Source organism: Rhinolophus ferrumequinum, chromosome 6, assembly GCF_004115265.2.
Source record: "Rhinolophus ferrumequinum isolate MPI-CBG mRhiFer1 chromosome 6, mRhiFer1_v1.p, whole genome shotgun sequence".
Lineage (NCBI taxonomy): Eukaryota > Metazoa > Chordata > Mammalia > Chiroptera > Rhinolophidae > Rhinolophus > Rhinolophus ferrumequinum.
The window spans coordinates 99,661,263-99,730,772 of NC_046289.1; the positions used below are offsets into that span (position 1 = coordinate 99,661,263).

Here is a 69,510-nt window from a genome sequence, read left to right on the forward strand (position 1 = left end):
TGTTTCAACCTAAAAATTGGCACAAACATAGAGCTGACTATAAACTCATATATGGCAAGTATGTCTCTAGCCCATATTCCCCTCTCCGAGGGGCATGAAGGTCCCAAGGAAGGTATTGCCACCTTGGCATTGTAGGGGTTCAGAATGAGTCACCCCAAGATGTGCCTCTGTGGTATGCAAATTATTTTGCTCTAAAGACCACTGAGACCCTGTGGGCTCAAAAGAAACTTCTGCTCCCCCTTAACTACCTAGAATAATTTAAATTAGGGACCTTGCCCATAAGAGTTATCACCAGAAATAACCTTTTTTTTCTTAAACCTATCTATATGGCAGGGCAAACCAATCACTGAGCATCTGCTCTTCTTATCATCCTGCAGTGATCTTCCTCCCCTCTGAAGCCCTCAAGGAACCTGACCTCAGAATGCCACCTATACTTAATCTTCCCTTTCTGTTTTTGAGCCTCTCATGTATGTGGGGTTCCCATGCATATGGTAATTAAATTTGGTTATTTTCTCTTGTTAGCATGTCTCATGTAGATCTAATTATTAGACCAGCTGAAAGAACCTTGAGATTGAGGGACTTCAAAATATTTTGTTGGATCTATGATGTTTTCTGAGAGAAAAAATTTTCATCAAAAGGGAGAAATGAGGAATAGAGTGAAGAAATAAAAGGGAGTCACGATAGCCTAGCCACTAAGTTACTAAAATCAAGAAAGTTGAGGAAATGACACTATGCTGGTTGTAACTGGCTTGAGAATTCAAACTTTTGAACTTTCCAGTCCTGAGTCAATGCCTGGATACACACCAAACCTCCAGAAAACCCTCTGCTTAACCTCCTGGAGGACTAAGAAAAGAATGTTCACATATCCTGACCATCTGACATACATTATCCAGACCATCAGGCATATAGAGGATTACTACTTTGGACCAATCCAGAAGCTAAGAATGCAAGGCAATAATGCCCTTTTTACTATAAAACTCTTAGCTTTTCTTTCTTCTTTGGAATACTTGGGGTGTAGCCTAGTTGTGTTTCTGGTTTGCAAACCCTAAAACCCTTGAATAAATCTTCATTTATTTCTAGTCAAAGCCTCTTAGACTCTTTTTGAGTTCACTTGACGAATGGAATCACATAGTATTTGTCCTTTTGTGATTGGCTTATTTCACTTAGCATAATGTTCATCCTTGTAGCATATTGAAGAATTTTTAAGGCTGAATAATATTTCATTGTATATACCACATTTTGCTTATCCATTCATCCTTTGATAGGCATTTGGGTTGCATCCATATTTTTGCTAGTGTGAATAATACTGCTTTGAAAATGGGTATATAAATATTTCTTTGAGATCTTGCTTTAATTTTTTTGGGTACTGTGATATTGTGATTTATAAGATGTTCAAAATACATTTCTCAGATGTATTTGATCTTTATCCACAGTTCCTGGCTCACAGCTCCCAAAACCCTTGGAATTTCCTGAGGGATAAGAGCAATGGGAACATCTTTTGTTATATTTGGTCTCTTGTGCTCAGTTCCTGAAAATGCTCATCACTTTAAGGTGATATGGGTGTCTTGTTATACATAACAAACCCTTTCCACCAGAACTGGGTTTATGTTAATAAAGGTGACTTTTGCAAAGCACCTAAGGATGGGGGCGAGTTGCCAGGAGAACCAACCATGAATAGAGGGTTAGAACTTACATGCATATACCCAGAAATGGAATTGCTGGATCATATGGTAATTCTATTTTTAATTTTTTGCAAAACTTCTCTACTGTTTCCCATAGTGACTGTATCATTTTACATTCCTACCAACAGTACACAAGTTCCAATTTCCTCAAATCTTCATCAACACTTGTTATTTTCTTTTACTTTTTTAAATAGCAACCATCCTAATGGGTGTCAGTTTTTTTAATTAAACTTTTGTATTTTGAGATAATTATAGATTCACATGCAGTTATAAGAAATAATAGAGAGGTCCCCTTCATTTGGTTCTCACCCCGCAGTTTTCCCCAATGGTAAAAACTTACCAATAGTACAATATTCCCAACCAGAAAATTGACATTGACACAATCCACAGATCTTGTCAAATTTCAGCAGTTTACATGTTCAGAGTAATCTTTTTCAAACAATCAAATCTGATCATGTCACTTAACTGTTAAAAGCATTTCTAAAGATGTTCATTGAATCATTGTTTAATTAGTAAAAAATAAATTAGAAACACCCAAATGTTCAGCAATAGAAAAATGATTTAATAGAGTACATCATATTCATATAATAGACATACAATGCAGCCATTAAAAAGAATGTAGCAGCTGTATATGTACTGATGTGGACTGGTTCCTGTGGTCCATTAATTTCCTACTGAAAAGAGCCAGATGCAGAATAGTGAGTACCTTTTGGGTATGAAGACAGAAGTAGAGAAGGATAGGTAAGATATTGGCCACAGTGCTTGTCTTTGGAGAGAAAAAAAGCTATAGGCTGAAATTCAGAAATAAGATGAAGATTGTTGCCACGCAGCAGCTTAACCGTTTGTTTCCTTGAACCTGCCCCCCAAAGAAAGGAGAGTCTGTAAGACGGATCCTTTCAGGGACTTTGCTAAACCTTTGTGTTTGCACCTTATGCCTCCCTGTTTGGTCCCAGAAAGATGACTAGACAGTCAATGACGAGTAAGATTCCTCACGGAAGGAACAACTCAAGCCAGGAGCAGTAGCGTGGGGACCCACGCAACAGGAGAACCCACGGGGTTCACAGAGGTGGGCACAGCCCCCCACCTTCCTCGGGCTAAGGAAAGCCTCTGCCTCTGTGGCTGCATTCCTTCCCAAAACCTGCAAAGGAAGAGATTCAATGATGTGCTCTCCATCTATTCATATGCATATAGGTTTTGTCCCTTGGGGAAGTTGAGACTTACAGTCCAGCTGCCTGCAGGCAAAGGTGATTGACTCAAATCGGTTTCCTACTATGATGTATGGGATTCACAGATCTTGAGATTGACAAGCTTTATCTCCTTTACTTCCCCACCGAACTAATAAAAGCTGATGTGAAGCCCGATTTGGGGCTTCCAGTCCTTGAGATTGGGGGTCACTTGGTTTGACTTAAACACTATTCATGGCTACTGTCTTTTCTTAACCCTGTACCGCCCTCCTTGCTCCCCACAAGTCTCGGCGCTCGGGACGTGACAGACGATCTGTTCACTCTATCTGTTTTGCAGTGGTTCTCAAACTTTTTGGTTTCAGAATCCCTTTACACTCCTAAACCTTATTGCAGATCCCAAAGCATTTTTGTCAATGAGGGTTATTGAAATTAAAGCTAAGAAACTTTAAAAATATTTATATATTAATTCATTTAAAAATAACTATAATAAATCAATTATATGTTAATATAAAGATTTTTTTATGACAAGTAACCATATTTTCCCAAAAAAATTAGTGAGAAATATGGCTTTGTTTTACATTTTTGAAAATCTCTTTAAAAGAAATAAATGGAATCACTATAGTTAAGCGGCTAAATTACTAAAATTAAGAAGGCTGAGTCATGAGGAAATGATTCTACTTGTGCTTTAACTAGCCTGGAAACTTAAATTTTTGTATACTCCAGTTATGCCTGGAGAATATGAATTCTACAGAAAGATAACCCTCTGATTACCTCCTGAAGGACTTAGGGAAGAATGTTCATGTATCCAGACTGCCTGACATCCATTATCCAGACCACCAGACATTTTGAAAGATTATCATCTTGAAGCTAAAACTGCAGTACTGATTCTTCTCAAGAATGTACTTCTTACTATAAGAACACTTAGCTTTTCTTCTTCAGAACACTCTGGATATTGCGTATGTGTGTTTCTGGTTTGCAAACTCTAAGACCCTTGAATAAATTTTTATCATTTGTTTCTAGACAAAGCCTCTTGATTCATTTACTCTTGGTCAACATTCTCATATCTTCTTCTGCATTCAATCTGTTGCAATATACTTTTTGGACGAAGTATGTAAAGAAAATTCAGCATCACAAAGATAATGTAGTTAATAGCCTTTTGGTGATATTCGATGACAGCACATCAAAATTCAAGAAGTGGAAGTTTCTTAAAGGTTAGTTGCAATGTAGAATCTGAAACCATAGCAATGACGTTTTCATACTCTGTTACATTAATATCTATTGTTTTATCCTGCATTTTGAATGAATATTTTAAATGTGCCTGATTTTATAACATGCATTTGTCATTTGGAAAATATTGATTGAATTTAGCAAACCTTCCAAATTTTAACACATTTCATTATACAATATTGAAAAAAATCACATTTGTCAACTACTAATCTTATCAGTGAAGTCTTTAAGTATTAGTAAAAGAAAAACACAGTAGTTTTCCTCTCTACTCACAACACTTCTCACACCAAATGTGTGGGATTCTTTTCCCACATCAACCAATTTTTTGGACACCAACTGGGGTTCCTACAATTCAATTCGGACACTAACAGACCCCACACGTTAAGGGCTCAGTCCCAAGACTGCCCCCCACTTCAGATGCCAGCCACAAGTATCAGGTTGTCACCTGTATTTCTGATTAATTAGTTATAAACCTGGGGTTCCCATGGCCCCCTTTTCAGGTTTGATAATTTATTATAATGGCTCATAGAACTCAGAGAAACACATTTGCTGGTTTATTATAAAGGAATAAAAGATATAGATGAGCAGCTAGATAAAGAGGTACATAGGGCAAGATCTGGAAGGGTCGTCCTGAGTGCAGGAGCTTCCATCCCCATGGAGTTGGGGTATGTTACCTCCCAGCACCTGAATATTTTCACCAACTCAGAAGGTCTCTGAACCCCTTTGGTTGGGGTTTTTATGGAGACTTCATTGTGTAGGCAGTATTGATTAAACAATTGGATATTAGTGATTACATCAATCTCTAGCCCCTCTACCCTCCCAGAAGTGGGAAATGGGGCCAAATATTTGGTCATGATTGGTTCCTCTGGCAACCAGGCCCCATCCTACAAGTGTCACCTTATCAGCATAAACTCAGGTAAAGTTGAAAGGGGCTTATTATAAATAACAAAAGACACTTCTCTTACCCTATCACTCAGGAATTTCCAAGGGTTGTAGGGGCTCAGGAACAAAGAGGAAGACCAAATACATATTTCTTATTATATCACAATGGCACGACTAAGAAGCTGTCAAGCTTACAATGGTGGACACAAGTATTCCAAAATTCTAACTTTTACCTGAAAATTCAAATTTTACTATAAGCAACAAATACTGTCAGTTGTTTTTCATAGAGTGACAGGCTCACTTCATTTATTTTTGAGAAAATGTGTGCCAAATATCAGAGTCTCCATCACCATTGTTTTGCCAACATAAGAAACATCCAAACCTGTAGAGAATACAGAGAGTACCAAAAAAATGTATACATATTTTAAGAAAGGAAAAATCTGTATTAATTGTAATACTTAATATATACTGGTAACAAAAGATGAATACAAGTCATGTTTGACTTCTGCAATTACAAGAGGTGCTCAAAGTGGTTACCATCAGTGTCCAGACACTTCTGATTACAGCAAACCACTGCTTGAGCAACGTTAACCAAATTGTCCACTTGTATGCATTATTTTGGCACCTCTGTTATTTTTTAGTTTATTTGAGCCAAATTGATAACAATTTCTGGGAAGCAACATCTCAATGGACTGAGAAAATGCTCTGGAGAATGACAGTTTTACAGCTTATTTAATACATTAGAATAAAAAGAGGAGACATAAAGGAAGATTACATGAAATCCACTGGTGGTAGATTAGGAGACAGGAGAAAGCAAAGTGGGGAAATCTCTGGGATTGGATTAAAAAGTAAAAGGAAAGAGAAACGTATTTCTTTTATATAGGTGGGTATAGGATAATTAACATTTTACAGCACACAGAGTTGGTATTAGAGCAACAAGATAACAATGAGGGCTTCTATGGTCTCATGCTTTGGTGGGAGGTTGTGCCCTGAGGATTCTGGAAAAAGGGAATTACTCTGACATTTCAGAGGTATGTTATCTTAGATGCAAAGAGACAACAGACAGGCTCACTTAAAGAAAGATTGACCTTTGTCAAGGAAGCTACAGGCTTAAGCTATGACTACACCCCACGACCAGCTTTTAGTAGGAATTTTTATGTTCAGACCATCCCCTGTGATTACTTTCAGTCTCTGAGTTTGCAGGACCTGACATGCAGGCGTCCCCTGAGCTTGTCAGGTTCAGTATGTGGTCCCTTTTTCGTCCACAGTTTGTCAATCTTTCTTTCAAGTGAAAATGGTGTTCCATGAAAAAAAAAGCTAGCTCAGCTGGCAACTCAAAGAGTCCCATGAGTGATTTTCCTTGAGACAATAAACATCCTTTGGTAAGCAGCAGAAGTACTTCTCCCTTTCTTACACAGAGTATTAAAGACAAAGACATGTACTACTCACAGATTGAGATTTAATAACATTAATACTTTCTACTGCTCCGTCAAGGACATTTACAAGTGAAACTTTTTTTTTTTATTGCAAATACATGGAAATAAAGAATACAATAGCTACTAGTACACTTTGGCGTGTCAGGGAGCAAAAACTTTTCCTTTACCCACTCAGGTTCAGAAGCTGGGAGCCTGTGAATTAAACTAACAAAAGACAGATTAACAGGAGAAAAGGCATACCATTTTTATTAATATTTACATGCATGGGAGTTCACAGAAAAGAAGTTAAACTTAAAGAAGTGGTTAGACTTGGGGCCTTATATACCATTCTAACAAAGGAAAGGTTATTTGAGTTTCAAGGGACAATAAACCATGGGGAAGTGGTTAGGAAATATATGAAGGAACTAGTGGAACATGTGGGTTATTTTAGTAAGATCTGTCTAGGGAGACTCATCTTGGTGTCTACTCTCCATCCCCAGTGACAAGAGTTGCTCTTCCCTTCCTTGTCCTGGGGTAATACCTTCACAAAAGGAAATTGATGCCCTTCTTTTATGAGGTAAAGGGAAGACAAGGAACTCTTCCTGAATCTGTTGATTCTCAGTTGCTTTCAGGTCAAAATAGTCCTTGTGTCAAGTGGCATGTTTTGAAGGGCCTATTGTGGCTCCTTCAGGTGCCACTGCTTTAATTTGTGTTAAGGCACTAACAATTTTATCCACCATTGCTTTTGAGTGATCAGTCCAATAACATAGTGAAAAGGCAAATAACATCTCAGTAGTACCGTGAAAATAATTTTGACCTTGTGGATCTTCTGAAAGGATCTTGGAGACCCCCAGATCCACGGCCACCCTTGGAAAACTGCTCTACTCTATTGTGTTCATTGTTTGTTTACCTTTACCAACAGAGACAATTTTCTTGTTTTTTCTTGTTTTTCCCCCTGTCTTCCACCTCTGCCGCCCCTACTCTGGTTCAAACCGTTGTGTCTCAGTCTAGTTGTATAGGACACAGCTCCCTGGCCCATACTCGTATTATGAGCCTTGCGCTCCCCCCGACTGAGGCAGTTGGTCGCCGGTTATCGATCAACAGTTAGCCACTCATGGCAGCCCACGGCAGCACACAGCAGCACACGGCAGCTCACTCCGATCTCTAGCTGCTCACCGCAGCTGAGCTTCAGACAGAGCTGTTGTTCACAATCTTAGCTGTAGAAGGCGCAGCTCACTGGTCCATGTGGGAATCGAACCGGTGATCTCGGCGTTAGGAGCACAGTGCTCCAACCATCTGAGCCACCTGGACGGCCCTCAAAGACAATTTTAAAGCATCCCTTCCAAGCCTCCCACTGCCGAGGATAAAATACGAATGCCTTGGCATAAGATCCCAAACCCCATGTGACTGGCCTTTGCCTCCCGGCCTCCTGCAGATCCTCACCCCACATCAGAACACCAGCCATGCTACGGGAGTTGCTTGGAATTACGAATGTATTTGCATGTGTTGCTTTCCTCCTGTCCATCTCCATTTCCTCCCAAGCATTCTTTAAGCCCCAGCCGCACAGTCATCTTTCCTGACTCCCCAGAAAACGAGGCTGGTGCCACAGACCCCAGTGAACAGCTGTGGATGCCCAGGTGGGGCAGGATGGAGTGCCATCAGCCAAGCATCTTCCTGGGCCTAGTCAGTGATAGGCTCTTTAATGCCACATCTAAAAATCTGGGCAAGGCAATCGGGCAGAGCTGGGGAGAGGTGAAGCCTGCTGGAAACTCTGGAGTGTACCATGGAGGAAGCCCACCCCTTTCTGTTGCCAAGGGCCTGGCTCTCCCTGTGCTTCAGGGAGTGGGTATTGGGGATGGTCCTTGTGAGTCGCCACAGGGGACCCTAGAGGGACAGGCCTAGGGCGGCCAGACAAAATATAGAATGTCCAGTTAAAATTGAATTTCAGATAAAAAATTTTTTTGTTGTTTTTTTATTTTTGGTATAAGGATATCCCAAATATTGCATGGGGCATATTTATGGTAAAAGTTTTTATTCAATGTTAATCTGAAATTAAAATTTAACTGAGTCCTGTGTTTTTATTTGCTAAACCCAGCAACTCTAGGGAGGCTTTTACCACTCAGTGCCCCAAGCAGGTAAGCCCCTTTTTATACACGGTGTCACCTCTGTCTTTCCTGGACCCAGTCCCGCTGCCTCCACAGGAAGCTTCAACAGGTTACTGAAAAAGATCCTTTCAGTCCCAAAGCCTGGGACATACTATGTGCTGAAATGGATACTAGGGGTAAGGTCATGCCTTTGGGTAACTTTATGCAAAAGGGGGCTCTCCCTTACAGCTTGGGCCTTCTTGGGGTAACTATGGGGAAAACCTCCTTTTTTAACCCACCTCTTCTCCACACTCTCCCCACCTTCCCCCTAGTCCTCTCTCTAACTTTCCAGGGCTGGTGTCTCTGCAAACTCTCCCCCCACTGGACTGGCCACGACTCCTCACAGAGCACTGAAACCCGGCTCTTGCCTCCTGGAGGGACCCCTGGGTCTCCCACGTCCCCTGTGGGGTGGGCTCTCATCTGAGGTCGGGAGGTGATCCAGCCTGCCTCCCCTGCTTGTCGCTCTCCACCAGCCACAGCTGTCTCCAGTTTTCTCCTTTTAAGGACCTGAGGCAAACTCTCCTCCCTACAGGAGGACTTCTTCCTTCCAAAGATCACAGCGTGGAGGAAGTGTACCCTCCAGCTTGCTTGAGGCCCTGATTTTCCTCTGATTAACATGCCCTCAACCGTCTTCCCTGTAGAGAGAACAGCCCTCACCATATTATGCTAAAGTTGCCTTTCCCTCCTTCCTGGCGGGCGTTCCCAGCACCCCCACAGAAATTGAAAATGCCTCCTGCTGAACCACCTGATTGAATGATGCAAATCTGCTGCTTCCCCCAGCCCAGTGTCCCCTCTGAGAAGAAGGCCATAGCAGGAGAGGTTTTAATGGCGCAGGCCCAGCTGTGGGCCAGTGTCTGGGAGAGGCTGTGTAGAGACAGCTCTGAGATTGGTTAAATTGCCCCAGGGTGTGAAGTCAGGCTCAAGGAACTTCTGTTGTTGAGCACTGATCTGGGAAAATAGCACCCATCAAAACTAGGGTGGTGCATTCTGGAAGGGTGATGTGTTTTCCTAGGGAAGGTAACAGGAGAGCTGGGGCTGGTATGAGGCCCTGTGGTCATTGTTGCTGGGTGTGGAGAAGTATAAGAGGTTTGGGGCCAGCCCTAGCCTCAAGCTTCTGATCCCCAGCTGACGAGTGAGTGAAGCCCAGAAGAAAGGTGCGTTGTCCGTGACACACCGTGATGGAGTCAGGCCTAGAAGCCAGGGGTCTGTGCTCTCAGGCAGGAGGGGAGGCCTCGAGGCCATGGGGCAGACTCTCCCTCTGCTCCTGCAGGCAAGGGTCGGGCTTCCTGATGAACCCTGTGCCAGAAAGAAGTCTGGGGGCTAATTCAAACATTCCTCCCTCCAAGGCCCCTACTCTCACTGCTGCTATTGGATTCACAAGGTCGGTAGTCAGACACTGGCTATGGGATTGGCCAGATGCCTGCTGGTTTAAACACACCGGCTTCCCACAGAGGTGGACACCTAGATCAGAGGGACAGGGGAGGCACAAGACTGCTGCTGCCCTATCATGCGCAGGCCTGGGGGGAGTCCATGTGGAGGCTGCTCCCCAGTGGCATGTTGTATATTTTATTTTATTTTATTTTATTTTCCCTCAGTCTGCATGTTGTATATTTTAAAGCAATATATCCCGGTCCCTGTGTTCTTCTTACAATGGACTTTGACACTTGTCTCACTGAAAGGTGGAGCCTGTGTGCTCCGCCCTCTCATTGGGCAGCCTGTGACCACAGCAGAAACGATGCTGTGTCATTTCTGCCTGGTTCCTTTTGGGCCTCTTGTGCTTGGACCCCAGCTGCCCCGTGATGAGAATGCCCAGCCTAGATAGAGGTGCTCTGCCCACAGCCAGCATCCAGGGCAGCCGCTGTTGGATTGACTTTAGCCCAGCCACCATCTGACTGCCACCATGTGAGACCCCAAAAGAGAAGCATCCATCTGAGCATGGTCAAACTCCAGAACCGTGGGAGATAATAAGACGATTGCTCTTTTCTTATGCCACTAAGTTTTGGGGTGGTTTGCTGCACCATAGTGACTGGAAGGTATCCTATCATAGGCTGAATCCTGCATCATGAGCAGTTGGGTTCAGTGTGTGGGCACCCCAGAAGGTCTGTCCAGACGCTCTGTACTCTCCCCATATCCTCCTGCACCAACAGCCACCATTGGCCATCTCTTGAGCCTAGAAGGACATGTTCTTGCTGCCCTCGAGAAGACAAGCTGAGGCAGAGGAAGCTCAGGCCTGGAGTGTGGGCTCAGGGCCTCGTAAGCAGGGAACCCAGAACGTAGTCTAGAAGGAGTGTGGCTCCAAGTGAGTCTACCCTTGTCCCAGTGGGGCAGGGAACTGGCAGGGGAGGACCAGAGTGAGCCTCTAAAGCGCAGGGCCCAGGCAGGGCCACTGCTGTTGGCAGGGCAGCACTGGCCAAGCCCTTTCTATCCACCATGTCTCCATCCTCCCACAGCCTTGCCCCACTGGGCTCATTGTCTTTTCACAGAAAGTAAGTCAGGGCACAAACACGGCGTGTGCAGCCAAGGCCAGGCCCTCTCCATCACACCACACTGCTCCCAAGGCCTTGGCACAGAGATACGGAATGCAGCATTTCTTAGAAATAAAGTCTATATACCTTTGTTTTCAAACAAAACAGGCTGTAACAGCTTTAGATTAGGAAACCTGAAATAGAAGGACCCAGCCTTGACCCTGGGAGAAGAGGCCAGAACTCAGCAGGCTGGAGGCATCTAGCTGCTATCCAGCCAGAGCCCAGTCCCACTGGAAGTCACCAAAGCAGCTGGCAGTGACTCATTTATCTCTAGCTCCCCACCAAGGGATCTCTTTATGGGCAGCCCAGTCTTTAAACCCCATGTCCACCGCAAGGAGTGTCCTTTAAAGCTGGCTGGCCTTGAGGGGGGTGGTCCGCTCCTTATCTCTCTGTTTTGTTCTGTGTTGGTTTCCTGGCCAGTTATCAGGGGAGACTTTGGTTTCTCTGTCTCCTGTTATCTCCCTACTGGGTTTCAAAGCCACCCTCTCAGCAGCTCTCGGCCTGAGCTGGTGCCTGACCCTGCAGAAACCAGACAGCTGTAGGGGGGCAGATTTCCCTCCAGCTGGGGTCTCCTGAGTACAGATATCAAACTCCTGGAATTGCCTGTCCCTCGCCCACCACCAGCTTCAGCTATCATCAAGGCTGGCTGAGTGTCACCTGTGGCTGCTCCAGAAACAGATATATGGTCATCTAGAGGGAAGGCCCCAGGGAGCCTAGATATGGCGAGTTCACAGAGTAGCCACTGCTTTTTTTTTAGTCTTCTCACTCCACTTTTGTATATTTATTTATTTGCCAAATACAGCACAAAAAATTTATTTCATTTCTTAAGAAAAAAGGCCGTTTTAACTCCCACTGAGCAGGCAGTCTGTAAAATCAGATTAAAATGATTGTGTCCCCTGCTCCCAGCTCCGGCCCCTGCCAGGAAAGGACAGCTGGTAACCTCCCGTGAGTCCTGCAGCCTGGGAAACCCCGTGTGGGCTGCATCAGCCCCTGGACAGGTTCAGACCCAGGCCTGAGGAAAGGAGCCTCTGGGAATAGTACAGGGCGGCCAGGTCCCAGCACACACTGGGCTGGGTCACGGCCGCCACCACGTTCACAATGTTCACGCCCATCCTTCTGACTCCGCTCAGGTGTCACCACCTGTCATGTAAGCAAGGCGGCTTCCTGGGTATGCAATCCGCCCAGTCCCACAGGCCCCAGGCTGAGAAGGGCCCCGTGGGAGCTTTAACGCTCCGCTACTGCCATCTTGAAGTCTGAACAAGAGGCCTGCATTCCCATTTTGCACTGGACCTTACAGATTATGTAGCTGGTCCTGCCTCCGCGACACCTTTCTGATGTCGCTCCTCACGCTCCGCTGAGCCTCCCCTGGGCTCACACAGCCCTTGTGCTCACTCCCCTCCCTCATAACCCCATCATTCACTGAGGGCCCTTCCCCCTTATCTGTGTCCCCACTAGATCCTGAACCCCTGAGGGCTGTGTCAGAGTCTACCTGTGCCCTGCCCCACACTTAATGCATAGCAGGTGCTCAGTAATGTGTGTTGAAATGAACAGCCCAGATGGGTGAAGGCCTGGCCCAGTTCCCAACATGATTCTGGCCAGAGCTGGGCTTCAAACCATTTCTCTTGCTTTGGGGCCAAAACAATCCTCCCTGCTCTCTTGCTCTCCTGACCAGTGGCTAAAGGCCAAAACCAACCCAGACCAAAGCCAAATATAAATTTGTTTTTCTGACCTAGGACCCAGATTGATGTATTTTGTTTTTCCCAAAGGCACTCCACCATTTTCTAGAGCAGTTAAAGCCAACTCATCCAGAACATCAGAATATCCTCAACTATCCAGGGCTGGGTGGGGTACAGTCAGGGTGAAGACCAAAACTCGACCTAAGGAGGACTGGGGGCCCTGCAAGGTTGTGAGGGATTCAAGCTGGGTCCTAAGCAAGAGGAGCTGGTGAGCTGTGGGCAGTCCACACTCTTGTACATGTGCGGGCAAGCGGGGTAGCAAGTGCTAGGCTGGATTTACAGAGGAAAGGAAAGGAAGGGTATGGCTTATACCAGTTCTGTCAAATCCATCATGCAACTCCCTTATAGCCTTCCATCCATCCATCATCCATTCATTCATTTATCTATTCATTCATCCATGCATGCAGGGGATATGCTGCATATGAGGAAGAGTGACAAGTTCCAGTCTTTTTGATGCTTAGGTTCCAATCCTCTTTGGAATAAGGCAGAGCCTGTAAATATTATGGGGGAATGTGCCATTGGTGCCCACCTGGCTCCTTGCACCGAACACAAGTGCCACAGAAGCACCCTCTGGGCTTCTACTGTCTAATGGCAGCCTTCTCCTTGCTCTGGGACCCAGGCCCAAGTCTCCTCCCTCAACTGAGTTCTCACCCAGCAGGCTCTGGGCTCCATCTGATCAGTCTCTAGTAGAGGCCAGAACCTTCAGCCACCAAGTCTCCTTGGCCTGCCCTGAAGGCCTGAGAGGTAAAATGAGCCATAGACCCCCAAAACTACTGGAACACCCTCTGGGTGACAAGCTCTGGGATCAGCTACCCCGAAGAGTGTGTACCAGTGCCAGAAAGGAAGGGCCCCAGTCTACCTTCTAGAACTCTAGTTTCCATTGTGGGCACCCAAGAAAGAATTGTTGAAGGAATGAATGACCAGGGCTGGGCAGACTCTAACTTCTGGACAAAGTTTGGGCACAGCTGATCAGTACTCGTCTGGTCAGAGGCAGGAGAAGTCAGGGCTGTAAGAGGAGCTGAAAATAAAACGTTTCTATTCTCTAAATTCAAGAAAGTAATGACTTCTGTGTCCAAGTCCTAAGCCATGAGCAAGTCACCACAGGTCCATTTCAAACCTGGCCCAAGTGATCACTGACAGCTTTACTTCCCTATCCTGAGAGCCAGCCAATTAGTGGTGGCCTCGTTCCAGTGACCATGCGTGTCAGAGCCAGCCAATCAGCAACAGCCTTACTCCCCAGCGATACAGCTTCTGAAAGTCAGCCAATCGCTAAACTTAAAAGCTGTAGTCAGCTAATCTGCACAGTTCAGCTTCTGAAAGTCAGCCAATTGCTGAACAGCATGCTTTCCATACCCTATATAAGATCAGTTCTTGGTTACACAGATTCTGTGCTTTCTCTGTAGGTATAGGTGTTTTGATGTTTTTTCGCCCTGCAAGTAAGTAATGAATTCGCCTTCGTTGTTTCCGATACATATCCCGGAGGAGGAGGACTTGCATTCAGAACGTATGTCCCACGGGCGCTTAAGGGGGTCTGTGGCATGGCTCCCCCCACACACTAAGATTTGGACAGGCTCCCTGGAACCCTGACTGACGGTTTCAAGGTCTCCTGGCCACTTTTCTAAAATCCTGTCCTCTTCTTTCCCCAGTGGTGTCTTGAGAACCCCCGGGATGTGTGGCTGAGGTGGGCGGGGGTGTATATGTGGGGTATCTTCTGTGGGGCTTTACAGGCCAGAGGAGGCCTTATCCCCCTTAGGAGGCTTATCCTAAGGGGGTCCTATTGAGGGGAAGACACAGCCCTGATCTCCCAGGGCTGGGCTGAGAGGGACACTAATGGATGGATGGGGGGGACATCCATGTCATCATATCCGATTGGGGTGACATGGTCTGATGCGGGAGGCAGGACACCTAAGCCAAACAACTCTGGAGCTCCCAGCCACATGCCCCCTCATGCAGTAGGTAAGTATTGGGGTGGGGTGGGGGTGGGGTAAGTCAAGGAAGGCTTCCCATTGGAAGTGAGGGGCCCAGAATGCTTCACCCAGTTGCACTCATATTACTCCCCAGTACTTAGGGTCAGGGAAACGAAGAGAACAACACAGCTCCCCACTCTCCATCTTCTCCCAGTCCTGTCCCCCAATATCCTAGGCTAAACCTCTAATGGGGTGAGCCTAGGGCAGGAAATTCTTTCAGAAGAGAGTTCTGTGGGCTTCTTGGAAAAGGCCTGGGTTGGCCTGGAAGGAGGGCTGGCTGGGGCATTTGGAAAGCTGGTACGATAAGCAGAACCAGCCTCTGTGAGGATTCCGTATCCCCTGCCTGCTTTGCCTCACTCTTCCCTACAAACACCTCTCTCTGAAGCTTCCCTCCCCATTAGAGCCTCAGTCTTCTGCTTGTTCAGTGGGTGCAGTACTGAACACATCCCCTCCCTGCAGTCTGCTCCATTTTCCAGCCTCCCAACCCTCACCCCCAAGCAAACCTCGAACAGGCTGGTTTGCATTACATTTTGCCTCTGTTTGCCTGGTGGCTCCTTTCTCCTTTTGGAGACCCCTGGGGATCTCATGGGTTCTGGCTCCATGGAGCTTTACTCCTCCATGCCTGCCTGCAGGACGACTAGGTTCATCAACCCTTCTCCCCTGGAGGTCAGGCTGGGACCAGGGTAAAGCCAGCAAGGTGCTTATGGGGGAGGAAATTAGTGAGGCGCTCACTCTTAGGTGTCAAGGGTGAGTGCCTCTTTGAATTTTGCACCCTGGTGCCTCTGCTGCAGGGCCACCCAAGCCCCTGCTGGGAGTGTTCTGGCCTCTGGGGTCTGAAATCAAATCTCGTCTAATAAGTCCTAGAAGCTGTGAGCCCTGAGTCTGTCCTTGAGCTGACTAGACCCCCTTCCCTGGCCCCCAACCCTCTTGGAGGGGAAGCTAGAAAGGGTAAAAAGTTCTGAGGTGGGTGGGACTGTAAAATCAATATCAGGGTCAAGAATCGGAGGGAGAAACCCCCCCACACACACACCCCCGTCCCAGGAAATGAAAACCATGCTGACGGAACCTGCTGCAGAGGGAACAAAGTAGGTCAGGCTGTGATCACAAATGCTGATGTGAAGGACTCTGGAAAGGGCCAGACTGAATGAAGCTGGGGGTTCAGCCCCAGGTCTCTGATAGGAATTAGCTGTGAAAGGGGACTGTTGTGAGCCCAGGGTTGACAAGGCGGTGAGGACCTGCCTGCATGTGTGTGGGCTTGCCGAGGCCTCAGCACCTGGTCAGGCACTGCGGTGACCGGCCCCGTCTCGGCCATGCCCGTTCTTCACTTTGCAGATATTTTGTCATGCTCCACTCCTCGGGCATCGTTCCTGCTTCCAAAGTCCGTCTCACACCTGGAAGCCCCTCTGTGCCTGGGTCGCTGTTGTGGTCTAGGGAAGTACTTTCTTGAGTCTAGCTGAAGGAGTACGTGCTCACTGGCCCCTTCTAGAGTTTGGGTGGGCATGGTCTACAGGCCCGTGTGGGTGGGACAGGGCTAAACCAAGGCAGGGTGAATGTCCTCTGTCCTCCTGTGGCAGGGAGGGCTGAGCCAGAGGGTGGGGGAGACTGCGTGTGGATGGGGGCGGTCCTGGATTAGTCCAAGCTGGGCCTTCTGCATTCCCTGCGTGTCTAGAAGGCCTGATCTCACTGGCCAAACACTCTCCCTTCCCCGGACACCTCCACCCCACCCCCACTCCTCAGCTGGCAAGCAGGGCATTGTTTTCAGGAGGTGTTTAACAACAACTTAGTTGGCGGATAGTTCTGAGCCTCACCTCCTGGGAGTGTAGAGAGATCCCAAATTCCCTGCCTCCCCTATTTCTCCTCCACCTCCCCCAGGGCTCGGAATCCCCCCAGGAGGCTCTAGACCCAGTTACCACCTGACACTTACGAGACCTCTGGTAGGCAGGCCGCTAGCCTTGAGTTGCATCCCTCCAGTAACAGGGAGCTCATGTCCCCACACAGAGTGAGGTGGCAAAGAACCAGAACGGACCTTGGAGGCAGGCTGAGAGCCTGGAGGAGGCTGGAGGGACCTGATCATAAACCAGAACTGGTGGGGCAGACCCCACATCATTGGTCCCACAGTTTTGACAGTGAGACGGAGCAGAATGTGCCATCCCAGAATGTGTCATTTGGGCACGTGGAGTATTTTGAGCTGAAAATAATTGGGGTCCAGCAGACTCAGGAAGAGCTTTTTACCTCCCCCTTAGCTGCCTAAAAGGATTTAGATAGGGGTCTGTACCAGGAAGAGAGTTATTAGCAGAGATAAATTTTTATATCAGAAAGACTTATCTGTAGGCAGGGCAAACATTTGTTGACCAAACATTTGCTCCTCTCATCTTACTGTGAATTGTCTTCACCCCCTTTGAAGCCCTAGACTCCTACCCCCTTCTTCTTAGCTCAGGGTGGTGTATAAGCCTAATCACCTGACTGTGGGGTTGTCATATTTTTATGCGGCTCCCATACATACAGAACTTGTTTTTCTCCTGTTAATCTTATGTCAACTTAATTACTAAACCAACCAAAGAACCTAAAAGGGAAGAAGGGAAAAGCTTTCTGCCCCTACAACAGTGTCTGGGGCCATGCCAGCCAAACGGGGTGAGTTTTAGGAAGAGAAGTTCCAGCTCCAAAAGAAGAAAGACCGTCCCTCGGCAGAGCCAGCGGCCAGTGATCAGACTGTTGGGAGCTAATAAGTTTTCTGTCAGTGAGGGAGCGCAAGTTGAGAGTAGAGTTGAGCTACTCCTGACAGGGCTGTGAGGGTTTTCCGAAACGCCCCTCAGAGGGACCCCAGCTGATGGGACAGGACCCCACTCTGGAAGGATGGCCAGGACGGATATCTCTTCCCCAGATCCTAGCTAGCCTGTCTGAGAGAGGGCTGGGGGCTGGAGGGATGGACAGTGAGCCTGGGCAGTGTCTAGACATCCTGCTGTCAGGACAGGCCTTTCCTTTGGGCCTCAGTAGTTGGCCCTTGGCCTACCTTCCCCCCAGCTCTGTTTCTATCCCAGCTCCTGTCACCTGACTCAACTCATTCCCACATCCAGGTGAAGGCAGGACTAACATCTGCAGCCCCTTCACTCTTCAGGGCTGGACCTCACCTCCCTCTAGTGCTTCCTGGACCCAGGTAAGTGAAGGGTCTCCCTTCTCACCTGCCCAGGTGAAGGGTCTGGGGTCTGACCGCAAACCGCCCTGCAGTGCCTCAGTCTCCGGCCTCTCTTTCCCTTCCTCCCCCATGATTGTGCCAGGGAAGCTGAGCTGGGTGTGAGCTGTCACCAAGGGGGCTTGGAACTGGGTCAGACTCCTGCCCTCAGCTTCACCACCAGGAGAGGGTCCTTCCCTCTTGCAACCTCAGTTTCTCCACTTGAACCATCTCTAAGAGCTTGTCTCAAGTGAGCTGTAGGGCCAGGCCTAAGGTGGGGGAGTAGAGTCAGGGGTGGGGAGGTCTTGGAGGCCAGAGAAAGCAGGACATGTCCTCAGCCCTGGGGCCTGACGTCTCAGTAATGTGGCCGGCCAGCTTCTGGCTCAAGGGTGACACGGGATGGGCCTGGGTGGGCTTGTGCCAGTGGCATATAGCTCAGGATGGTAGGAGCTATGTACCCCAAGTCCAGGCAATAAAGGGGACATTGGATGCAGAGAATTTAGAAACAATAATCACACAGAATAAAGCCCATCTGCCTTATATTCTCACCATGTGCTGGCAGTTGTAAACCACGTCAGTAACAAAATACTCCTCTCTGAAAAAGTGTTTCATCAGCCAAAGTTCTAAACAATTGCTACAATTACTGTTGAATTTTTATAATAAATACAATAAGCTTCAAATGAACACCTTTCCTTGCTTATTCTTTAATAAATATTGTATTCTACATGAAAGTTCATAACACACATGCAGAGGGGGGCTACCAGCATGGTTTCCTGTGAGGTCCCTAACCACCCCTCCAGCTCTGATGCCATTCCTGTCTCCGCTCCCTGAGGCACATACTCTGTTGAAACACTGGGGTCTGAATAAGCCAGGATAGCAGTGATTGCACAGACAAATAGAACATGAGTGCCTTCAGTGCTACCACTCTGTGTGACAGCTTGGAGGTTTCATGTGTGTTTAAAACTTAAATTGTTAAATAGTATAAAATGGGAGGTGTAATATTTTTGTTTGATAAATGCAAACTTTGCTTCGTTGCATCGTATATTTGTCTCATTTCAGAATCTTTGCGGCGTAATCATGTAGAGGAGGGAAGTGTTAGGGAAGGGTGTACCATGAGAATCAAACGTGCTCCATGTGCCGCTGCTTGTGCAGCTCTGCAGGGGGCACCTGACCAGGTCTCCCCCCGGGGGGGGGGGGGGGGGGGGGGGACCTTGACTCCAAGGGGAAGTGGTCAGCTTCCCCGACAGAGGAATGGCCTGAGTGCACCTTGCCAGCCCAGCAGTAGCTGCCCACCGCCTCACCCCATCCCAGCTTCAGTCACCTGGGCATGAGGTTCCTCGTGTAGCCTGCAGCCACCCATGTACCAAGTGGGAGGGGCTGGGGTGGGGGATGGAGTGGCTCCAGCTTAGCCCTGAGCAAACTCTGATAAGGAGCAGAGGGCGGCCCCTTAGTGCCCCGACACTAGCCAGGAAGGGCAGCCTGGAAGGCGTCTGGAAAACCGACAGGTGCCCTCCATGCAGGGTCTGCATCTCCCCTGTAATGATTGGAGGGGTACAAAACACACCACTGTGTCCTAAGGATTATTTTGAGCTGAAGATATTTGAGAATCAACAAATGCAGAAAGAGGCTTTTTTCTGAACTTCCCCTTATCTGCCTAAAAACACAGCCTCCCAAAAGAATTCAAATGTCATAAATCCCCTCCCTGGGAGTTTTGCAACCAGAGAAGATTGAATCCCTTCATCTGAGACCAGGATAAGAAGTCACTTAAACAGACATCATCACAAATCTGACATATCTCCCATCTGTTCTCCTAAGGGCCCATTTAACTTTCCTAAGAGTCGTTTGTTTTCCATTTTGCCCCTTTCTGCCCTTCCCTTATTAAGATGGTATATAATATCTGATAAGGGGTGACTATTCAAAATATATAAAGAACTCGTACATCTCATCTCAATAGCAAAAAAACCAAAAAATCCAATTTAAAAATGGGCAAAAGAATTGAACAGACATTTTTCCAAAAAAGACATACAGATGGCCAGCAGACACACGGATAGGTGCTTGGGTGTCAGGAGAGGTGCTTGGGTGTCAGGCATCATCGGGGAAATGCAAATCAAAACCACAATGAGATACCACCGCACACCAGTTAGAATGGCTGTTATCAACAAGACCAGCCAAAACAAGTGTTGATGAGGATGTGGAGGAAAGGGAACCCTCATGCATTGTTGGTGGGAATGTAAATTGGTGTAGCCGCTATGGAAGGCAGTGTGGAGGGTCCTGAAAAAAATTAAAACTAGAACTATTATATGATGCAACAATCCCACTGTAGGGTATAAGTCTGAAGGAAATAAAAACAGGATCTCGAAGAAATATCTGCACCACCATGGTCATTGCAGCATTTTCACAATAACCAAGAGATGGAAACAACCTAAGTGTCCATTAATGGATGAATGGATAAAGAAGTGGCACATATATACAATGGAATATTATTCTGACACGAGAAAGAAGAAAATCCTGTCATCTGTAACAACATGGAGGGATCTTGAGGGCATTATGCTAAGTGAAATAAGTCAGACAGTGAAAGACAAATACTGTAAGATGGCACTTATATGAGGAATCTAAAAAAGCCAAACTCGGGCCGGCCCGGTGGCTCAGGCTTTTGGAGGCCCGTGCTCCTAACGCCGAAGGCTGCCAGTTCGATTCCCACATGGGCCAGTGGGCTCTCAACCTCAAGGTTGCCAGTTCGATTCCTCGACTCCCGCAAGGGATGGTGGGCAGCGCCCCCTGTGGCAACTGGACCTGGAGCTGAGCTGCACCCTCCACAACTAAGACTGAAAGGACAACAACTTGAAGCTGAATGGCACCCTCCACAACTAAGATTGAAAGGACAGCAACTTGACTTGGAAAAAAGGCCTGGAAGTACACACTGTTCCCCAATAAAGTCCTGTTCCCCTTCCCCAATAAAAAATGAGAAAGAAATCTTAAAAAATAAATAAAAGATAAAAAACCAAACTCAGAAACAGAGAATAGATGGTGGTTGCCAGGGACTGAGCAGTGGGGGAAATGGGCAGAGGGAGATCAAAGGGCACAAGCTTCCCGTTATAGGAGGAATAAGTTCTGGGGGTCTAATGTACAGCGTGGTGACTGTAGTTGACAACACTGTATTATATGCTTGAAAGTTGCTAAGAGAGTATGTCTTAAGTGTTCTCACCACAAAACAGAAATGATAATTATGTGACAGGTTTGAGGTGTTGGCTAGCACTGACTATAATCATTTTGCAATGTATAAGTGTATCAAATCAATACATTGCACACCTTACACTTACACGATGTTATATGTCAGTTATATCTCAGTAAAGCTGAAAACAAATAAGATGGTATAGAAACACTGAATTCTAACTGCTTCTTTCAGCCATACTTTCTGTGAGCTCTTGCACAGGTATGTGAATAAACTTTGTCTTTTCTCCTGTTAAGCTGTCTTTTGTCGGTTTAATTCACAGTTTCCTGATCACTGAATCTAAGCAGGTGGAGAAAAAGGAAGAAAAAGTAAATCAAGGAGTCTCTATAAACAGTATACCTTCCTAGCACAGAGCTCCCCGAGCCCTTTGAATTTCTAGAGCGATAGGAGTGTCTTCGTTATTCATGACAAATTCCTTTGACTACACCTGAATGTATGCTAACGAGGTGACTCAGGTGAGGACCCCTGGATGGTGTCAGGAGGGGGGGCTGGTCACCAGAAAAACCCTGTGATTAGAGGAGGGGATGTTCAGCCCCATCCCCCACCCCCATCTTGACCCTTGAGGAAGGGAGTGGGGGACCTGGAGATTGGATTATACAAACTCTTAAACAACGAGTTCAGAGAACTTTCGAGGTGCTGGGAGGGTGGGGCATGGCAGGGCATGGAAGCTCAGCGCTTGCCCCCCCATGCCTTTCCTGTATGCGTCACTTCCGTTGAGCTGTTTATTTGTATCCCTCATAATAAACCAGTAAACGTAAGTAAAGTGTTTTCCTTAGTTCTGTGAGTCATTTTAGTAAATTATTGAACCTGGAGAAAGGGGTATGGGAAGCCCTGAATTTGTAGTCAGCCCAGCAGAAGTGTGGGTAACCCAGACACCCCATTTGCAACTGGTGTCTGAAGTGGGGGCAGTCTTGTAGAACTGAGCCCTTTAACTTGTAGGATCTGACACTAACTCCAGGTAGATAGTGTCAGAATTGAATTAAATTGAGGGACACACCCAGGTGGTATCGGAGAATGGGTTGTCAGTGTGTGGGAAAACTTCACACAGGAACCAATTACAAAAAGAGAGTTTAAGAATCTTGCAGAGTATAAGAACCTTGAGCTTTCTTAGCAATATGCACAAAAAAGTTTGAAATAAAGGGCCAATCTCTGGCAGGAGGCTCTGAATATTGCTGTGAAGAGCTTCAAACCAGATCCGAGGCAGAATAACATTGTAGGCCGCACCCCCATGGAAAGAGAGGGCACTTCCCCCAGCAGAGCCATCACCCGGCATCACCTACAGCTTAGGCACTGCGGCCCTTTTCCTCTCGCCCCACAGCAATGTGTATGTGTGGTGTCCTATGAAAAGAGACTGTTATCTAAATGGACGGAATAATGCTACACGGGATCTCTTACGTAGAAAGTCCTGTAATAAATATGAATAATTTGGAAATGCTGTCTTACCTTATTCTGGATCCTCTGAAAAACAGCGTGACCCAAGGATTAAGGTGCTGATACACTATTTCCTCATTATCTGTGGCTTCACTTTCTGCGGTCCCAGTGAACGTTGGTCAACCAAGACCCCAAAATATTAAACGAAAAAATCCAGAAATAAACCTAAGTTCTAAATTATGCACGGTTCTGAGTAGCATGATGGAATCTCGAGCCCTCCTGCTCTCTCCTCCTGGGGTGTGATCCATCCCTTGGTCCAGCGTGCGCACACTGTATACACAACCTGACTGTTAGTCAGCTAGGAGCTGTCTCTGTTATCAAATCGACTGTCCTGGTATTGCAGTGCTGTATTCAAGCCACCCTTATTTACTTCATAATGGCCCCAAAGTGCAAGACTAAAGATGCTGGCAATTTGGATAGGCCAACAAGAAGCCATAAAGTGCTTCCTTTAAGTCAAAAGGTGAGTACAGTACAATAAGATATTTTGAGAGAGACAGACCACATACCTATAACTTTTATTACAGTATATTGTCATAATTGTTCAATTTATTATTAGTTATAGTTGTTAATGTCTTTTTGTGCCTAACTTATAAATTGTCCTTTATCACAGGTATGTATGTAGAGGAAAAACAACAGTATATATAGGGTTTGTTACTATCCACGATGGTTTCAGGCACCCTCTTGGAACATAATGATAGGGTAAGTAGACAGTTAAAAATAAGCAGCAGAGGGGGAAATTTAGCCCCGGTTAGAAAGCCCCTTGCTGCAGCTACTACTTGGGTCAAGACCCCTGGCAGCTGCCCAGCAGGACTCCAGGGTTACATACACCTTTAAATCAAAGAGATATGTTGTTAGAAGTCACAGAAAGGGTGGGGGGCACATCCTGACTGTCACCAATACCTTACTAGCCCAACAGGACTCTAAGTGTTTACACACCCTAAAGGGATGTGTAAACACATCCCCCAAAACCATGTGTTTACACATGCCCCTAAATCAAAGAAATGCTTTGCTAAATCCAGAGGACTAGGCACCTCAGAGGAGGAGAGACATAAGAGAAGGGAGACAGGGAGGCAATCTACCCACAGAAATAAAGGCCTTTGACCCAGCAATCCCTCTCCTGGGTGTCTACCCAAAAATCTGAAAACATTTATCCATAAAGACACGTGTGCTCCAATGTTCATTGCAGCTTTGTTTACGGTGGCCAAGACATGGAAACAACCAAAATGTCCTTTGATAGATGAATGGATAAAGAAGTTGTGGTATATATACACAATGGAATACTATTTGGTGGTAAGATGATATAGGAACATTTGTGACAACATGGATGGATCTTGAGAATATAATGCTAAGCGAAATAAGTCAGACAGAAAAAGCAGAGAACCATATGATTTCACTGATATGTGGTATATAAACTGAAAACAATAAAAGAACAAGACAAACAAATGAAGGAACAAAAACTCATAGACATAGACAATAGTTTAGGGGTTACCAGAGGGTAAGAGGGGAGGGGGGCTCTAGAAGAGGGTAACTGGGGTCTAATATATGGTGATGGAAACAGAACTGACTCTGGGTGGTGAGCACACAATGTGAGATATAGATAATGTATTACAGAATTGTACACCTGAAATCTATGTAACTTTACTAACAATTGTCACTGCAATAAACTTTAAAGAAAAAAAAAGAAAACAAGGCCTTCACAGAATGTGAGGCGGGGCCGCTTCCCTCCCTTGGGGCAGCCCGCTCCACGTCTCAGAGTGTACTGTCTTTTATTAATAAATTTCTGCTGTTCATGCTGCACAAATTCCATCTCTTGATTGAAGTCTTTCCTTCAAGAAGACAAGAGCCAAGGTTTCAACATCATTTCCTGGTAACAATATCACCTTCAGATAAGGGGGGACGACTGTAATTTATTGGGAGGTGCTAGCCCAGGGCAGTGAGGGTAAAGAAAAGGAAATGCACTGTGTGATGTGTCAGCATGCTGCTGAGGCTTCCCAAGCAGGCCGTCCAGCAGGTCACTCAGCAGGCCTGTAGCTCTGGCTGGGGGGGGTGTCCAGACAGCTGCAAGGAGGAGCCACACCTAGGGGCAGTCCAAGGAGAGAGAAAGGAGGGAGAATTTATCTTTCCAGGTGCTTCCCATCTCCTGTTTCCCACTGGCTGAACTTCACCCTGGAAAACAAACTCACCCATGCTTTGGGGTTTATCACCAAGATCCTTGGTGGCTGGATCCATGACTTGTGACATGGTATTTTATCCAACTCTAAAAGTGGACAGTGGCCGGGTGCTGGGGCTGTGCTGGTCAAGAGCAATAGCAGGTGCTATTCTGGTTGTGTTCCAAAATTACTCTGAAGCCAGTGGAATTAGTGTCATGCATTCACTGCAGATTGATACACAGTTTCTCCATCTGCGAAATGCGGGTGCTGGCCGAGGGTTCCCCTCCCCGTCCCTTCCCCGTCGTGGCCCGCTATTCCAGTTCTGACTTGTGTCTTGGGGAGGAAGGCTGCAGGGGCCCAGCACGGTTCACTCACACCTCCACCTTCTGCTGCCTGTGGCCACACCCCCACAAGCCATTCTCACATGCAGCTCAGCCAAGGTCCAATAATTGAATTCACAGTCCCCAGTACCACCTACTGTGCACCAGGGACTCAGGAGTGAATGAGACCCTATCTGTGCTGTTTGATTGCTAATAATAATAATAATAACAGTCAGCCGATTACCATCTTTTATTGTAGCACCAGCTTTGTGTCTGACGTAGAAACACACACACGCACTTTGTTTAATCCTGACCACAGCCTTGAAGACACACATCCCTTTCCCATTTTACAGATGCAGGAACTGAACCTGGATATGGTCTAGGACTTGCCCAAGATCACCAAAGGAGTAAGAGGGGCCTGCCTTAGACTCAAAACACTCTATGCTTTCCATTTCTATGAGGAAGCCAATTAAAGAGTGTGCTAGAGGGACGCCCACTGTTCCTTAACCAGGCAGGTTTTCTCAATCAGCTATAAAGTGGTTTGTGGCTGATGCACCCACGCACACCTCACGCTAAGGTCCAGGGCGCTTCCTGTCTGGGTATTTCCGTGTTTGTGGGAATGCTGGTCCGGAACAGCGAGGCCTCCTTCCCTCATCAGTCAGCTGGAGCAAGGGCTGGGCCTGGGCTCCACAGCAGGTCATTATCGGACAGAGCTCAGGGGAACTAGAGTGGGGTCCTCTCATCCTTCGCACACACTTTTCAGCCCTCCTCCCTGGTCACACGCCCCCTCCAGCATCTGGCCCAGAGCATCTGGCCACTTCTGAGAAATTAAACCCATCCCAGCGTGGTGTGAGAAGTGCCCCTTCCAAATTCTCTTTATCAGGAGGCAGATGCCTGGAGCACCCTGGTCATTCCCCTCAAGGGGACAAACAACCATTCTTGATAAGTGGAAATATTTTTTAAGCCAAGAAGCAACTGTTCTAAATTTGCTAAAACTGGGTCAATCTTTGGCTTCAACCCCAAGGATAAACATCAGTATGGAGAAGACATTTACAGCTGTGGGTGCTCTATAGACAAGAACATAATGGGGATTATATGGTGGGCAGGGAATTGGGTGTTTCAAGATGTCATCTTTCACTTGTTTAGAGGCAAAAGACACATTTTTAGACAGTATTTTCAAAAAAAGAAAAGTGGGGTGGTCGGTTAGCTCAGTTGGTTAGAGCATGGTGTTGATAACACCAAGGTTGCTGGTTCGATCCCCGCATGGGCCACTATGAGCTGCACCCTCCTTAAAAAAAAAAAAGAGAGAGAGAGAGAAAGAAAAGTGGCACCGTGCAAATATATAATGAAAACCATACCGATGATGGATGATAAGTGTCCCATATAAGGATGTCTTTTGTGGTCTGTTTGACAAGTTTTTGCCAAGCTGCAATGCAGTGAATGCTTCCCCTAGAGTGGAGGAGAATTCCCCTGCGGAGGGGGTGTAAGTCTCTGGCCTTTCCTGCCCCCAGGACCCCCAGGCATCTCTGATGTCAGGACTGAATTTCCTCAGGAGGATGTGGGGGCCCATTCTTCTCTGGCTTGGATGACACATTCAGTCAGGGCCACTTCCTGGGTCTGAGACCAGAGCAGCCCACAGGGCCCTAGCCTCAGAGGGGCCCAACCCTGGCTGAAAGCACTGTGATGAAGCAGAAGTTTACCTCTGGATTTGGGTCTTGGCAGTGAAGTCCAGTGCAGCCTGTGCCGGAGGCTTGGAGCCTCCTGCTCCCGGCGTGGTCCTGCCGCCTGCCGTCTCTCTGCCTCCCTGGAACAAGTTCTTGGCTTCCAGCTGGCCTCCTCCTCCTCCTGACCCCAACCAATGGCCACCTTCCCTTGACAGGCAGGAATATGGTGCTGTCAGTGAGCACCCGTGACAGGGTAAGCGTCCCTCCCACTCTCATCCGGGTGCCGAGCATATCCTGGCTTGTGGGTAGGGTCTGCCTGCCTGTCGGAAAGGAAGCTGCCAGACTTGGCTTCCTGGGGCATCTCTCTGGTGGCCGGCAGGAGGGGCCACCTGGTAGTCAGTGGACCCCACATGTGCATGCCAAGTCTTGGGGCTTGCCCACCCACGCCCCCACCTGTCAAGGTTTGCACTTGCCCTGTGTGTAGGCTCCAGCTGGGAGGAACACGACATTAAATAAATAAAAAGAGCATTATGATGGCTTGACAGAGAAATCGCAGAAAAAAGGAAAAACTGGCTTTGAACAAGGGACCCTGCAATTTCATTTTGCATGGGGCCTGGCAAATTCTGTAGCCAATCGTGTCTGCTGTATTGTGCTGGAGCTAGCTCAGCAGCTCCCGATTCCGCACTTAGCACATCACGTTAGAAGCTTGAAAGGGCCATGGTGATAATATTAACAACACGGAAATCAGGCAAATACTGCCAAACAGGACTTTTTTTTTTAGAGCTGGTTGTTAAACATTTACCAGCACACTATTGTACAGAGCACTCAATAATGCTAGAAGGTTCTTACTCTTTTTATTTTTATTGGTTAAACTAGGCAGGCCCAAACTTCTAGGGGAAAAGTGTAGAGCCCTGGAAGGAACGCTAGGGAAGAAAACAGTTGCTAAGTTCCAGAAACTGACCCAAACCATGTGAGCACCATTTCAGGGATGAGGAAACTAGCTCAGAGAGGTAATGGGACTCACCCAACACCACACAGCAAGACAGCTGCTGAGCTCACATTGGGACCCAATGTCCTAGCTCTTAGGAGAGGCTCCTAGGAGCCACATGTCCCTTGGCCCTGCACAATGCCTAGCCCTGGGTCCTGAACTTCAGGAATACACTGGGATGAGGGCATCCTGGAGGAGTAGGCAGGACACAAGCTGGGAGAAGGACCCAGAAGTTCTGACCCTGCACTTCTGTCCTCTTCCAGGATCTTTACAGCCTAAGGAAGAAGACTGGAAGAATGGGCAGCAGGACAGAACACCCCAGCAGCCCCTGACTAAATCAGAGGCACAAATATTGCTTAGCCCAGCGGCATCCCAGACCTGCTGCCAGGGTTGGGGAGAGCAAGTGCCTGGGGCCTCTCCTTCTGGGGCCAGGGTATCCAGGGGAGGGAGACGCCTCTCAGAAAGGTCTTCTCTGACACCATTCTCTTTGTCACATTTGTATATGAGCCCCTCACACAGTCAGGTAGGAAGCACCTTCTTAGCTGCGAGCAAAACAGGGAGCTGACTCCATTTTAGAGAGGAGGAAACTGAGGCCCACAGAGGAAAGAGAACATGCCCACGGGCTTGGAAATGGAGAGCCTGAATGGAGGCAGGACCAACAGTCTCACCTGCCCCTGACCTGCCACCTGTACTCACGTCCTTCCCTTGACCCTCCTGGCCTCACCTGACCCCCCAGACCCTCTTCTTTGGCCAGACCTCCCATGTGCTTGTTCTTATAGCTCCCCCAGGCTTTTCTCTCTCCAGGGAAACCTCCCCTCTTTTCTTACCTTCCAGCTCAGGGAGCCCTTCCCACACCACACGCTCTCCAAATCTATACCCTCCTGCCTTGGCTTGTGTCAAAATAGCAGACTCACACACGTTTGTGTCTTTCCACAACGTTAGACTTTATTAGAATAAAGCCATGGATCTAGTCCTGCTGACTCGGTTTCCCATGGGCATCAATCAAGGCTCCGGCCAGAGGACGGCCTCCAATAGTCCAGGTAGGGCAGTTTCACACAAGAGGGTCACACAGGTTTGCACGCCGTAGGGTTAGGCAAGGCGAACGGTCCTGCAAAAGAAGGATGAGAGAGTCTGGTGTTCAGCGAGAGTCCCTTTGGTGATGGGGTGTGTAGCGTCAGGCATCCGGACTGGCTGCTGTGACAGTCAGGAGAGGAGGCTTGAAACGCTCTGTCTGGGACGAGCGCACGGGCTAGCTGTCAGTTACGGCCTGAGCGATGAGCCCTCAGAGAGCTCTCCTTTTATGCTCAAGCCTGGGTGCGGTGCCCCCATCTGAGGTCCGATAGAGCCGTCCAGATGGTCACGCTCCACCCTGCGTCTGGAGTTACCCGGTCAGGGCGTTCACTGGTATGCCTTTCACGGATGCTCTGGCATGGCTGTCACTTTGGGACTGACGTAACTATCAGAGTCATAATTAATGCTCCATACACCTGGCTCAGACCTGGCCTCCAAATGCTCCTGCTCACAGGGCTCTCGCCCTGTCAGGAGTGGGGGCATGAGGACTTAACAACTCTCCCCAATCAGGAGCAAACTCTCTCCATGCCAGCAAATCAGGAAGGGCCCCTGGGAAATGCTGGAGGGTTTTTTTCCCCTGAGGCAGACTTTTGGAGGGCCCAGAGGAGTGCTTCCCACAAGGCTTTCAATCAGAGACTGTCATGGCAACGTGCTCCCTGTCGTACAGACGAGGAAACTGAGACTAGAGAGATGCGGGGACTTGCCACCACCGTAGTGGAGACGCTGTGTGTTCAAATCCGGGTCGCCTGAGCACAGCAAGCTCCAGCTTGTTACTTGGTTTGAATGTTATTTTGAGTTGCTTTGGGGACTCAGGCCCTTTCAGGGTCACCCCTTGGCACCACCACTGCTCCGGGTCTTAGACCGTCTAAGGCTGAACCACCACCATACCCCGCGGGAGCCGAGCAGCCCTCGGAGCTCTCTTCCGAGGCTCTAGACCCTCGGATCCCCGGGAGGACCCGGTAGTGCGCCCAGAGCGAGGGACGGGAGGCTCCGCGGGCACGGCGGCTGGGGCTCCATCCGGTCACCTCCCGCCGCTGTAAACAGGCTGCGGCCGCCCTGGGGGCTTCTCCTGCAAGCCGGCCGCCCGGTTACATCAGGCTTCCCAGGAGCTTCCCGCCCCAGCGGCCAGGTCGGCGAAGTCCACGCTCGCCGCGGTGGCCTAGAAGCAGAGGGCTGCCGAGGCGCCTCCCACCGCGGGCCGCCAGGGCAGGAAGGCCTCTTAAGTTTTCTCCCGAAGCTCCTGGGACTTGGTTGAAAGCCTGTTCAGCTCGAGGGTGGGGACTCTGCCGTGGCCGCGCAGGAACTGCGCCTCAGTTTGTGAAACCCGGGCGCTGCGTTAGGTTTGCGTGCCTCCCAGCTGGGGGAGGAGAGATGTGCTGAGCCCGGGGCACCGGCTGCCCGAACACCAGCTGGGAGTCGGAGCTGGGCTCTCTAGCTGCGTAGCGGGTATCCGCAAAGCCTGTGCCCCAGGACGTGGGCTCTCGCCTCCGCGGGTCTCAGAGACCACTCAGTGGCGCAGAGGAAGGATGACTCAGCAGTGTGCTAGCATCACCTTCTCCCCACTTGCTCTTGGGACACCGACTCTCTGAGTAAAATGAAAGTTTCTGCTTGCCATTTCCACAGTGGGTTTGTGCCAGCGCTTGGAGAAGGTATTGGGCTTCATAGCAGGGAGGGAGATTTCTGCCCAAGATGACAGTTTCCACCTCGCAGCTTGCTCAGAAGAGGCAGTGGGCAGCACACACTTGGGAGACCCTTAAGCAGAGCAGGGGCCAGAGCTGGTGTGAGAGGCAGCAGAAGGACGCCTCCTGGGACCTCCAGGACTCTCCAGTCCTGGGACTCCAGGATTTGGTGATTCTCCACATGTGCGGTCCAGTAAGGTAACCACTAGCCACATGTGGCTGTTGGGCACTTAAAATGTGGTGTGGGGACCCCCTCGGAATCTCAGAGTTAGCATGAAGAGTATTTGAAGCTGAAGACATCTGAGTTCAACAGATGCAGAGAAAAGCCTCCTGGGAGCCTCCCTTACTTGACCAAAAGCAGCAACTTTTGGGAAATGAGGCTGCCATGAATCCCCTCTCCAACTTTACTGCCCTGAAGAAGATGAGCGACCATCCATACCTTATAGACAAATATTATCACAAATCTTATCTTCCATCTCTTCTAAAAAACTACTTGTCTTCCTAAAGAAATCTATTTGTTTCTCCCCGCTCCCTTTTTCTAACTTTAATCATTTAACAAGCCAGCTACTTCACTTGTTGGTATGTGTACAAAAACACTTTTTCCCCTCTGTTAATCTGTCTTTTGTCAGTTCAATTCACAGGCCCCAGTAACTGAACCTAAAAGGAAAAGTTTTTTTCCTCCCCTTCAGTGGCTAGTCCTCATTGATATGTGTCGTGTGGGGGACCCTGCTCGCTGCGCCATTTGTCCAGCGAGGCGACCTGCGGGGTCTCTGCTCCCGCTCCCCACATAAGAACGCAGGATATGGTGAGGCCAAAAAGGAACACCCACGGAGCCATAGATGGGGGAGTCACACCACTATATTCTCGCTGGCGGCTGGGTTGGAGACACAGGAAGCAGGAGCCACACTATCCGCAACCCGCTGTCCACTTCTCTGCCAGTCAACCAACCCCACTTGCTAACTGCAATCCGCACTTGCCAGCCACCACCTTCTTGCTAGCCCCCATTTTCTGCTAGCGTAGCCACAGCAGTTATATTAGTGGCCAATGGCTCACTGGTTACAGCTGACGGCCAACTAGCCACAGCTAATGGCCATCCAATCACAGTTGATGGCCATTTACTACCGGAGCCAGCACCTTTCCACATGAGGCTGAGAGCCTGGAAACTGCACTCATGGCTCTGTCCCCACGTATGTATTAGAAGTGTACAATCACACAGATTTAGCATGAAATGAAAAATATTAATAATTTTATATATTGATTACATGTGAAATATTTTTGATAAATTGGGTTAAATAAAATATATTATTAAAATCAATTTCACCTGTTTCTTTTTACTTTTTTGTGTCTACTAGAAAATTTTTAAAAAACCATGTGGCTGGTATATTTCTATTGGATAGAACTACTAAATGTCAGATGACCTTGTTGTATCTTTGGGTTTGGTTTTAGCAAGCAACAGCAACACAGCTTTATTAACCGAATGCTCTGTGCCAGGGCCTGACCAGCTTGGGAAGTCGGGGGTGGAGGAGGAGGCACCATGCCAGCTCCTGAGAAAGTGCCAAGGCCCTCTTGGCTCCCAGCTGAGCCTGGCTGGGTCCTCCTGCAGTCCTGCCTCCCCTCCTCCACAGGACACTCAGGCCGACAGAAGGCTGGGCAGAAGGTTCTGGAGACTGCCAATGCTCTGGGAACTCAAGGAAGGAGCTCCATGAAGGGTGTGGCTGAGGCCAGGAACTATGGCTAGCCCTTGAGAGCTGTTCTCATGGCCGGGACCACAGACGAGCCTTAGCTGCCCAGTCCCAGGCCTCACTGCCCAGCACCTCCTGGCCACCTCTGGGTAGCAGCAGGGCCCACTACTAGCCCTGCCAGCACCTTCTGTTTGATGGAACAGGCACCCCAGCTTGCTCATCCTCCCTATCACCTCCCCTTCCCAAGCTCTGCTTGATTAAAAGATGTTCCTGATAATCAGTCAGGGATACAGGCTGGACTCTGGGAAGGGAAGACATCCCGGACTCAAAGCCAAAACAACAAGAAACGTCTGCAGCTGGTATTTCTGATTAACAGCCCACACCTGGCGATCCGGAAGGACGGTCTTGGTTGGTATAACCCAGGTTTAACCCACGCAGCTGATACGAATGTGACAGCTTTACAGCCCTGTAAAGCTAACCAGACCTGCACATAGTTCAACAACCTTATCTAACATTCCTTTTTCTCCTCCTATATAAACTTTGCTCATAACATCTAACACTCTTATCATGCTCATTGTGTGCCACACACTGTGCTAGTAGCTTATATCTATTAATTCATTTAACTTGAATTCAATTCAATTTCAGGCACAACAGCAACCCTATGAGGTAAGTACTATTGTTATCCATTGTTCACGGGTGAGGAAATGGAGGCACACAGAGGTTAAGTAAACTTGCTCAAGGTCACACAACTAGAAAGGGGCAAAACTCAGATAGAAACCAGGTAGTCTGGCTTTAGTGTTTGTGCTCCAAATCACTTTATTACTTAGCTTCTCCCAGGATTCTGGAGGAAGCTATTGTGTTTTGGTTTCCTTGACTGGTTCCTTTGCTAACCAGTTTATGGCAAACCTGTGACATGTGCTCACAATCTAAAATGTGTCTGAGATTGGCTTTGACAGATTAAAAATGATGAGGTGGGAACATGCCCAGACTAATGGTAAAGAAGAAAAAGAAAAATCCCAGATGAATAAATCTTTCTATCATTCTTTGTCCATTTCTCTATGTGGGTGGGCAAGGGGTCACCAAGAGTGGGTGCAGCTTATTAAAAGATACACTGCAACTGAAGGTGGTTGTGGCCTGGGTAGATAGGTGCCCCTAGCGTAGCGAGCTGCCTGGGTGGGCTCAGAAATGTGGAGACACATCTGGTTTGCAGGGGTGGGGGTCGAGGGCTAAATTGCTACAAATGAGAATGGGAGAATAGGCATTTTAGGCAGGGGTGGGGAGTAGAACCCAAGAAGATGTCAGTGATCTGTGACCTGAGTGGGCTGTGGCAGGACAGGAAACAGCTGATGGGTTTTAAAACAAGATGGCCAGCGTTTAATTGTTTTGTGCTGAGCTGAGATGTTGTTCCTCTCCTCCATCCTGACCTTAGGCCAAAGCCTAACACCAGCAGTGCTTTGTGCCAGTAAGCTGAGGGGCTAAAGGGCCGGGGGTTGGGGAGTTGTGGGGGGCAGTTCCAGCTTGGGAAGGAGTGGGCCTGGAGGCCATGGGCATAGGGTGAGCTGCTGGGCGGGAAGTCTGCCTGGAGAAACATAAGCCACTCAGCCATTCTCAGATTTACGGGGTGGGGGTGGGGGTCACTGGTTTCCTGCCAGTTGAAGGTTGGATAATGCACAAGGGCGTGCAGCCAAAATGGCGTCTAGTTCCTGAAATCTAGCACATGCTCCACACACAAATCTAGCACATGGTCCTGGCACAGACTCTATGCGCCCAGAGTAGTGCCTTTTCTCTGTCCATGTGAGCTGGCAGCAGCCCTGCATGGAGCCTCTGCTGCAAGCTAAGGACATGAGGCCCTTTGGGAAGGAGCCACAGTGTGGGGTCTGGGTCCTCCTGAGTCAGAGAAAGCCCCACCAGGCCTCGTTCTGACTGCTGACGCAGCCTCCCACCTCTGCAAGTGTATTCAGTATGGGGGACCTCAACAACACAGAGATGGGGCCCACGATGGGGGTCCCGAGTGACACAATACGAGCAACAGAGCATCTGAGTTTGCTAATTAGAGTTTTTAAAAAAGGAAGTTAGCGCAGACTCAAGGGTTTGTTCACTTATTTATCCATTCATTCCTATTGTTTATATTGACATGTACACCAGATATATTGGTTTTCTAATTTAGTTTCACAACATTCTGTTGACATAAAAACAGCCAAACCTGTAGAGAATTTTTTATAAAAGTTGATTTGAGCCAAGCTGATGACATGCTATGAAGCAAGCTCTCAAATGCTCTGGTAAATGACAGTTTTGCAGCTTCTTTTATATGTTTGGAATTAAGGAGGAACCACAAGGAAGATTACCTGAAAGTAAAGTGAAAGGAAGCAAGGCAGGAATCTCTCTGATTGGACCATAGGAGAGTTAACAGATTATGAGCTTCCCTGAGGGTGGTTAGGCTCCAAGGGGTCTGAGAAAGAGGTTCACTCTGGCATTTCAAAGGCGCATTAACCTAGATGCACAAGAACAAGGGAAGGGCTGGCTTAAGTCACAGATAAACCTTTCATAGGCCTGGGGGTTGACTACCTACCATGACCTGCTCAGTTAGGAATTTACGATCAGATCACCCTGTGAGGTTATTTTCTGTCACTGAACTTGTTGGATTTATTACAGAGCCCCTTTTTCCATTCACAATATCTTTAGGTATTTTTATTCCCAAATTACGGGATGAGGAAACTGAGGCAAGAGGTAGCTGGGACTCAAACCCCTGTCTGGATTATTCTGGTCTTCCAGCTTGGTAGGGGTGGGGCAGGAGCAGCCTGGGCTCAGACTTTGAAGTGGAGGAGAGGATGAAGGGGGCTGGGTGCACTTCTGGGCCCTAGAGCCACACAGGAGTCATACCCTATGGGGCAGAAGAGGGAATTGTGAGAGAGAAGGCAGGTGAGAAATAGGGAGGGACGGAATAAGGTGCCCTCAGGGCCTTGCAGAAGCAGGTAGAGGCTAGATGGGGTGGGAGGGTGGAAGGTGCCCTGGCAGAAAGTGACGGGACTACCTGGAGGGAGAGGTGGTAACCCCATGCCTCCTTCTCCTCTGGGCTGAGGAGGCAGAAGGCAGTCCAGCTGGGGGAGCTGGGCATTCACCCATCCCTACAGGCCGTCCCCGGCAGTTGTCTGAAGTTGGGGGGGCCAGCCCTGTCCCTGGCAGGTGGGAGTGAGTGAGCAAGGAAGCAATGTGTCGCTTGCTTTTCCTTCAAGGTCTCTTTCCCCCCTCCATAATAAGAAAGGCATAACAGCCCCATTTTAGAAATGAGACAATGGGTCAGCCATGTGCGGTGACTTGCCTGAGGTCACCAAGTTAAGCTGTGTGCAGCCAGGTTACAAACGTGCTTTTGCTACTCTGGTAGAGGAACTTGTGTAAATCCCAAAGCAGGGCAGGCCTCACTTCCAAGCCCAGATCCACCTCTTGGGTTCACCAGCATTCCCTACCACCTCCAACAGCCCCATAGCTGGCTGGGTAGTGGGCATAATCTCCTCAGCTGCCCCCAAATGCTTTCATTAAACACTTTGCCCTCAAGGGCTTCCTGTTGCCCCTTCTGGGAACAAGCAGGGACCGTGGCTCCTGGAGGGTGAGGTGGTCAGCACACAGCGCCCGAGGTGTGGGCCACAGGAAGCCCCTCTGGACCTCCGGAGGGTGCCACTCAGTGGATCATCTGGCAAGGCGGACCGTGCCAGGGCAGCGGCAGCCCCTCTGACTGCCCACTAGCGACAAGGATCCATGGAGTTCAGTCCCTTCCCCTTAAATGAACAAACCCACCTCAAGGTCGTTTGTTCCTAATACTAGGATTGTCCTGGGCGCTTCCTGGCTGTTGCCTCCGAATCAGGATACTGGTAGGAATAGGGAAAGAACAGGGAGTAGGAGGTGGGGTGGGCTGGGCTGGGGTAGCGGACGGAGGGCTGGGAGCCACAGGCTTGAAAGCAGGGGATGTTATTGGAAGGACTGGCCTGCTCCTCTCCTGCCACCTTGAGCCTTTGGAGGAAAGAGAGACTGGGGAGGGGTTTTGGCTTTCTAGCATCCCCACCTTGACTCACAGAACTTCTCTTCCAGAGCAAGGAAAGCAGCCTCCGACCCCATACTTTCTTGGGTCCCAAGAGCTTCTGAGGAAGGAAGAACACAGGCCCCCTGAGTACTTACTGCCTTCCAGGCCAGTTCAAGTGTGTGGGAACACTGGGCACTGGACCCTCACCATGAACTGGGGTCGGGATCATCATCCCTCACACAAGGACCCTGGAGCTTGGAGAGGTAAAGGCCTTGCCCAAGGTCCCACAGCCATGAGTGGCAAGTCGGGTTTTGGGCCTGCCTTAAGTGGTTGGTGCCATTTTTTTTCACCAGACCATCCCTAAGAAGGCAATGCTCATCTCAAGGAAGGAGGCAGTACTGGGGTTTCGGTGCCAGGAGGGCGAAGCAGCACTGGGACTTTCTGGCCTGAACTGGAGACTCACCCGGGAAGCAGGCCCTGCCCCAGCCAAGCCTCTCCCCAGCTGCAGGCTATTTGCCTCTCCTGCAGCTGGGGCTTGAGTCTCATGACTGACCACAGCCCCACGCTGCCTCAGTCTGTGGGCCTCAGCTGGGGGCAGGCTGACTTCCTGTCTGTCTGAATACTCTGCGCTGCGGTTCACACTGGTTACCCAGGATTGATGTGCTCTCCCTCTCCCCAATCCTGAGCAGACTTTGGAAGCCCTGTCCAGCCCCCATCAAGACATCTCTCCCTGAGCCAGTGCAGCTCTGAGTCAGGTGGGGGTAGGGGGTGGGCAAAAGGCGGCTTCCCTTGATTCTCACCTCCTGCCCCATGGCCTGGGCGCCACTGCCACCTGCCTCCCACCCCATGGCACTATTGCTCACCCCACACCTCACCTATTATCCTCTCTGGAGCCTAGGGGCTGTTCCTATTACTGTCCTGATGTTAAAGGTGGGGAAACTGAGCTTAGTCAGGGGACCTGTCAGCCTGCCCGACCCCAGAGCCACTGCTTTGTGCTGTGGCCCCACACACTCTCAGACAGCACCTCGTGTCTCTTGTCGGAGGCCTTCTCTACGTCCACCAGCCACAGGCCACCCCTATGCCGCCTCCACCTCAGCTTCCTGATCTGACCCCAACTGGTTTTGCCTCCTTCCCTAGGAGGCCTTGGGGACTTGGCTGTCCTCCTACCCCTCCCCCTGCCCTGCCCGTCTCCTCATCTCCCAGCCAGCCAGGGGTCCCCAAATAAGCAGAGCTGCTGAGGAGGTGTGTGTGGGAGCTGAGGGATTGCTGCAGGAAGCCCTGTCCTGAGTGGGGCTCTTCAGGTGGCACCATTGCCCTATGCTGGGAAACCCCTGTCAGTGAATGCGGTGGACGGGCGAGCTGTGGGTGCGGGGAGGCCACAGGGGCCTTGCAGTCTCGCCCCTGGGCTTGCCTGGACTTGCCCCAGCCCTAGGCCCTGATGTCATGGAGATCTCCTGGAACCCCTTCCCAGAGGAGCTGTGCAAAGGCAGACAGGCCTGATGAGGTGCTAATTACTGAGCTAACTGAAGCCAAGTGAGCTACATGTGACCTGGTTGACAGGAGGTGGGGACTGCACAAAGGGAGGGGGCTGCAGGAAGAACGGAGGGAGGGAGGCCAAGACCTAGGCCCAGAGCAGGCAGTGTTTGTTCAGGAATAGTTGATTTACTAGGGCTGACCAGCTGCCTTAAAATGCATCCTGGTCTCCATACCATGGCCCGGGCCCGGGCCCAAAGGGACTCGTGTTCTGAGGCCACCCTTGTTGGAAGTGTTCACTGAGAACCTGGAGGGCCGAGTGCTCTCCTCTGGTGGGAGTACCAAGGAGGAAGGAGGCCACTGCCCTGTCCTGGGCAGACATGGGCTGGGTACTATTGGAGGCAGCTTGTGACAACGGAGGTGACGTCACAGAGCTGGGTTATCTTGGAGGGGTCTGGGGCTGTGTGGCCTCCTAAAGGGGCTGGAGACCCCGAGGAGATGGCTTTGTGCTGTGACAGTAGAGGTCTCACAGATGGGGAATGAGACTGACCCCCAGACAGGACAGGGGAGTAGTGAGTTCCACTTCGCTGCAACCAGAAAGGAAAAAAGTGGCACGCTCTTCCCTCCCCGTACTCCCCTCTTCACAGTCTGGGGCCAGACCCCAGGCCTCAGCAGGGTAGCAGAGGGCTGTCAATCACATGGCCTAGATGTCTCAGCCCATCCCAAGTCTAGCCCTACTGGCGGCCTGTAGCTTCTGACCACTCTGCACTTTGCTTTTCAGCCCCTTATTTAGGCTGTTACCCTCACGAAGCATCTCTGCCACTTTCTGTCTAGTTAGGTCTTCTCCACTCTGTGGGCTCTGGTTCCATCTGAATCCCAGACTGCCCTGTGACCTTCTGCCTGACCTCCTATAGCACCCTGTCACCCCTGTTCCTGCTCTTCCAACATCCTTGTGGGGCCCAGGACCCAGACCCAGGTCATCAGGAGAGAAAGGTGGGGGCTAAACACCTCCCCCAATGGAATGCTTGTCCCTACTCTCCTTCTTCCCAGGATGCTCTCAGAACTAGACAAGCTTATGGGTATGAAAGGCCTTTGGTAGTAACAGTGGTTTAATAACATGATAGTAACTGCTCCAATTTTATGAGTTCACACTTCTGACCAGGCATTGTGCTACTGTGTTTCCCCGAAAATAAGACCTAGCTGGACAATCAGTTCTAATGCGTCTTTTGGAGCAAAAATTAATATAAGACCCGGTATTATATAAGACTGGGTATTATATTATATTATATTATATTATATTATATTATATTTTATATTATATTATATTATATTATATTATATTATATTATATTATATTATACCCGGTCTTATAGTAAAATAAGACCTGGTCTTATATTAATTTTTGCTCCAAAAGACACATTAGAGATGATTGTCTGGCTAGGTCTTATTTTCGGGGAAACATGGTAGGTACTTTTCATCCATATCTTCTCACAGCAACCCTCCAGGGCTGGAGTTTTTATTATCTCTACCCTTCAATGAGGAAATGGAGGCTCAGAGAAGCCAAGCCACTAATCCAAAATTACACAGCAATTAAGTGATGGTCTGGGAACTCCCAAGTCACTACCCTCACCATCGGAGGAGGGTTGTTTTTTTTTCCCCAACCTGTTTCCTTCCCCCTTTTCCCTCCCTCCCTGCCTGTTATCCTCTGCCTGGTGAGCTTGCATCATTACTAGGGCCCAGGGGGCCAATTAGGGGCCCTTCCCAAGAGAACTGACTGAGGCAATCCTGGCCCCCAGGGGGCCTCCCAGAGCACAGGTTTTAATTAGCCATCACTGCTCTTCCTAAAACTCTGATCTGCCTGGGCTACACCAGCTCACCATGGCTTTGCGGCAGGAGGCAGGACTGGTGTCCAAAACAGCCAGCAGCACAGCGGAAGTCACCCCAGCATGGGAGGGGGGTGTGCTTAGGCCCCTGTCCCCGCACAGCTCTTTGGTCCCCCTCCGCATTAACTCATTTAATATATTAAATGGATTAATAAAATAAATGGATTAAGTAACTTAATCCATTAAATGGACTGGATAAATCAAACACATTAATATTTGTAAAGCATTTAAAACAGTGCCTGGTACACAGTAAAGGTTATATGAGTGTTAAACTAAAAGAACAATAAAGTCAGCAGGGATGGGGGAGCAAGAGGCAGGGTAGGGACACAAGGTTATTGTTGGACATGAAGGTGACACATTCCTGAATCCCCTGACCATGCGAGGTGGCCATGCGCAGGTTGTCAGCATCTGTAAAGCGTGCAACCCTGCCTCCTTGCAATGTGGGATGCTTGAGGCTGAGTACACAGCAGGGCTTGGGGGAAGTGAATAACAGGCCTGGAGAGGAGACCCTGTGCCAGGCGCTGCAACAAGCATTTTCTATACTGCGCACTGCCTTACAAGACAGGGGTTATAATCCCATTCTACAGATGAGGCAACCAAGGTTCAGACAGGCAATCAGTGTGTCCAGGGCCACACAACCTCTGAGAGGCACAGCAGGATTTAGACCCAAAGCCTAAGCCCTATACACTGGAAATCTGACTCATGGTCTACACCTCAGGCCACAGTGTGGTAGTCAGTAAGGCCACAGAGCCAAAGAGCCCAACCCCTAAAGAGGGAGAAGTGTCCCTTTCTGCTCCCATTCAGCCTTCTGGAAACCTGAGGGCTCTGCGTGTGGGTGTTTCTGTGGAGGACCCTGGAGATCCCTTTCCAGGGGCAGGGCTAAGGGTCTAAGCCAAGACAATAACAGGAGTAACTGAGGCTGCAGAGCTGAGGCAGTGCCCCCACCCTTCCTGGGAGCATGAGGCTTCCCTACCGTGACCCTGGCCTCAGCAGGCCTGGCTTCAGCCTCTTTCCTCATCAGCAGCCTCCGTGCCAGCCCCAAGCCAGAGTTGAGCCCTCCAACGCTGTTGCCTGGTAACCAGCCCTAAGTGACAGAAACCCCAGCGGGCTGCTAATGAGGGGGCAGTGCCAACCACCTGGCCCAGACCCCACTGCCTCAGCCGGCCTCAGGAAGGCTTCCATGAACAGTCCACCGGCCTGCCCACGGTAGGAGGGGAGGGTGCTCCAGCATTGAGGGAAGGGGCCCTGGCAGGGCCAGGAGGAACTAGATTAGCATCCCCCCAAGACCTTTGAACTGGAGAGCTGGGGGAAGGTAATTCCTGATGGAGGCCAAAGGCTGACCAACGAGAGGCGGGCCCTGGGCAGGAGTCAGGATTGTGAACACAGGCCGCCCAGGCCCAAACCACCATCCTGGGAACAGCTGTGCTGCTGGCCAAGGGCACAGAGGCCGGGGGAGGGGATCCCCAGAGAGAGGCACTGAATGGGGAAAGAAAAGGAGGTGATTAGGGAGGCTGGCAGAAGTCCAGGCTCCGGGTAGGGAGGAGCAGTCTGCTGCAACACTGAGGGAGCACTGCATCAGCTTCTCCCCATTTCATAGGGGCTCCCCCGCCTCTTCTCACACCCCCAGCCCCAGGCTGGGGGCCTCCAAGGATGGGTTTGCAGGCAGCATGAGGCATGCAGGTGGAGCTCAGCCAGGTGTTTTTCCATCCTAGGTCTGGGGGATGGGATGGAGAGGGAGAGGCAGTGTCAGAACAAGAAGGTACAGACTGGACAGGCCTTTAGGAGACCTGGGTTCTAGGCCCTCCTGGCCCAGACCCTGGGCAGCTGGTTGCCCCTGTCTGGGCCTCAGTTTTCCCATGTTGAAATGGAGGATGGCAGCAGGCTGTTGCTGGGAGGTTGAGAGGGCGAGTGAAGGATCTTAGGGGAGCTTTGCGAAGCAGAGTCTCCTTCCAGGCCCTTACTGCTGGGCCTGGGGAGGGTTTTCAGCCTTTCTTCCGTTTCAGATGTGCAGAGTCCTCCTGTGCCATGAGCCCTGCTCCCCATAACCACGGCTGACTCAGCTCTGCTGGGCACTGGAGTCACAGCTCAGGCAGACCCCGGTCCTGCTCTGGAGATCCCTCCGCAGTCTAGTAGGGGAGTCAGGCTTGTAATAAGGCAATATTAGCACAGGGAGCTGCAGCTAGCACAAAGATGAGTGTCGAATGCTCTGAGGCCTCAGAAAAGGTGACCAAACCCAGCCTGGAGCTCTGGAAGGCTTCCTGGAGGACGGGGCCTAAGCTGAGTCTTAGAGGCAGACAGAAGTTAGCAAGGAAGGAGCCAGACAAGCAGCCAAGACTGAGGGAGAGCATATTACAAAGCATGGCGGTGTGACCTAGCAAGGAGCTTTGGCTGGCTCTGGGGACTGCAGGGGCAGTTGGGAGGCAGGCAGAAGCCCGAGTGGGGCACTGGAGAGCCATAGAGGCTCCCAGCTGGCGGGGGGAAGTTAGGGTTAGATGTGGGCATTGGAAAGCCCACTCTCTAAGTAGGGAGGGAATGTTTCCCATTGCTTCCAGTACCAAGCCAGAAGCCCCAGTGGCTGGACTCTGGCACAGCCTGAATGGAGGGCCCTCCCCTGACTCAAGGCCCAGCCCCTATTCCTTAGGCCTCTCTCGGCCATGGCAGCCTCATCCCCACACAAGCACTTCCCACACTAGAGTCCCATGGCTGTTTTCCCCCTGCCTCTCTCACTGCACTGGGAAACAGCACCTGGGACCCACTCACTGCTACCACAAAGCCTGGGGGGGCCTCAATATTTGGTAGAAGGAGGCTGTTAATTAATCAGAGAGCTCCCCCCTTCCTTATAGTAAGGTCCCCAAATTATTGTGTGTGTGTTTTTTTGTAGCCAGTAGGCTGGCAGGCGCCATCCTCCAGAGGCGCCCATCCACCTTTCTCAGTCTTTGGGATCCCCCTCTGAGAGACTGATTTCCTCTGGAGGTAGGGGTGGGGCTCCTCCAGAGTTTGGGGGGGTGCTCCTGAATCCCAGCTCACTGTGGCAGGGCTGCCTCCCCAGACTTCCCTGCAAAAGGAAGCTCAGCCTTGCCAGCACCTTTGGGAAGTAGCTCAGCTCACTCCCATCAGATTCCACAACGCTGCCCCACCCCCAGGGCCTAGCCAACCCAGGTGCTCTGAGGCCAGCCTGCCGACCACTGGAGCAGCCAACCTTAGGCTCTGAGTACTTGGGTGGCAGAGGGCTCCTGACCTCCAGCTGTGCTTGAGCCTTCTCTCAGAAGGGTTTGGGGGAATCCCAGCTCCTCCTTTTCTTGGCTATTGGGAAAGACGCTTCCCCCCACCAACCTCTCTACAGCTACCTCTGGTTGAGGGCTTACTATAGAGAAAGCTGTGAACTCATTGAAGCCCTGGTACATATTCCCATCATGCCCATTTGACTGAGGAGCAAACAGAGAAGTCAATGGGCTTGCCTAAGTTTACATAGCTCAGTAGGTCAAACCTCAGTTTACTTGTTTTTCAAACTCTTGCCTCAAATGGTTGTTGTGATTATTAATTGACAAAGTCTATCAAGTGACTGGCACAGAGCCATGCTCCAAGCAGGAGCTCCTTGCCTTGCCCACCCACCAACACTGAGATAGTCCTCTGCTGGGTGGGAGTAGGGGAGGGATAAAGAAGTAGAGAGGGCAGAGAGTACTGTAATAGCAGTCCAGAGGGCCTCCCTGGAGGAGGCAATGTTCATAGCTGGGTCTGAAAGAATTGGGGAGAGCATTGTGTGTCTTGGGGAAAGGTGCCATACTTCTCTATTTCTCTGCCTGTAGTGTGCCTGCCAGCACCACATCTCCCTCCTCTGGGGTGAGAATGAGCTCCTCCGAGAAAGGAAAGAGATTTGTAAACAGCAGGTGTGGTTTCATTAGAGGGAAACACATTGTTGTTAATAACCTTGTAGGTAATGATCTGAGGTTCAGGGAGCTGACCTTTCACCTCACCTCCCCAGGGAGCCAGGCGGGGTAACCAGTGTCTGCAGTGAGGTGGACCAGGCAGGCGTGTGCCTGAGACGCCTGTGCAGACCTGGTATGGTGAGGGAGGTGACGAGTGTGAACCTCCCTCCAGTCTCTTCTATGCTACTTTTCTTTGTTAACTTTGCCCAGGAAGCCCACACAATGACAGACCGTCCCTTCTAACTCCAATATCATTTCTCTTCTCTAAGACTACAGCGTAATAAACACGTGAGGGCTCCCAGGGGAGCCACCTTCTATTGATGATCATCTTTTATCCAACAAAGGCTTGATAGTCACCTCTCTCCACAGGTTCTGAACATGACCCTTGGGGTAAAGAAGAAAAAGGCACGGTCAGGTTCTTCAGGAACTCACAGTCAACTCACACTCTACAGAGCTTCTTACAGCTTATAAGCAATTTCCCACACTAATTTTGTTTGACACTCACCTCTATGAGGCAGATCTCACGGTTCCCACTTTGCAGATAAGGAAGTTGAGGCTCAGAGTTACAAAGTGGCTGCCAAGTCCCCTACCCTGTGTCCTTTCTTTTACATTCCAAGGTGTTTAAGTGATGCTGCAAAGGAATGGACAAGACACTGATTAAAGGAGCAGAACTGCTGTCTTGGTGAAGTGCTCCTGAATTAGGACAAGACTCTGTGGGGTGGAAGACTCTGAACTGGCCCCTAGGGTCCTATCAGGCATATCCTGGCTGGGTGGGCCTCATTCGGGCTCAGAGAGATTGGAGAGAACACCCGGCCACCTGAGCGCACACCTGAGAGTCCTAGACCCTAAGAGTAGAGAACACTGCCTCCTCCTCACCCTCCAATAGCAGGGTGGAAGTGGGGGAAGGGGTGTTGTGCTGGAAGAGTGGGAGGGAAGGACGGAGTTGGTGAGAAGTAAGAGTAGGGAAGAACAAACAGCCTGTAACCGGAGGTTTGACCATGACCGCTGCTCATCAGAACACAGATACACTTTCCTGAGGCTAAGGTCTGGCAGAAGGAAGATCCCCAGGCTGGGAGCCAGGGGATCTGGGTTTTTATCCCAGCCTGCTATGTGACCCAACCATCTCTGAGTCTGCTCCCCGGTTCTCACCAGACTATTTCTAAGGACCCTCCAGCTCTCAACTAAGTGATACCCTCTCCCCTCCCCCACCCCAGGTGACCTCTGGGTCCTCTTCCTATTCTTACCTCCTCCTCAGCTCCAGCTGCTCTAGCTGCTTCCAGACTCTTCAAACCTGTTGCCTCAGGCCTGAGCTGCCTTCTGACTCAGGCAGCCCTGACCTTTGGGATCTGAGCAGGTGGCCTGGGTGGTTTTGCCCCATGAACTTGCTCTGAACTTTTGCATGTCCACATGTATCCCCCTTCTCCACTGCACACACTTGTACCCAGTTCTTGGGAAGACCAGAAACTGTGAGGGACCAGGTTTCTTCAGAGAAGGTAACAGCACCAAGGGGCTTCTCATCCCAAGTCAGGTGGCGCAGAGAGTCAGGGCAAATGGGGACAGCCCTTCCACCCCTCCAGCTCCTCTCTGGGCGACACGCCATTCCTGGCTGGGAATGTTCACCCCATCCCACCTCCCAGGCTACAAGTGCTCAGGCCTTGAGGGAGATTTGCCAAAAAGGTTCAGAGGTACACACGGAGGTCATTTAGCAACCCCCCCAGCACCCTCATTCTTGGCTCACTACAAGGATGGGAAAATCACCCCTTCTTCAAACAGGTGTGGTGCCCTAACAGGAGTTGAGATACATTTGTCTGGAATTTGTCCTTGCTGGTTGCACCGAGATTAGGGGACAGGCTAAGGAGTTCTTCATTCCACTAGGTAATGCCACTAGTACTGACCAAGGGATTCAGAGAACCTACTGTGTGCCAGGTATTTTAATACAACCTCTTCTAAGCCTTACAGCACCACTACTATAATGTAATTCCAGTTTTGCTAAAATAAGGAAACTGAAGCTCAAGAAGGTCAAGTGACATGCACAAGGCCACGTAGCCAGAAAGTGGCAATGAATGAATGATGTAACGGAGTGGCTGAATGGAGGCGTGCGATGGGCGCGACGGGCACTGGTTCGCGGGCACAGACAGTGCGCAGCGCCCCTGGCCGAGTCCCTGGAGCGCTAGCCCACGCAGGCCCCCGACACCCCGGGCTCAAGGGAGCGCAGGCTCCCAGAGGCGCAGCCGGGCTCTGCCCCCACCGCGCCCGCCGCCCCGCCCCCGCTCCGCCCCCAACCCGCCCCGCCTGGGACCGCAGACGGCGCCCGGCGGCGGCGCGAACGGCCGCGAGGAGGGTGGCTCTGGACTGGGAGCTCACCGCGACTTCCCGCGTAGGGCCTGGCCAGACAAGGACCAGCGGCCTCAGCGGCGCTGGAGGATGCTGCCGCGGCCCTGGGCGGCGGCAGCCGGCAGCCTGGCGCCCTACAGGTAGGAGCTCGCCCGCTTGGTCGGCGCGGAAACTTGGGCCGAGTTTGCTGGAGGCGCGTGGGGAAGGGGCAGGCGGCGCTGCCCCAGGGCGCCCCTACCGGCCGGCCCGGGGATGGCGCGCGCCGGGCCTGGGCCAAGGTGGGGCAGCTCCTGGCTGCCGCCGGTCCACAGCCCCCTGCAAACGCGCTGCGGGGCCGGGATCGCGCCGCTGCTCCTACTCTCCCCCGACTTCGAGGCTCCCGGGACCCGTAGCGCTCTGGAGCTCCGGCGGGGCCCCGGCGCAGGGCTGGCGCGAAGGAGCGCGGGCCGAGCCCTGGGACCTCCCGCAGGGTCCGGCTCACGTGGACTGCCCGGGCGGAGCTGAGGGGGCGACGGGGGTCTGGGCCTGTTGGGCGGCGGGCACTGAGGTACCGCGGGGCCCTGGACGCACCCTACTGGGACGGGGCGGCCCTGCGGTTTCCTCGTTACGGCTTGACTCACCCTCTGGACGCAGCCCAGGCCGGCGGGATCGCCCCGAGGCGGTGGCTGCCCGGATTCTGCGGCCAGGCTGCCCCCTGCTCCGAGTCTCCCGCCAGTCTTTGGGTGTCGGTCGGTGGGGGCTCGTTGCGAGGGCCTGCCTGCGTGCACACGTGTGCCGGGGCCCGAGCGAGGCAAGAACGCAGTTCTGGAGGGGCGTGTGTGCAGATGTGGGCCACGCACATACTTGCAGGCACGGGTTTGCATGCGTGGCGGCGGCCTGTACATCAGCCTGCTGGGGTGCACGTGCGCCCTAGTGCCGCCGGGCAGAGCGTGGGAACACCCGGAAGCCCCAAAGCCAGGTCGGCTGAGGGCCCCAAGCAACAAAATTATAGGCGGGGAAGGCGGAGGAAAGTGGGTGGAGGCCAATCCGCTGACCCCTTTCCCTGTACTGTAGCCTGGGCTGCCCACTTTCCGTTCTAGCGAAAGCGAAGCCCAGAACCTCAGCTCCGGGAGGTGTGAGAACACAGGGAGGGGGTCCGATTCAGTCCTCTGAGAGAGGCCAGACGCAGGCCACAGCTGGGCAGGATTACTCTGTTCTTCCTGGTCTTTCCCAACGTCCATCCGGAGAACCCCTAGAGGTGGAAAAGGGAATTGGACCACAAGCTGGCTGCCTCCCCTGCTGCTTAGGGTGGGGATGACAAAGCTCTCTTGGGCTCTTACGGACCCTGCCTTGGGCCCTGGCTGAGCTTGGTCCTCCCAGCCCAACTCCAACCTCAGCCAGCAAACTGGCCGGAAGGATGATGTGATCCTGCCGCCTGGAGTCCCACGCTCCTCCAAGCAATTGCTTGCCGTACCGTCTCACTACGTGTGTCAGGGAAGGAGACACCTACATTTGGCTATTGTGTTGAGTGGGGAGGAGCCTCGCTTAAGGGAGTGTGTACTGTGCTCTCCATCTCCTATTGTCAGGAGGTAAGGTCACCCCCTTCCTCTTCATAGTCCTTTGATGGCTCCCTGGAACACCCATCTCTCTCCTAAAGACTCCTGAGGGTGCCAAGTGGCCTCACCTCTCCTGGCTGGGTCCTGGGGGCCGGGGTGGGGGAGGGGGTTTCAGGAAGTCTCTAGGGCAAAGGGCACACAGTGGGCAGAGCCCAGGAGAGAAAGATTCCTAGTACTGGAGGTGGGTATGGGGAGGCCCCAAGGAGCCTGTGAGGGAGGTGAGACTAGAGCCAGCACTTAATTACTCCAGAGCTCCCCAGGGCGGAGGGCAGGGCTTAGCACCCCACAACCATACAACCCCTTCTTGCAAAGCTGCGTCCCCCTAGGATGCAGGTCCCTGTTACAGGGCACTGCTGTCGGGCCTATGGTCCTGATGCCCCTTCCTGCTTTCTCTGGGGCATCCCTTTTCTAGGCTGGCCAGGAGGTGGGCCAGCTGTCCGAGAGTCCCACCTGGTTTCCTTGGTGCCATTAGGCTGTGATGGGAGTGGGCCCCCATACCACCTTTCGCTTTTCCTGTCCCCAAATGTGCTGGACTAACTCTGAGCCTGTGGTTGTCATTGGCCACCAGCCACAAGGGAGGAGAGAGCTGGAAGAGGGGCCTGGTCTTGGCTTGTTGGTGATAGAAACCTGTGACATCTGGCCCATGACCTAATCATAGCAAGAATGAGCTGATTCCTCCTTTTTAAGCCACCTGAGGGTTTCAGGAAACAGGGTGCTGGGGGAAGTAGAGGCAGGTTAATGTGGCCCAACAGACTGGCCTCATGACCCCTAATGGATCACTGGGTGGTACCTGCTGCCTTGAGGAAACCCACGCTTGACCTCTCTGGGCCTGGATCTCAGTCCTTGCTTGACTTTGCTTCAGGGCCTTAGTCCTTTTCTGGCACTCAGTTTTAACATCAGTACAATGGGGGTAGTTGCCAACTAGTGCTCTGTGGGCGGTATTGGCTCCCTCCCTGGACATTCGCATCCTCCTTCCTCCCCACCTGCTTGTCCTGGTCTTGTGCTGCCCCCATGTGCCTTGGAATAGCCAACTGCAGCTTAGGCACTGAGATCAACACAGGCTCTCCCCTCCAATTTTGGAGACTTCCAGCTGGTGTCACAGCGCCATCTACAGGACAGCTTTGGCTCTCCTGCTGGGGGCGGGGCTAAAGTGATGCACCTGGCCACCTCTGAGGGTCATCTCCACCCTCCGGAACCAAAAACAGTATTTGTGTTGCTCTGGGCCTAGAGACCTGGATTCCAGGCCTAGCTTCTGCCATTTTTAATAAGACTGGCAAGTCAGATCTTGTGTGGAACATAAGTGACTCCATCTTAAAGCTGATCTGCCATCTTGATATCTGGGTGAACCTGGCCCCCTGACCCTTTTCCTTTCCCCTGAGTGAGCTCTGGACTATGTCCACAGAGCTTTGGTCTGATGACAGGATTTCCATGAGTTCTCCCTTCAGGGCAAGTTGCCCTTGATGTTTTCTAGCTCTTAACTTCCTCCGGCACCAGAGCCTCACGGCACCTGATCCCTTCGATCACCCACATTCTCACTGCGTAGGTGAATCAAGCATATGGTCTGGGGGGGTGGAAGGTGCTGGGATCCATTTGTTTTGCTGCCGCCCAGGACTGCATTTCTGTCCATAGGTTCCCTATTAAACTCATTAATCGACAAGCTGGACTTGTCTGCCTCATTCTTTGCTCTTGGCTCTTTTGGCATTTGGGGTTCGCTTTGCATATTTGGCCCTCTTTGGAAACAGAGTGTCACAGGGAATCTGAATTTGTAGACAATGCCCGATTCCACATTTTGGCTGTAGTGGGCATCTTAAGATCACTATGGCATCTTAGAATAAGAGCTTGTCTTGGGAAGTAGGAAGCCTGCCTCTCGTCCCATCTCTTTCATCAGTTACTTTGGGTTGAATGGGTCTCCTCATGTGTATATGGGGGAGTGGAGTAGCCAACGAAGTGATCTTCAGACTATGTCCTGCAAAGTCTGAAGCCCAACGACGGGTCTTGGGAGTCATGTGGAGGAAAGCAGAACAGGGGCTCCTAAGTGGAGGTAGGGGAGTATGTGTAGGGTGGCTGCATACGAATTCATTAACAAAGGGTTCTGCAGCTTAAAAAATAAAGTTGGGAATCTCTGTGTTATATGGCTCATGCATGCATTCATTCATAGTCTTTATTGAGCATGTACTACCGCGTTTCCCCGAAAATGAGACCTAGCCGGACAATCAGCTCTAATGCGTCTTTTGAAGCAAAGATTAATATAAGACCCGCTTGTTTTCAGAGAAACACAGTAAGTGCCAAGTTCTTAGGTGTGGTAAGAAGCTAGCAAGAGCAGTGGTTCTGTATTGCTTACCTGTGGCCTGTTCTCACAGCCCGTGCCTCTCTCCCTAACAGCCCATGCCTCTCCTTCTCTCTTCCAGGTCAGCAGCTGAGTAGCTGGGGCCCCGGAGGGCTTGAAGCCTTCACAGTGATGTCGGAGAAGCGGCCACTGGGCACCTTGGGGCCTGTGATGTATGGCAAGCTGCCCCGCCTAGAGGCCGACTCTGGGCCTGGGCACAACTTGCCCCCCTCTGCTGGTAACCAGGACCCCTGCAGCTACAAGGGTGCCTACTTCTCCTGCCCCATGGGGAGTGCTCCCAAAGTAGGGTCTGAGCGGTTGGCATCCTGGACCCCGTACCCACCCTTGTATCCTACCAGCGTGGCAGGACCCCCACTTCGGGGAGACAACCTGTTGACTGGCTGCCTGCTCTACCGTCCACCAGCAGAGAGCTCTGAGAAGGTGCGGGACCCTGGTCCTGTCGAACTCCTGCCGTTCACTCCCCAGGCTCAGTCCTACTCAGGCCCGCCGCTGGCTGCACCCAAACCTGTGTATCGCAGCCCTCTGTGTTACGGGCTCTCAGCCTGCCTGGGGGAAGGGGCAGCGAAGAGGTCACTGGATGTTGATTGGACAATGGTAACTGGGCCCCTAATACCCCCAGCCGACCCACCTTGTTCTCTGACCCTGGCCCCTGGCAAGGGCCAGTCCCTGGATGGCACCTTCTTGCGTGGGGTGCCAGCTGGGGGATCTGGCAGAGACTCCTCAGGGAGCTTCTCCCCGTGCCAAGCATCAGGGAGCTTCTCCCCATGCCAGACATTCCTGGACAAGTATCGGACCATCCACAGCGCAGGCTTCTTGGCCTCCAAGTACACAGGTCCTTACTCTGGGGACCCCAAGCAGGCATTGTCCGAGGGACCCCCCAGTCCTTGGACCCAGCTGGCTCAACCCCTAGGGCCAACCTACCAGGATACAGTACCGTCCCACTACCCACTGCCCCACCCTCCACAGGCCCTGTCTTGCCCTCCAGCCTGTCGCCATCCAGAGAAGCAGAGCAACTACAGTTCAGTTCCCCCACTGCAGCCTCTGGGAGCCCACAAAGGGGTTGGGTACCCAGCTGGTGGGCTGAACAGCCCCTTCCTGAGGCAGCAGGCAGCCCAGACACACTGTATGCCCCCAGTGGGCCTGGACACTTATTCCTATTCCCCTGCTCCCCTCCCAGCACCCTCACCAAGCCTCAAGCTGGAGCCACCTATCACTCCACGGTGCCCACTGGACTTTGCCCCCCAGACTCTGGGCTTTCCTTATGCCAGGGAGGACATCTCTCTCTGTGGAGCATCCCCGGGGCTCGGAGGGTCACCGCCTTCCCAGAACAGTGTACAGGCTGTGCCGCAGCCCGGTGCCTTCCAGCGGGCGTGCCAGCCTGTGCCAGCCAGTCAGCCATGCCCAGAGCCTGTGAGGCCTGCAGAGAAGCTGGTGCGGGAAGCGGAAGACGCGGTGTGGCTGCCTAGCTGCAGGAAAGAGAAACTCCAGCCCCAGCTCACTGAGCACCCTGGGGCACCCATTGTTATCACGGACAGTCCAGTTCCCCGAACCCCCCCGGCGCTCCCCCCCTGTGCGCAAGCGCGCCGGGCTCTTCCCCGGAACGAGGCTGCGTTGCCCTCAGGCTCTCCGCCCATGCCTATTATTGACAACGTCTTCAGCCTGGCCCCCTACCGTGACTATCTGGATGTGCAGGCGCCAGAGGCCCCAGCTGAGCCTGACCCACCCCCAGCTCCCAAGAACAGCCATGACAAAGACTCCAGGGGGACCCCTCCCACCCAGGAGGCCCCTTCGAGGGTGCACTGCTCACTTAGGGAGGAGGTGGCACTGGACTTGAGTGTGAAGAAGTCTGTGGCAGAGTCTCCTACCAAGGTTCCTAGTCCTGCAGTGCACACCAAGCCCCCTGCAGCCATGGATGCGCCACCCCTGGGGAGCACAGTCTCTGAGGTGCCAGTGACCACAGAAGCCACTCCAAAGACCAACTTCCACAGCTCCGTGGCCTTCATGTTCCGAAAATTCAAGATCCTCCGGCCCGCACCCCTGCCTGCAGCTGTGGTCCCATCCGTGCCCACCTCAGCCCCTGCCTCCACCCAGCCTTCGCCCACCCCTACATCTGTGCCCATCGGACTGCAGCTTCTCACCCAGCCCTTGCCCATGGCCTGCTTCGACCTGGCGCTGCCCAGTCCTCCAGCTGTGGCTGTGGCAGCCACAGGCCAGACGTCTGCTCCATCGCCTTCTCCACCTCAGGCTCCGACCCCAGCTTCTGCCCCTGCCACAGTGGACTCCCCAGAGCAGCACTTTGCAGGACTGCATGAGTCCCTATGTGACGCCATCTCGGGCTCGGTGGCCCACTCCCCGCCTGAGAAGCTGCGTGAGTGGCTTGAGATGGCCGGGCCTTGGGGCCAGGCAGCGTGGCAGGACTGCCAGGGTGTGCAGGGGCTGCTGGGCAAGCTGCTGTCCCAGCTGCAGCGCTTTGTGTGCACACAGCAGTGTCCCTTCCCCCACGTGGTGCGGGCTGGTGCCATCTTTGTCCCCATCCACCTGGTGAAGGAGCGGCTCTTCCCAAGGCTGCCCCCTGCATCCGTGGACCTGGTGCTGCAGGAGCACCGCGTGGAGCTCCGGCCCACCACACTGTCCGAGGAGCGGGCGCTGCGGGAGCGGGCGCTGCGGGGATGCACCTCACGCATGCTGAAATTGCTGGCACTGCGCCAGCTGCCTGACATCTACCCTGACCTGCTAGGCCTGCAGTGGCGGGATTGTGTACGCCGCCAGCTGGGTGAGCATGCAACTGCCCCAGTCGCCACCGGAGCTGTGTGAGTGACAGGTGTGTGGCCTGTGTGTGTGCTCACAGCCAGAGGCTGAGGGGGTCCTGGGCCTCTGGAAAGGGCAAGGAGGCCCCAGAACTTGGGCCAGCGGAGGAGCTGGCCTTGCGGGTGGGCTCTGGGCCCCCAGGCATCCCTGAGAGCCTTCATAGCCTCTAAGCCTCTGAACCTGCCAATTGCTCTGTCCACATGGAGTCGCATTCCTGGCCATCCTGGCCCTGCATCCTCCCGAATCTGCCCCCCTCCTCTGCTGTGCTTTCTGTGTCTTTGCTGCAGGCTGCTTTGGGCTCTTGGGGTCTGCCCTGGCCCTGTTTTCTATCTGATGTCATTTCCCTTGTCTAGACCACTCAGCCTTCCCTGTTCTGAGCTCCAGCCCCAACACGGTTGCCTTCTCTGGTGTGCAGTTTTCGGTCTTCTCGAGTATTTGCAGTTACAAAAGTTTCCCAATAAGTTGGGGCCTTGATTTGCAGTTCGCTTTTCCCAACTAAATGATGCCTCTAGTGCGTTCTGTGTCCTGGGCACCACCCAGTCAGTTCAGTAGCTTGAGCTTGCCCCCAGGAACTGCTGCGGTGTCACATAGTGTGACACCATCTCACTTCTTCCTCCAGGACTTTGGTGACGGTGCCCCAAGGTGTCCGTTGCTGCCTCTCCTGCCTCAGGAGATCTGGTATCAATGCCCGAATCCCACTCTGTCTCTCCCCACTCCCCTGCCTTCTCACCACCAAGTCTGTCCAGGCAGCCTTGAAAGCCCTGGGCTCTTACCTGGTTCAGGCTCCAGGTCCAGTGGAGAAGGGTCTGGGGTAATGAGGGGCAGGTATGGAGCTTGCAGTCTGGGTGGCAAACATTGCTGACCCCGAAGCACTTAAGAAGTTGGGGTATTTGACCTAACGGTTAAAAGAAAATATAAATGTGAGCTTTCTATTTTGAGTGCGAGACTGCGGGTGGGTGTCATGCATCATTCAGAGGCTGCCCCAGCCCTGTCTTCTCCCTGTACAATTGGCTGTCTGTGGCCCAGAGACAGACGGGTCATTTTCCCTGGGCTGCCTGCTGGACAGTGGGGCCCAGGCTCTTCACAGTCCGTCTGCTCTGAGTGGCCCTTTAAGAGTTGGACCTGGTGAGAAAATGGTGGGCCCAGCTTCCTGCCACTGGCTGGATTTTGGTACCCCTGTCCCCACTACCTCGCTGAGCTATGGGTCCTCCCCACCATCTTGGGGTGCCATGCCTCCGTGGTGTCCTTAGATAGTGTTCCCCGGGCACCTCCTTTCTAAGTAGGTATGTTTTTGGTCAGGAGCCCCCTCCCATACCCCGCTGTGTCTGGGCATTGCTTTCACGGCAGTCCCTGCCTGTGCTCCAGCAGAAAGATGGTGTCCTGTGCTGTACGGCCCTCTCTCCATGCCTCAGTGTCCTCATCTGTACAGTGGGCCTTTGGACCAGGCTAATGGTTCCTGGCCTGTTGTGCCCCTTTCCTCTTGTCTTTGCACCCGAACAGCTTCCCCTGCGCGGTGTCCTCGCCAGATAGAGCTCTGGCATCACCGGGGAGAAGCACGCCCCGTCAGCGTATGGGCCCATGTAGGGAAGAAGGGTCTGATTTCTGTCACCCTGCTGGGGCCGTGCTCGCCTGGAACAAAATAGAACCACTGGTCCAGATGGCTTTGGAGGCCAGGAGATAGGACCAGAGGGTGTTAGGGTCTGTATCCTGACTGTGTTCATTTTCCAGGTGACTTAGAGGCTGAGGCTGGATCTGTGCCCTCCTCCTCAGAACCCACCATGGCTAGAAATGAGCCAGAGAGCCTAGCCCTGGCCCAGAAGTCTTCCGTCTCCAAAGCCAAGAAGCCCAAGAGGAAGCCACCAACCCCTGGTCAGGAGAAAGCAGAGGCGACTGCTGGGGGAGGGTCCCGCGGTTCCTCACCTGTTCCTGCTCCCAGCACCAATCCATCCAGCTCCACACTGAGGGCCCGCTTTCGCAGTCTGCTGGAAACCGCCTGGCTCAATGGCCTGGCACTGCCCACTTGGGGCCACAAGACCTCAGGACCAGCCCAGCCAGCGCCCCACGCACAGCTTTTGGGCAACAGGAGCCATTACCTATAGTGATGGTTGATGGTGGCTGGTGCTGTTTGGACAGCTGCTGTTTGGGGATCACTTTCTGTACCCCCTCCCTTCCACCTGCACAGCTGTCCAGGGCCAGGAGTGGACATGCCCGAAGAGTTTCTCTGGCTCTCACCTGCGCGCGCCCCCCACCCCCCGCTGACATGACAGTCCCTCAGCTTTTAACTTGAGGCTTGCTCTTAGAAAGGACTATTTCCTGTTTCTTCTTGGAGAAGATGTGGGTTTTAGAGCCCACCTTACTTGGGCTTGGATCCTGGCTCCTGTTTCTTGCTGTGTAACCTGGCAAGCTACTTCCTCTCTTGAGCCCTCAGTTCCCCATTTGTAAAACAGGACAACACAGCCTACCTCACAGGGTTGTTGTGGGGGTGATGCCTGACACACACCCATCACGGTTTTCTCTCTGCTCCCTCCCTAGGACGGGCCCAGACCCCAGGCAGAACCTTCCTCCAGTGGGACTTGGTTATCTTGGAGTGGTACAGTAGACAGTGTATATGACGCCCACACTTTCTAGAGTCACCCCAGGGTTTGGCCTGTAGCTCCCTGAGGGAGCCTGCCCCTCCCCTCCCTTGCTACAGGGGTGCAGGGATATGGCCTGGGGCTGGCATCTTTGTTCTGGGCCTGCTGCTCTGAGGAGGTCCCAGGCCTGTCCTGAATTGACACTAGTGACTTCCCTGAGTTGCCAACCCCACCTGGTGTGTTATCCCAAGAAAGCTGTGTGTTTGCTGGAAGCCAGGCAGCTGCAGGGACTGGAAGGGACAGGCTGAATGATGACAGCTCAGTTCTGGGAGGTCTCCAAAGATGTGGACTGAGGATGTCGCTGCTGTCCGAGCTGGAGCACCACCAGCCTGCTGTAGGTCACCTCCTTACAGTGCTAAACTGAGCCCAGAGGCTGGCAAGCTGGGCTCGTGGCCTCATTGACGTTTGTAATAAGGGTGTGGGCCCTGGAGAGGGGCCATTAAACATTAAAGCATTTGGGTTGATTTTGGACCTGCAGCCTGGCTCTGTGTGGGGGGGTGGGGGTGGGGGACGGGGGCAGGTCGTAAGTTTAGTATGTCATCACTAGGTGCCTAGCCTTTCGCTGGAAGGTTGTAGCTGTCCCTGCTCCCAGCCCAGAAGGCTCTCCATCAACCTTGTTCCAGCTAGCTCTGGTCCTGTAGGCCCTTGTCTCATGCCCCCTGGGCAGCCAGTTTTCTGCTTGGGAAAGCCCCTCCCTCCTGACACCTTTCTGGGTCCTGATGGCTGTTGGTCTGTAGCTCACTCTGCCTGGTGAGAAATGCTGGTCACCAAACCCCAGGACATGCCCCTCTCCTAGGACCAAGGATGTGCCCGCCAGTCGCCCACTCCCTGTGCTGGTGTCTTGATCCTGCTGAGGGACAGCCCTTCCCACACTTTAGTTGGGCTTCAGAGGTTTGTTGTCAGCTGCTGAGGGGGCTTCCTGCGTGATTTCCATTTCCGCCCCATCTGCTCCGGGGGCTAGCCTATCTTGGTGGTTAAGTCCAGTTACACATCCCTCCTGCACACAGCTGCATTGTGTCTTAGAGGGCCATAATGGTGCTACATGACTAACTGGGTTAGTCTTGTAGCACTGGACCCAACCAAGGGAGGTGGCTGCTCCCCACGGGACAGCTCTGTCCTGGGAGCGTCAGTCTGAGGGCAGAGACCTGGCCTTGCCCTGTGGAAGGAACTATGACTGTCCTAGGAGCCCTAAGTTGCTGAGGCAGGAACAGAAGTGCTCAGGACTCGTCTGAGGGAGGCCGTGCTCCCACCAAAGCCCATCCTTGGTGAGAGCTGAGGGAAGGGAGGTGTGTGGTGGAGGGAGCTTAATGTGCTGGTCCTCCCTCAGGGAAACGACTGAGGCCCACTCGTTTCCTTAGTGGAATGTGGCTCTTGTGGCCCCATGGGTCCCCTGTAACCGTCCCAGGCTCCTGGGCTGGGCTGTGCCCAGGCAGTACTTCTCAGGTAGAATCACCTGGAAAATGGTTTCTGGGCCCCATCGAGAACTGGCTTAGGTAGAGCCCAGGAATCTGAGTTTTAATCAAATTGCCAAGACGATTCTGAGCCAGGTGTTCAGGAATCATTCTGAGCATCGTGGACCACTCTAGGTTACAGACGGGGAGACAGAGTCTAGGAACTTGCTGATGGTCGCATCAAGTCGGGGGCTGTGACAAGACCCAGAGCCAGTCCTGAGGACTCAGGGCCAGCTGGCAAGCCGGAAACCAAAACGTCTACTGGCTCTGCTCCATCCACCTCTGCTGCCACTGGGTACAGTCACCTACAGACCCTTTGCTCCTCAGAGCAGGGTGATGGGGCCAGGGCAGGCTGCTCTCCAAGCCCTAACTGTAGCCCCTCGCTCCTCTCCTACCTGTGGTTCAGAGCTGGGACTCCAAGCCTGGCAGCTATTTCTCCTGAAACCCTACAAACCTCCCTCTGCCATAGGGCCCCGATTTTCTGGCAGTCTTTCATCTGCTGACCTCAGCTCTTCCTCCTGAAGTGTCCCCAGTGAGGCCTGGCTCTCATCCACTCTGAATGGGAAAGAGACCCTGGAGACGGCGCCTACTCAGGGAGGCCTGGGTCCCCCACAGATCTGGACCCTGCCTGTCTTCCATGAGGCTCGGCTCCTCCTGCATGTGAGAGAGCCAGGGCAGCCGTGCCCAGCTTTCCCTGCCATCCCTCAGCATGCCACCTGCTGGCCCTGAAGACACACCAGGACCCCGCTTACAGAGGCCAGGTCTTCCCCAGCCCTGCCTACCGCCATCCCAGTGGCCTCACCCAGCAGATAGCAAGGGTCCCCAGCTGCTAAAGGACTGGTCTTTACCAGATATGCCTGGTTCTCCCCCAACACTGCCTTCTGGACCACTGCTTCTGGGAGCCCAGTCCTTTCTGGTTGTTGTCAGCTTGGAGCCTTCTTTCAGAGCTGCTTCATCTGGAGTTAGCTTACCCTTCCCCTGGCCTCAGGACACCTCTGGCCCCAAGCCCCAGGCAGCCTGGTCCCCTCCAGTGTTCCTCAGGACTCCTGGCTCAGCTGATGCCATGCTCTGCACAAGAGACTCGCTTTCCATAAAGCCCCAGCTGGTAGCCCTGTTCCCTTCTGGTCCCCAGGCCCACCCCCCGATGTAGGCCACAAATACACCCCTACAGAGGAGGTGCTAAGGCTTCTGCACCACTTCCTCTTGCACTGGTCTCCCTCGCTCTGGAGCTACTGTCAGGAACCCCGGGGGGACACAGCCTAATCCCTCTTCCCCCTCACCCATGGGGGTTCTGGGTCCAGCATGGTCCTGACTGCTGGGGACCCACACCAAGGCCTTGGCCTAGCCCAGCCCCGTAGTCCCCTCCTTTCTGACTGCTGGTCCTTCCACAGCGTAGATACTTGAGTCCTGGGCAGAGGAGTAATGACGCCCCAAAGGAGTAATGACGCCTCAAACAGAGCGGCTGTTTGACACCAGGCCCTGGCTCGATGGGCTGAGCGGGGCAGCAAGTGTCTCCAAGGCCACCTGGGCAGAGGGACTCAGTCCTGAGGAACCAATGCTCACAACTCCTGCCCATGTTCCTGTCAAGTATTCTACCCCAGGGACCCAGCTGTCCTCCTAACACGACTTCTGGGACCGCCATCCTGACTCACCCAGGGCCGTAGAGACCACCCCAGGAGGCCACACCAGCTGGAAGGAGTATCCAATATACTGCACCCCTTTATATGGTACCCACTTTGGTGGGAGGGAACATGACTCTGGGGAGACAAGTGCCCTCTTCCCCACCCCTGGGCAGGCGGGCTCTCAGCTCAGGAGTCTGACCAGAAGGTGAGACTGCCTGAGTTCAGTGCAGTCCTGCCTTCTAGCAGAGCCTCCCTCCGTGTTTGTCTTTGCAGCTGGCTAGCAGGCTCAGAGCCCCAGTGATGTCTGGGTGGCCTGTGTTCCATCCCACTGTGTCCCCATCCCCAAGGGGAGTCTGGCTCCCGTCCTGGCCTGGAACTTGGATACCTTCAAGTTGGAAGCCACAGCTAACAGGAGGTTCTAGCACGGCCTGCTCATGGCCAGGGCAGGTAACATGTCAGAGGCTCCAGACCTGACCCTCAGGGTCCCTTGCTCCTCTCCACTTCTGTGTCATGCAGGTCACCTGTGCACAGCTCCTGAAGAATACAGGCTCTGTCAGCGTCCGGCACGGACAGGAAGGAGAGGCGTGCCATCTGAGTTATGGGCCAAGTCGGGGGAGAAGCCTGGTTTGAGGGTCGGTGGAAGAGGGCCTGACGTCGAATGTCTGGGCTTCCTCTCTCTGCTTATCTTCCCTTCTTGGCCCTCAAAGAAGGCAGTTGCCCTCCATGTTGCCTACCTGCTCCAAGCACACACAACACGGCCCCCGGTCATTCCCTCCCTAGAGTGTAGCCTCCCGTCTCCCTGTGGGACTGAGGGCTTTGTTTTGCCCCAGGCTCCATGTGAGATGTAATTATCCCTGATTTCCTCAACACAGAGGGCCAACGGGGGCAGAGACATGGGGCAGAGACGCAGGACGGTTCCTCCACAGCCAGCTCTTAATGGCAGGTCATGCCCAGTGGACGCCAAGCTTAGAGGCCCCCTCTTACTAGTCTTCTCTCATCGGCTCAGGTGCCCGCTGTCCTCTATGCCCGGCTCCCAGAAATCCACAGGTTGTTTCTAGTGAGTCTTCTCGGCTCCCTGGGATTGGATGGAGCTCAGGCCTAGGGTTTGGGGCCTGCCTAGCCTTCAAGGCCCGTCCAGGCTGAGGAGGCGCCTGGGCCAACAGTGCGACTACCACCCACTGGCTGAGCCCTTTCCACACCCGCTGCTACAACCGGAGGTCAGGCTGGGTCTAGAGCCAGGTGGGGACACTGCTGCCCCAGCTCAGGCCTCCCATACTCCGTGGCAGCCCAGGTGTGCCCACGCCTGGGGACCTGGCCTTGCCGAGCCCGCTGGTGACTGGGGGGGTGCCTGCTGACTTCCAGAACATACCCACCCCCCACACACACCTTTGTTCCCTGGCAGCCCCTCTGAAGATGTCTGTCCCTTTACCCCTCTGACTGCCCTGGGGCCCAGCTCAAACCTTCCCTGCCCTAAGAACCTTTCCATGAAGCATTGCCCCACCCTCACACACCTCACTTTATAGCTTTTGGTGGGGGCTCCTGTTGAATCTGCACTACCGACCTGGTAGGAAGTATGACTGGGGTTGGGTTTTAGGGGATGGCATATGAGGGTCTAGACTAGGACCCAGACAGTAGTAACTCCCATAGGGAAGGCTCTCATCTTCCTCAGCCTCACCTTCCAGGACGGGCCAGAGCCCTCTTCTCTGCTGAGAAGTGGGGTTGCCTCTGCTGCCTACCTTGACTTTCAAGGCCATACTGACATCCCCAGTGCGACAGGGGAAGACTGAGGCCCAGCGTGGGGTTGCCCCAGGTCACAGACAACAGGACCGAGCAGAGCTCGGGCCATGGCCCAGTGGAGGCTGGGCTAGCTTGTTTCCCAGACTGTCATCTCCCAAAGCCTGGGGCTGCATGCCCTGTCCCCTGGTGTGTGGGGGAACAGTGTTCCCACCTCCCAGATTCAGACTTGTAAAGGCCCCACCATGGGGATGTGTGGTGGTCAAGAAGGCAGGCTCTGGAGTCAGATGGCTGGGGTTCGAGCCCAGCCCTGCCACTCTGTGACTTTGAGCAAGTCACTGAGCCTCTGTGCTTCCCTTTCCCCAGCTGTGTGATGGGCATAGCAGTGCCTGTTTCACAGGTACTGGATGTGTGAATGGGGACTTCTGCAGGAGGCGGCAGGAGAGTGATCAAGGCAGCCTGCTTGTTTCCCTCTCTGAGCCTCTTTGTATTCATCTGGAGAATGGGGCTGCTCAGCTCCGGGACTGCTGTGAGAATTAATCAAGTCTGTGTCATGCTGGTGGTGGACAGAGTGTGGGAAGTGTGTCCTGCATGGCCCATCCCGCCCACAGGGAAGATCCCTTAGGAAAGACTCCTTGGCGTGCCAGGCCCCTTCACCGGCCTGCAGACCCTAGTGGTGGCCATCCAGCCTGATGGCCATCTGGCGGGCTCATCTTTCCTGGGGGATTCTGTCTCCTTATGTGTTGTAGGTTCTGTCGCATCACCTCCAAAGAGGCCACATGAGGTGCATGGGTTCCCTTCCCTGTGTCCCCTCCTAGAGTCTGTGCCACCTCCTAAAACCTGCAGCATTCACTGGTGTGTCTGACATCTGTCTTCCTGCAACTCCTTCCACAGCCTGGGTTGTGGAGGGCCAGGAAACAAAAGCCCAGAGAGGGGAGGGGCTCAGCTCACCTGGCCAGCCTCAGCCCTCAGGCTCTGTGCCTGGTTATTCCACCCCCTTCCCTCCCAGGTCACCTCCAAGGGCTTCTGTAGTAATGGAGGTAGCTTAAGACGACAAGACTGGAATACCCTTTCTCCCTCCCAAAGATGAGAAACAATAATGGGGATGTTTTACGTATAATGAAAGCTGGGGAGCATCTTCCAGCATCCCCTCCTCTACACTGGCCTGCGCTGCCCTGTATTCAGAAGTTGTGGCTGCATGGAGAGAGGGGCTCCCTGGGATATGTGCATATATCAGGGTAGAGCCTTGGGGGTGGGGATTGGGGACAGGGGCCCTTCAGGGTAGGAATGAGAAGTCACAGAGGGACCTGCCACCCGTTACAGTCAACCCCAATGTGGTGACTTGCCTGCCCACCCTCTTTGGCATTTGGTGCCAACTGCTGTGTTGCACCAGGCTAAGCCTGGTCTGTGTCCTGGGCTCCTGGGTCCCCTGCAGGTGGGGGAGCTTTTGGGGCGCTATGCACTTGAGCCCCCCTGCCCTCGCAGATCCTGGGTTCAGAGACCGTCCCCTGCGCCCATGCTGCCAAACAGCTCTGCTTCCGGTGGGCCCAGGGGCCATCGGAGCTTTGTGGATCAAGGCCTTTGCCTCCTGGGAGATCGTCGAAGCTGCCTTGCCTGCTACCGCCCCCTGGAGGCCAGTGGCTGGGTTCGGCCTCAGTCCCAGACCTCCCCAGCCAGGATAGCCTGCTCTCTGAACCTGGCTAGCCTCTGCAGCCTGGAGCCTCCCTTGGCACAGCCCCCACATGCAGCACTCTGCTTTGCTACGCAGCAGCCAGGCCTCACCTCAGCCCCCAGCACCCAAGCCTTCTGGTCTGCAGCTGCCCCCAGAAGTCCTCGTTCCCTCCCAGGACCCTGTCAGTCTTCTGCCCCCGCCGCCTCCTCCTGTAGGCTCTACTCTGTACTGCTCCTGTCCTCACATTGGATGAATGCCTAAAACAAAAGGAATTTTTATACCAACTTCTGATTGCCCCTTGTCATTTAATTTTCCATACCTCAAAAGGACTGGAGTTTCACTTCCTTAAGACCAGTAATACCTCCAGGCCCCCTGTGCCAGGCCAGGTGTCGGGGAGCCGGCTCTGTTCCCTATCCTGTGACCTCTGAGGGGATGCAGTCTCCTTGCAGAGCTCTAGAGGAGGGCGCCAGGCTGTCATCGCCATGTGCTCCTGGGCCTGCGCTGCTGGGCAATCTAGGGCCTGCCTCAGACTTATGGACAGGTGTGTACAGCTTGGGCCCTGCCCCTTCCTCCCCGGCTGCTCCCTCCTCTGCGCTGTGCCCCACTGTGAGCACTGGCTGGGAGCCCCACCTCCCTGGCATGGCCCTGTCCCTACAGGGAGAGAAGGCAGCACAAGGGGAGGCAGACTGGGGGCTCCTCACCTGGGCCTAGGTCCTTGCTGTCATTGTCCGGCTGTGTGTGCTGGGGGTGGCCCTGCCTCAGTTTCCCCATCTTAAGTGAAGTGGAGAGGTGGGAGGCTTGTGCGAGTGTGGGAAGCATTTTGATGGGGCCTGGCCCCGGTGAGCACGGACGTGGTAGTGAGTATTTTCTGAGACTTTACCCACCTTGGGTGTGGGGAGTCTGTGGTTAAAGCTCAGGTGGTCTCCCCAGTGTGGGGGTGTGGGTGACAAGCTGTTGCTTTCCTCCACGCCCCCTCTGCCCCAGCCCTGGGAGTCCAGGCCTTGGGAGTCTGAGGAGGAAAGAAGCCCCTTGCTGTGACTCTGGCTGGTACCTGCCCTCTCTGGCTCTGGGCTCTGTCTGTGGAAGGCAGAGCCTGCCCTCTCTATCTGTGGTTGTAGGAGGAGAGGCCTGCAGTTTGCATTTCAGTGGAGGGAACAGCGGCATGAAGGGTCACCTGGGGACAGAGAAAAGGGGGCAAAAACTAGGAGTCTGGAATAACTGAATGCATCCTGGGACAGTGCTGCCTGCCCTCCCTAACATCCACCTGGCCCTGGGGCTAAGGGGGAAACTCAGTTGGGGTCACACGTGTCCCTATTTCTTGGAGGAGCCACTGGCTGGTCCTCATGTTGGGGAGGTAGAGAAGGCAAGCTCCCTCCCCCAGGACTCCCTGGCCATGTGCAGTCCTAGTTCTATCTGTCAGCCCCTACGCTTCCACGTCATACCTGACCAGGGGAAGGCAGCTGGGAATGGACGGGGTGAGTGGGGCCTGTTTAGAGCGTTCTGCTTTACCACTTTTGGGTCACCCTACCCCCATCCCCTCACCCATGGCAGAGCTTTGAGCTTTGGGGCATACTGGGTTTACCACCCAGGCTTTGTCAACACCCACTGGGAACTGTCTGCACTGAGACCTTGGCGGCTGGAGGACAGACCCCATCCACAGAGTAAATGTCCAGGGAGAGCAGAAACGGTTGACCTCATACCTGTCTGGAGAGGATCCTCAGGCCTCAGCATGTGGCTACTCTGGGGGTGGGGCTTCAGGCCCCCAGGCTGAACGCTCCGAAGCTGGCACTCCATCCCAGTGCCTGCAGCAGGAAGGGTAGAGCTGCTGGCGTCAGGCTGAGCCCCGGCTGGAAACCCCTCAGCTCTAGCTGGAGGGCTCAGGTGGAGTGAGTAGGAAAGGGGCCAGCTCACCCCTCAGCTTGACTCAGAGGTCAAAGGCCCATCATGCCCCACCAATCCCCCAAAAGAGCCCTGGCCCAGCCAGACGTTCACTAGGACAAAGGAGAGGCCAAGAAACAGGACAACAAGAGCCACGGGATAGTTGGGGATGGGGTTACCTGGCCAGCATACGGCTTCGGAGCGGGTGACACCTAGAGCAGAGCAGGAAGATGACGGCTGGTATGGGTCCCCATCCTCCCAGACCACAGACCTCTTAGAAGGCAAAGCCAGGCTTGCAGAGAAGTCCAGGCATGGGATCCGGGCCTAGAAGTTGCTGCGGGAACAGAGTTAGAGCTGGAGCTGCCTTGGAGAATTTCCAGGAGGACTGAGGGCCAGGCCTGTGTCCTAAAGACCATCTGGGGCTGAGTCCAGGAGGCCGGGAGGCAGGCAGGGGAGGCAGTCTTTATAAGCAGGGCAAGCAGGGGCAGCAAGGCGGTGAGCCTGAGGCAGGAGGCAGATGGGGACATGGGACACAGCCGAGGGAAGAGACCTGCAGGGAGAGGCACTGACCGAGGTCTGGGGTGCCCATGTGCACCAAGAGGCCCTCAGCTTCCTGCAGGGTGTGCAGACCCCGGATAAGTCCAGCCCAAGGCCCGGGGCTGGTGCAGCCCTGAAGGTGACGTCCTCCCTGGTGGTCAGAGGGTTCAGCCTGGCAGGAGGAGCGTCACAGATGTCAGGAGTTGGACAACCCTGGGAGGTCAGGTCATCTCTTCCACCTCCTGCCCCACACCCAGCATCCAGTCCTGAGCCCTATGTCACCAGAGCCACCATGGACTTATTGGAACTCCAAAGTTCTGTAAAGGTCTGAGGACAGTGGTTAGCTGGGGGTCAGGAGAGGACAAAGAGTGTCCCAGCTCTACAGAATCTTGTTGGGTTCCTTCATGAGGCTCCAGTCTCCTGCCCCTCCCTCCCCTTCACCCCACCCTTCGCATACCTCGTCAGCATCCCCCGAAGTTCCTGGGACTCAGGGTTCAAGGCCCTGGTGAAGGGTTGGTCCAGGACCTGCCCCTGTCCTCTCTCAGCACCAGCTCTGCGTTCTCCCCACGGCCATGCAGGGCGTGGCGTCAGCCTAGGCCCCTCTCTGGGAGCCCTGGGGTAGGACCAAGCTCTAGCGTTCTCATCCAGCGATCGGCCAAATCTAGTCCAAGGGCCCAGTCTAGCCCACTACCTGTTTGGGTACGGCCCATGAGCTGAGAGTAGTTTTTACATTTTTAAATGATTGAGAAACATCAACAGTAAAATAATGTTTTGTGACACATGAAAGTTGTGTGATGTACAAACTCTGGTGTCCAGTAGGTTGTGCTGGCACACAGATGCACGCCCACTGCTGGGAAGCGTGGGGGTCGGCACCAAGACTCTCTGGCTTCCAGTACTTCCTCTCTGGATCTCTACAGAAACAGCTTGCTCAGCCCTGCTCTCATCTAACTAACACAATAATGCCACATGCTCTGCTCAGTCCCAGGGTTGCTGTAAGAAGGTCCTGCTGATAATTCAACTTATGCCTTTTTGGTTTTATTTGTACCTTTCTCTACTCTGGTGGGAGACATGTAAGAAAGCCATTCCCTGGTCGGGGCTTCTATAGGGGCTGTGAACATAAACAGTGCAGCCCTCTTTAAGAGGGTGGGTGCGTGGGGAGCCCCAGTGTCTGCTGAAAGGGCTGTGATGAGCCCTCGGTGTGGAGGCTGAAGAGGGAACGTGCCCCATTGCTGGATGCTGGCTCCCTAGGAAGGGGGAGAGAGGGTGAAGACCCAAAGCAATCCCACGGTCCCCTGGGCTGCTGGCACCCGGGGCAGCTGTGTGTGTGGCACAGGGCAGAGCCAGCAAGAGGGCAGCACAGCGCCCCCTGAAGAGCTGTAGCTGGAGTGGACTGATTGGACCCAGAACTCTCCTAAGTTGGGTGTTGAACTGATGCCCTCCTGGGTCGCACAAGCCTGTATAAGTCTTCCTTTTGGGAGGGGGGTGCCCAGGAGAAGAAACTGAGCCTCCTGCAGACCGGGCACTGGGGTTGGAGCTGGGCACTTTTGCCTCTGACTTGGTGGGACAGTTTTTGTTGCTTATGTCATGATTAACTAAGACCCTGTGCAGTAAGAGACTTCACTGGACCATATTGTGTCTGATCCCAGCTTCTCATCTCTATCCAGCTCCCCATCAAAGGCTCCGCATCCAGTTCCTCTCTGTGGCCCCAGCACATGAGTATTTGTTGAAATGAAATTCCATCATTCTCCAGAAGAGGAGCATTGAAGCCCAGAGAGACTCAGAGGCTGCTGGCCAAGGACACACGGGAACCCCAGCCCTGACCCACCATTAGGCCCGATGCAGGGTTTCTGGGGGGGGGGGGGGGGAATCCATTATGTAATTGGCCAGGCCTTAGAGGTGGATGAGAAAGAGGGTCTAGAACTTGTATTAGATGTACATGCCCACCCACTGGTCTAAACTACCAGGGCAAGTACAGGGGAGAGTGGAGGTGTCAGGTTCTGCCAGCACATGTTTGCAGAAGCAGGCATCCAGCCCCCACCGGCACACCCTCAGGCATGGGCTCCCACCTCCTAGGGCTGGCAGGAGCTACCTGGGACACAGTCCTCCCCTGCACGGCCCGCGAACCCATGCCTCCTCTGTCCTGGCTCAGAGTCACTGCACGGAGCTCCCTCCTTTGCCCAGGACAGCCCCAGGAGAAGAGCAGGGCAGGCGTGGCGGCAGGAGGGAACACCTGAGCCACCTGTGGAGGAGCAGGGCACTTTCCTGGGGATACACCTATAGAATCCTGACGCCATGGGCACAGCCTGTGGGGAGCGGGCCTGGGAGCTGTCGGGGGGAGCAGGGGCAGGGCTAGGGTGAGGCCACTGAGACAGGGCCCCAGGAGCACGCGTGTCCTTAAACATTGATCCTGAGCGCCTCACTGGCTCACCCTGCGTTGGCCCTGGATAGGGGTGTCTGGTTGCTGAGCCTGGCCAAGTGCCCCCACCTCCCTCAACAATCCGCCACCCTGCGTAGGGCATCACCTCTCAAATGGGGCCTCTGGGGCAGGGCTTTGTGCCTTCCATGCCTGCATTCCCCACAGAGCGGTGGCTGGGTGCGGCCCCATGGAGTTCCACCCACCCTGCACCCCCAAGCCATGGAGGCCTACAGTCAAGGGAAGCAAAGTGAATGTCCCAGGCCTCAGAGGCGGAGCAAGAGGCCACCCCACCTGCCGGAGGATCGGCTCTCCCAGCAGAACAAAGGGGGCAGAGCCAGGCCGAGGAGCTGGGGCAGGAAGGGCCTCCTGGCTGTGAGGCAAATGCTGATGGTCTCTGGGGCCAGGTTGGTCAGGTTGGACCCTGCGGGGCCGTGGGGATAGTTCAGGAAGCCCGAGGAGCCTCCTCACCCACCACACCTGCTTTGGGGCCAGGGCACATGTTGGACCCCTCTAGGGAGCCCCCAGCCCTCCCCAGACAAGGAGGCATTGGGAAGGGGCTAGGCTGGGGTCAGAGGGACAGGTTCCCAACATCTGCCCTGCGCCTTTCACCTTGTGGTGCACAGTCCAGAGGACTTCCGGGGGGCCCCGGTCACGGCCCCCAAACACTAGGGAGGTGTTCACAGCTACAGAGCCACATCCTCAGCGGGGCCCATGGGAGGCCGGGGCGGTGGGGGGGGCCTGGGGCTGGATGGGGACCTGGCTGGTCCAACGAGTCAGCCAGTGTCCCAAGGGGGGCAAGCCACAGACTGCACAGGAAAGAGCCTCCCTGTGTGATGTCACCCATCTGGGCCTCAGCTACCTCCTCCATAAAATCTGGATAATGACCCCTTTCCTGAGGGCGTGCACAAGCACTAACGGTGCAGCCAGCAGAGCACAGAGCTGGAGACAGTAAGTTCCCTTGGACAACCCAAGCAGCTGGCTGTAATGGGAACGCAGTGAATCCCACCCAGGGAGAGCCTGGAGCAGGGTTACCCAGCCAGGCTGCGCCGGCTGGGAGCTGTCAGGAAGCCAGCCTGGCCAGACTGAGAAAAACATCCTTGGCTGCTTCATAAGGAGCAGGCCCTAGAGAGAGGGAAGGGTCTGAGGAATCTCAGAAAGCCTGTGGGCGACGGACCAATTGGCCACGTCCTGATGAGGCAGCCTGGCCTCCGCCTGGGGCTGAAGGAGTTTGTAGAGGGAGACCTGGACACCAGCAGATTCAAGATCCAGGATTGCTTTCCTTCTTCCTTCTCCTGAGTTTTGTGCTGTGCCATCCTGGAGTTGAAGAGACAAAACTTCTGTCCAGACCCAGAGCAGGGAAGTCAGAGAGGAAGATTTCAGTTCATTAAAAAGGGAATTTTCTAACCAGCTGGGAGCAAGACCTAGAGAGGTAGCAATGGTGAGCTCCCCGTCACTGGCAGTAATCAAGCCCCTATATTCCTACACTGGGAGGGATTTGCCTATAGGACTCAAGGTCCACACTGAGCTCACAACTCAAGTGGAGCTGTGATGACTTGGAAGTTCTCCTCCTCTCTCATGAAATTTCAGGGCTGGTATCCGCCGGTAAACCCAGCTTTGGGTCTCCCCCAGCATCTCAGAACCAGAAAGGGCCCCACCCCAGGGGATTTGTATCTATTTACATGTCATTTAAAGGTCCTGGCCCCAGGGAAGTGCCCTGGTGCTCTTGTTGCCCCTGCCTTTCCCACCACACTCAGGCAATGCCTGGCACCCCTACTGCAGCTGGAACTGGGGCTCAGAGCAGGCAGGTCACCTGAGGTCACACAGCATAGCCAGTGGCAAGATCAGACATGGCCCTCCTGCCTGCCCATCCAGGGCTCTTCCTGGTCCCCAAGGTGCTCCTGGACACCGTGGGGGCTGGGTAGGGCTGGCAGGATGGGACAGTCTAGAAAGTGCTCTCATGGCCTGCAGAGGCACAAACTGGCTGGCAGGCGTGTGGCAGAGTCTGAGACTTGCTCATTTACCTGAAGGGCAGGACATCAATGCTCTCAAAGCTAGAGAAGGCTTCGTGATAGATGGGCAGGAGCTGAGGACCGGCAGAGGCCCTTCCCCCCACTTCTCTGCAGCATCAGCTCACCCTCGCCACCCTTATTATCACTGGCCTGGCCCCTCACTGACCACCCGCACTGCCTGGGGCCACCCAAGCCACCAGAGATCGCCTGCCAATCACCCTCCACTGAAAACCGCAGGTGGCTCCAACTGTCTCCCAAACACACAGCTGTCCTAGGCCTTTCCTTCTCTGCTATTTCATTGAAAATCGCTCTCCAGTCCACTCATCCTGCGTCCCCACAGCTGCCACCCTGGCCCAGATCTGGACCTCTCTCTTGGGATGACAGCCACTCCTCCTAACTGGTCTCCCATTCTCCCCTTCAGCCCCCTGGCCCATGTTGTTCCCTATACAGCCCGTTGGCCTCTGCCCACCTTTTCACCTCAGGGTCCTCGCACATGCTGTTTCCTCTGCTTAGAAAGCCATACACTATTTCATCTGGCTGCCTTCTCTCCATGCCAGTTAAAATTCCCCTTTCAGTGTTGGAACTTTCAGTCCCACCCCCGTCCTCGGGGGAGGGGAGAGGGCCTGGAGATTGAGTCAATGGTTTAACCAATCATGCCTAGGTAATAAAAAAATTTTTAATTCCCCTTTCTCAAAAAGGTGTTCTCTGGGCAACCCCACACCCTAAATCAGTCTTCTACTTATCCTGTCTGTACTTCTCCTGTATGTAGCTTATCATGATTCCAGTTACATCAGGATTTGCTCCACCATTCCTTCATTCTGTCTCCTTCTGCAGGTCGCAGGCTCCCTAGGGCAGGGGCCAAGCTTGTCTTGCTCACTGTTGTTCCCCCAGCACTTAGGACAGTGCCTGGTATAGTAGGTGCTCAGTTAGTTGTATGAATTAAGGAATTAGTTGAATGAATAAACAAATGAACTAATGGGCACAGATTCAGATAGAAGCCCCCTGGATGACAGGCAAGAGGCCGGGGCA

General features: G+C 52.7%; 2 protein-coding genes across 7 annotated transcripts; one reads left to right on the forward strand and one right to left on the reverse strand.

Moving 5' to 3' along the window:
* Positions 1-28,712: 28,712 nt before the first annotated feature.
* On the reverse strand, positions 28,713-47,017 carry LOC117023270 (collagen alpha-2(I) chain-like). 3 transcript variants are annotated; one of them, XR_004423174.1, is made up of 3 exons: positions 46,400-46,538; positions 43,951-44,076; positions 43,647-43,829 (listed from the first exon to the last, which is right to left on the reverse strand). XR_004423174.1 is itself a non-coding variant. In XM_033107732.1 (2 exons), the coding sequence occupies exons 1-2, from the start codon at positions 46,997-46,999 to the stop codon at positions 28,768-28,770; spliced, it is 657 nt and encodes a 218-aa protein (XP_032963623.1). In that variant the 5' UTR covers positions 47,000-47,017; the 3' UTR covers positions 28,713-28,767. The 3 variants fall into 3 exon arrangements, 1 of the variants encoding a protein (XP_032963623.1); XR_004423175.1 differs by lacking the exon at positions 46,400-46,538 and adding an exon at positions 44,690-44,755; XM_033107732.1 differs by lacking the exons at positions 43,647-43,829; positions 43,951-44,076 and adding an exon at positions 28,713-28,824 and having other exon boundaries at positions 46,400-47,017.
* C6H15orf39 (chromosome 6 C15orf39 homolog) lies at positions 45,754-55,626 on the forward strand. Of its 4 annotated transcripts, none has more exons than XM_033107728.1 (3): positions 45,754-45,919; positions 49,783-52,494; positions 54,258-55,626. In XM_033107728.1, exons 2-3 carry the CDS (start codon positions 49,833-49,835, stop codon positions 54,626-54,628), a joined length of 3,033 nt encoding a protein of 1,010 aa, XP_032963619.1. In that variant the 5' UTR covers positions 45,754-45,919; positions 49,783-49,832; the 3' UTR covers positions 54,629-55,626. The 4 variants fall into 4 exon arrangements, with proteins under 4 accessions (XP_032963619.1, XP_032963621.1, XP_032963622.1 ...); XM_033107730.1 differs by having other exon boundaries at positions 49,783-52,542; positions 54,258-54,393; XM_033107731.1 differs by having other exon boundaries at positions 49,783-52,531; positions 54,258-54,393.
* Positions 55,627-69,510: the final 13,884 nt, after the last annotated feature.

Excerpts from the sequence above, each read along its gene's own strand:
- LOC117023270 (XM_033107732.1), bottom strand. The coding sequence starts at position 46,999 with ATGGACGTTGGGAAAGACCAGGAAGAACAGAGTAATCCTGCCCAGCTG. Across the intron at positions 28,825-46,399 it reads GCCTGGGCTGCGTCCAGAGG|GACCGTTCGCCTTGCCTAAC; the intron begins GTGAGTCAAGCC and ends CTTCTTTTGCAG.
- C6H15orf39 (XM_033107728.1), top strand. The coding sequence starts at position 49,833 with ATGTCGGAGAAGCGGCCACTGGGCACCTTGGGGCCTGTGATGTATGGC. Across the intron at positions 52,495-54,257 it reads TTGTGTACGCCGCCAGCTGG|GTGACTTAGAGGCTGAGGCT; the intron begins GTGAGCATGCAA and ends TTCATTTTCCAG.